Source organism: Nicotiana tabacum, chromosome 15 (assembly GCF_000715075.1).
Source record: "Nicotiana tabacum cultivar K326 chromosome 15, ASM71507v2, whole genome shotgun sequence".
Lineage (NCBI taxonomy): Eukaryota > Viridiplantae > Streptophyta > Magnoliopsida > Solanales > Solanaceae > Nicotiana > Nicotiana tabacum.
The window spans coordinates 130,387,278-130,459,366 of NC_134094.1; the positions used below are offsets into that span (position 1 = coordinate 130,387,278).

At 37.8% G+C, this 72,089-nt stretch overlaps 2 protein-coding genes across 2 annotated transcripts; one reads left to right on the forward strand and one right to left on the reverse strand.

Moving 5' to 3' along the window:
• Positions 1-6,694: 6,694 nt before the first annotated feature.
• Positions 6,695-8,340, forward strand: LOC107770137 (AP2/ERF and B3 domain-containing transcription factor At1g51120-like). Its single transcript, XM_075231800.1, has 2 exons — positions 6,695-7,168; positions 7,819-8,340. Exons 1-2 carry the CDS (start codon positions 6,695-6,697, stop codon positions 8,338-8,340), a joined length of 996 nt encoding a protein of 331 aa, XP_075087901.1.
• Positions 8,341-9,742: 1,402 nt separating this feature from the next.
• Positions 9,743-20,880, reverse strand: LOC107770135 (uncharacterized). The gene is made up of 4 exons (XM_016589405.2): positions 20,512-20,880; positions 19,347-20,234; positions 11,068-12,094; positions 9,743-10,802 (listed from the first exon to the last, which is right to left on the reverse strand). Exons 2-4 carry the CDS (start codon positions 19,422-19,424, stop codon positions 10,246-10,248), a joined length of 1,662 nt encoding a protein of 553 aa, XP_016444891.2. The 5' UTR covers positions 19,425-20,234; positions 20,512-20,880; the 3' UTR covers positions 9,743-10,245.
• Between the last annotated feature and the right edge of the window lie 51,209 nt (positions 20,881-72,089).

A 72,089-nucleotide genomic window follows, 5' to 3' on the forward strand; every position in this document is an offset into this window, starting at 1 on the left:
GCACGAGGTGCTGTGATGAAATGATAATGATAATTGACACGTGAATTATCCGTGCAGTTGTGATATGAAATGAGGACACGAGGTGCCGTGAAAATATGAAAATGGGTTGAGACCCGTATTTTTATGATTATGAAATGAGGTGTCACATGATGACTTTTTAATTGAAAGAATTATATTAAAAATATTTATTTGGAACGATTTTTATTTAAAAAGAATTATATGAAATAATTGTATTTGAAAGATATTTATTTGAGGAAATTATATTTAAAAAAATTTATTGAAAGAATTATATTTAAAAAATAATTATTTGAGAAAACTACATTTGAAAGAGAGTTATTTGGAAGAATTATATGTGACGGATATTTATTTGAAAAATATGAATTAATTAGGCGTACATATATTTATTAATTTTTGAGTGATATTTATGGTATTCTTGTTGTCTTGCTGCGCATACCACTGGTTGTTTTATCTCGCCCTTATTGCTATCTGTTTTCTAATATTTTGTATATTATATTGCACACGTTATTAGACTAGTGAGCTTCTTAACTGTACCTCGTCTCTACTCCATTGAGGTTAGTCTTGATACTTACTGGGTACCGACCGTGGTGTACTCATAATACACTTCTGCACATTTTTGTGCAGAGCCAGGTATTGGAGATATCAGACTTGAGCGGAGTTAAAGCGGAATCGTAAGAATTCAAGGTAGAGCTGCTTGGTCGTCGTAGTCCCTTGGAGTCTTTTCATTTCATTGTACTGTTAAATTTTAATCAAACAGTATTGTATATTCGGTCCTCGTGATCATTCCATGTATTCAGTTAGAGTTCGTGACTCAGTACTACCAGTCTTGGGAGGTTGTATATTCATATTTATTCCGCTGTTAGTTTTGGTTACTTATTTAATTTTAAAAAATGGTTTCAAAATGTAATATAAATCGGCTTACCTAGTCTTAGAGACTAGGTGCCATCACGACGCCTGTGGTGGGATTTTTGGTCGTGACAGCAAATTTTGATACTGGCTCGGGTTGATCGAGATTTTACTATTGGTCTACTTTCCGAAGACTCAAGATAGATCTGTCGGCATTCACAGACCTTGAAGTCCCCGTCTATCTTTTATGTTCTATTGTTTCTTTCATTCAGACAGTTATATTTCTTTCTGACTATTACTTGTAGCAAATTCTAGAACTCGTGAATTGTGACTCCAGATCCGGGTGGTAGTAATTAATACAGTTTTATGATATTCCGCACTTATTATATTTCATCTTAGTTAATTATTGTTATTTACTGAATGGAAATAAGGAATTGGTTTAATGATTCTCTAACGTTGGCTTACCTGGCAAGTGAAATGTTAGGCGCCATCACGGTCCCATCGGTGAAAAATTTCGGGTCGTGACAGTACGAGAAGAGGTAGAGGGCGGCCTAAGAAGTATTGGGAAGAGGTGATCAGGCAGGACATGGCACGATTGCTGATTTTCAAAGACATGGCCCTTGATAGGAAGGTCTGCAGGTCGAGCATTAAGGTTGTAGGATAAGGGGTAGTCGAGCTTTTTCTACTTCATACCAGGGATGAGGTGGGTTTGATAGGGTTGATATTAGACGGTTTGTGGTTAATGTAGAGTCCACACTATCCTTTCTATTTTTCATAGCCTCGGGGCCTTAATTGCTAGTTATTGTTATTGCATGTCATCTATTTTATGGTTTTTATGATGTTGTTATTATCTCTATGGTTTCTGTTGACGATACTGATGAATTGTCTCTTCTTATTTTATTTTCGTCTTTCTGAGCCGAGGGTCTATCGAAATTAGTCTATCTACCCCATCGGGGTAGGGGTAAGGTCTGCGTACACACTACCTTCCCGAGATCCCACTTTGTGAAATTTTATTGGGTCGTTATTGTTATTGTTGTTGTTTATTCAAAAAGTATCTCTATACATTATTGCTAATAATACTTTTTCATACACTACGTTTCAAATTCTATGTTTAAAAGAAAGAAAAAAAAAAGAATGAAATGGGAGGAAATATCAAAAGCTTAGAAAACAATGATGGAAATATTCCTTATGCTAAACATGGTTAAGTCCTTGTATTAGGAAATTAAATCTAGACCCCAAAAATAACAACAATAACATATTCACAGTGATCTCACAAGTGAAGTCTGTAAAGGGTGAAGCGTAAGCAAACCTTATTCCTAGCTTGTGTGAGGTAGAGATGTTATTTTTTATAGAAATTAAATCTAGGCCATTGATATAAAAATGAGATATATATCATCCATACAAGTGATTAAGAACTAGGATAAATGGAGACAATAGGAAATGGAGAGAAGCCGAATCTAAAAAAGAGTCGCAAGCTATTATAGCACGTTAGAGCATCAAATAAGGAGACTCAACATACGTTAGTGTAAACAAACGAAGAAGTAAACATACGAAGAAGATAAAGAAATTCAACATATAATATACATAAATTAAAAATAAATTACCTATTTATACAATATAATATCCAGGATATTAATTGACTCCCGTTAGCGCAGAGTGGCAACACCACAGTTCTTGCCTCTCAAATACTCATACACTGAAGTAGCAATTTCATTTCAATTCCCAACAATTACCATTTTTCGGATTGTTGATAAATGGGAAGTTTTTGCACATATTTTCAGCCGTCTAGAAACAAGAAAATTTACAAGGCAAATAAATAATTTATAAAAAGTTATAAAAATATGTATGTCGAAGAGTAATAAATCTTTTAAAATAAGATTGTGAGATCAAATTATAAGTTTTTAAAATTTTACATGGTCATTAAATTTTTATTTTATTATACCAATGTCACCAATTATTTTTAATCTGTAATGAAAAAGTCATTCGATTTTACTTAAATATCGTAGAATCACGTGCTAAAGTTATTTTTTTCCTTTTGCAACAAAAAAGACATGTAACTGTGCTTAAGCATCATATAAGAATGTCTTTTTTTGTTTTCTTCTAATGAATTTATTTGATACTTAGGCAAAGTTGAGTAAATATTTTGTTATAAAAATAGCTTAGTAACTTTCGCGATACTTAAATAAATTTAAGTAATATTTTCATTACAAATAATAGTTGAATAATTTTAGTGCAATAAGCGATATTGAGACTAAAAGAATACCAACGAAAGTCTCTTACCCCTTCAAACCGATTACTGTGCAATGACGCATAATGCATACTAATTTCCACTTTTATAACCTACTAATACTTTTTAACATAGGTAATACTTTGAACAGTACAAGAACAAGTAGGGGTGTCAATAGATATTTAAAAACCGACTAAATTGACCGAATCGTACTGTACCGAACGGATTTTTAGGTTTCTTTTTATAAAACCGTAGGTTTTTATATAAATCTATAATCGTACCGATAAATAAGGTAGGTTTTTTATTTGATAAAAATAAATCGAAAAAATATCGAACCGTACCGAATAAATTTACAATGTGAAAAATATATTTATATATTAAGTTTAAAAATAATAAAGCATTAATTTGTTTCTTGGGCCTTGAAATTATGAAACTGTTACAAGCCAACAAGCAATTAAACTCAAAATCCTAATTTCCAAACACATTATGCTACTCCAATTGAAACTAAATTATTTCCAGCATATTCACTAGCAAGACACAAGGTACTGTAGCGATTATGAGTAGCAAACTACAATGTATTGTGTATGTTTCCTTTCGTATGATTTGGATTTATCCTTTTGAATATTTGATCTTCCATAGACTTTATTATTGAGTCTCAGTTTGGTTAATATCTTTCCACTCGTGTGATTTTTATTTTCATTGTATTTTACGTTGTTGTAGAATAGTTGATGGATCTATAATCTAGCAATCTTTCATGTTTTCTAATTCATCACTTTTTAAACTATAAAAATTTCTAGAGAATTTTGCTAAATCCTATAAAAGTATGTATGTTATTGCATTCTACTTCTACTAGTGGCTTTTACATGACATTTAAAATAAATTACCGAAAATTAACCGAATTGTACTGATACCGAAGAGAAACCGATATGATTGAAACGGTTTCGAAAAGTATAATTTTGGTTATACATAATAAAATAACCAAAAAATTGGTATGGTATAAATTTTATAAAATAACCGGCCGAACCGAACCTTTGGCACCCCTAAGAACAAGACAATCGAGAATTCTTTGATAATTTTACCCTTTGACCGTTTGGAAACTTGAATGAAATGCCTCTATTTCTTATTTTTATTTTTACTTAGTACAATTTCAAATTGGATTTTGATTGTATTTTCTCGTATAAACGTGTATATATATAGTAAGAACTTCCTTTTGGCTTTGTATGGAAAATATTTTGTTTCCTGATTTAGAAGATACTCAAAAAAAATTCAAGAAGGCAACTTACCATAATCAAGTATGGAAGTTCCATCAATTACGAACTAATTATGTACTTAAACTACAATCTATGTTACAATTATGTAAAGACTTAAATTGTTCTTTTACATTTATAATAATTGTCTGGTGCTGGGGAAAATAACGTAGCCTTTGCTGCAAACAACTTGAGAGACCAGGTATTCATCTTGTTCCTATTTTTATTTTCATCCTCCTGAAAATTTTCATGTTTGATTTTTCTATTTCTTTTTCAAATACTATTTAGTTACATCTTTATATGCTTTTATTTATTAAAATATAGTTCTTTACCTTAGAATATCATATGAACATCTTTTGTTTTAGTGTATGTTACTATGATGTTTTCTTTTTTTTTGTGTTGTTGTTATTATTGTTACCAGTGGCTATGTAGTAGCATTATGTTTACGGGTTCAATTGAACCCATAACTTTTAAGGGGAGCATAAATTTATGCAGAAATATTTATTAAAATAGTAAGAAATAATGAATATGAACTCATAATTTTGAAAATATGATGAGTTCAATGTTAAAAACCTTAAATATTGAACCCATAAAATTTAAATTGTGGATCCACCTCTGGTTGTTATTGTTGTTGTTTTGGTTTGTGCATGCTATTTTCGGGATAATTAAAAATCTTATTCATGAAAAATACAATAGATCTGTTAAGTTTTTTCCTGTAATTAATTATACAATGCAGTAGGAAGTTATTTAAATGGGATAATTAATTTTTTATCATTATTTAATGGAACTAGATGTGTGCTCTTGATTGCTTTTTATTAACGGAATAATTAATTTTATTGATTTTAATTCCTCTTGTATTTCTTCTAATTACATTATGTAACAACTAGTTGGAATTGAGGTTTAGGCATTTTTTTCGAGATTCAAAGATTTCGAGAATCTCTTATAGAAAATTTTCAATTTGTAGTAAAAAAATAAATTATTGAGTAGGGGAATAAATCATGTCCAAATTGATTTGAAAACTCAAGCAATTGAGACATAATTGTTCCATCGATCTGCGTTTACATAATATTTTAATATGATTTTTCCTCTTGTTTTTGGTTTTAATTGCATTATGAATCAACTAATTGGAATTGAGAATTTTTTCTATCTTTTTTTGGCTGAAGAATTGGAACTATGGTTGAACATTATAAACACACTAACATTCCATTGGGTGTTTGATAGAAGTCTCTTGAGTTTAGGTAGCTTAATCCGAAGATTTCATAGAATTGTTTATTTCTAGAAAATCTTTGCTTTGTACTACAACACAAATTATTGAGTAGTGGAATTAAGCACGTCCAAATTGATTTGAAAAAATATTTTTACCGTCCCAACTTATTTGAAATTAAAAAATATAATCATGCAGGGGCGGGGGGAGAGAAGAAGCTACAGGTTTGACCGAATTCAGTAACTTTAGTCCAAATCATGTATTTATCTTAAAAAATTTATTAAATATATACAAATTATTAATTTAGAACTCAATAACTTAAAATCCTCCGTCTTCTGTAAATTCAGCCTTGAATAACGATTGTATAGGTATCATCTATCCTGGAACAATTAATGCTTGTATTACCGTTATTTAGAATTAATAAGTATCTTTATTAGAAAAAAGAAGGTTGAGATATAATTGTTGTTGTATAATCATTATTATATTATTTTGATCATGTGTAATAGAGTTCCCTTTAATTTGCCATCTTTCTGTTTTGAAACTAACAAATCAGTAATTAAGACAAGCTATGTGTTTGGTGATAAATCTAAACCCATAAACTTTAAATCCTAACTCTGCATCTGGCTAAAGGGGTGTCTAAAGGCATACCTACGCTATACCGAGAGGGGTTATCGGCACCCATAAAATTCGGCAAAAATTCCATGTATATATGTATATGTCTTTAGAAAATAGTACTAATATATTAATAGTGGACACCCTATATACAAAATAGATTTTGGTTGTATCCAAAAGTACACCCCCGACCTTCAAATTCTGAGTTCGGCTCTGGGGGTGTCGATGTGTCAATTGACACCCTCCACCAGTAAATTATATAATGTATCTAGGTTAAAAGAATTATGTATGTATACTATATGTTGAATATTCTCAACTTTTTCTGTGTAGTTACTTTTTTATAATTTGACTCATCTTAGTGAAAATCGTGATCTTGAGCCGATCGAAAACAGTCTCTCTGCCCAATCGGGGTAGGGGTAAGGTCTGCGTACAAACTATTTTTTCCAGACTTCACTGGCGGGATTTTACTGGGTCGTCGTTATTGTTGTTGTTGGTGGTGGTGAAAATCCTGACTCCGTTACTGTTTTCACCAGATTCACAATGGAAGAGGAAACAAACATGATATCAAGCACCACAACATACCTAACTGGAGATTGTGATTCAAGCAGTACAAAAAACCTACAGTCCAAAAAACACAAAAGAAATGCATATCAAAGAAAAGCTTGTATTTCTGGTTCAAGATTTAAAGGTGTAATAGGGCAAAACAATGGTCATTGGGGAGCTCAGATATATACTAATCAACAAAGAATTTGGCTTGGGACTTTTAAATCAGAAACAGAAGCTGCAATGGCTTATGACAGTGCTGCAATTCGACTTCGTAGTCAAGATTCACATAGAAACTTGCCTTGGACAAATTCTACAGTTGAAGAACCAAATTTTCAGAAACAGTTTTCAACTGAAGATATTCTCAGAATGATCAAAGAAGGTTCTTATCCTTCAAAGTTTGATGAGTATTTGAAAGAAAAATATGAAGAGTGTCACCCTTTCAATACTTTGCCAGTGGCGGAACTAAAGGTAAGGAAGAGGTTCGTTCGAAAATTATACTGTGTAAGTAGGGTAAAACAACTTTTTTAAGTTTATATTTCGTTGGTGTAAAAAGTTTTTTACACTATCATGTCACACAAAAGATAATTACAAGTAACCTTCCACGAATAGTGAAATCTGCAATTTATAAGTAACCTTCCACGAAAAATAAAATTTGGAAGGTAACCTGTTGACCTGACCTGATAGTATTAAATTTCTTTAGACTGACGGTTTATATAAGTTAAATGCATATATAAACTGTTGAATTACCGTAACATAAGGGAAAATTGTAAATATAAGTATTTTTATTACGCCAAAAAGAAGATTGACACATAATTGTTATTGTATAATTATTTTATATCATTTTTATTAACTTATGTAATAGAGTTCCCCTTGCCACCAGAAGGAAATCTGTAATCTAGAAATAACCTTCCACGAAATGTAAAATTTATAAGGCATGTCGTCTGCTATAACAAGTAAAAATGACCTGATAGTGTAAAAACTGTCAGTGTATATAAGTTAAACGCATATATAAACGGATGAATTTCCTTAACATAAAGAAAGCGTGTAAGCATAACATTCTTGCATTTTTTTAAAAAAAATCTTCTTATTAAAATTCCTGACTCTGCCAGTGCTTACAGGCGAACGAGGGATTCTCATACAAGCAGCTTTTCCAAAAGGAGTTAACTCCAAGTGATGTGGGAAAGCTAAATAGGCTTGTGATCCCAAAGAAATATGCATCAAAATACTTCCCACAAATCCAAGAAGTTCCAGATGTTGAGTTGGTATTTTATGATACCTCAAGAAAACAATGGAAGTTTCGTTATTGTTATTGGAAAAGTAGCCAAAGCTTTGTTTTCACAAAAGGTTGGAATAGGTTTGTGAAAGATAAAGGTTTAAGAGCAAATGACACAATTGTTTTCAACTTGTGTGAGTACAAGACTGGACCAAAAGAGATTTCTACTGATTTTGTGATAGATGTGTTAAAGGGAATTGAAGTTTTGCCAGAACCAAAAGTGGAAATTGAAGAAAGAATGAAGACACAATCATCTGATCATGCTATGGAACCAGTTTGGCTTTTTGGGGTGCAAATAGGCTTGACAAATAATAACGACGTCAAATATTATGCCTCAGTCTCCAATAAGTTGGGGTCGACTATATGAATCATCACTTCTTCATTTAAGTTCAACTCATTATCACCATCATCCTAATGCAAAAAGGCTGGACGGAGACAAAAAAACACCCTTTTAGCAATTGCGCTACTAGCATTAAGTACTTTAATGTTTTTTTGGGGTGCATTAGACTTCTAAAGTTTTTTTTTTAAAAGGGTGCCTTAGAGAAATAATAAAGTTGTTTTTGCGTGACATGTGGGTATCTTCTACTGATACTCGTGTCGGGGTAGGCTACTTATTTTACACCCCTCGGGGTGCAACCCTTTCACTAGTCCTGCGTGAACGTGAATTGCTTCGTGCGCCGGATTGCTTTTTTGTTAAAACTTCTAATTATTTTTGCTTGAATTGTCTCCTAGAAACCGAGCAGCCTTAAATGACAGTTTTACCATATTTTGTTATATTGATACAAAATTAGGCTATGGTCCTTTCTTGTTGCTAATGCTAATAGCTATTCAAGGAAGAATGGCAGATGAGTTTTAGTTTTACTCCCAATTTCCAGAATAGAATATTCTTCTAGTTAGATATATTGGCATCAACATTAAATTGAACATATATTAGACAGCCACATTTGTATTTTTTAAGCAAAATAATAAAAAGAAAAAATAGTTTAAACAAGTTTCTAAAAGGAAAATAGTTTGAGAAGAGGGGAACAATAAACTTGCACATACATACAGCTTGCCTCACCACAATTTTCATGTATAATTCATATATAATCATGTATAATATGTGCATAATCAATATATACAAGCTAAGAAAAATATACAATAAATTCGGCTAGCTATTCAGGTAAAGATACCTTAATAGTTCGACAAGTCATATTTGGTGAAAATAGCACAGGCTAGCCATTTTTCGGCCTGGTAATCGAAAAATAGCCAGCGTTTGCAAAGTCATTGTAAAATAGCTACTATTTTGTTGAAACACGAAAAGTTTCAGCATAATATGCGAGATTATAGAGCTCTTACGTATAAAGTTCCAGCATACCATGTTGAAACTCTAGCACATTATGCTGGAATCTCATATGAAAACAATTCGAATTCCAGCATATTATGGTGGAATATTTCCGTATTTTAAGGGTGTTTTAATTCAAATTTTATTTTTATATGAAAAAGTGACTAAATTTCGAATACTTTTGACACTGTAGCTATTTTTCAATTACAAGTTGTAAATCTAACTATATTTTTATTTTTTTTCCCGTCAAATTGGTCTAACATCACTAACACGTCATAATTAATAAGAGAATATAATATAAAGTTATATAAATCTACTATATTTATACAGCCCTATTCAAAAATAAAATGTCATTTTAAATCAATTCTTTCAGAAACACTGCCAAGTAAAATCCTGAGCATCAGATTCTCATGTTATAATATCAGAAAGTGGAAATGGATTATAAACAAAACTGAGATCTAAGTGAATAAAAATAAAATGAATTCAGTTGCTACCTCTTTTCTTTGTTTTTCTTTCCCCCCCATCTATCTTACAATTATAGCAGTTCTATATTACAAATCAAAATTGTGTGGAGTTGTAAAGACCACAAATACTAGTTCGCTTACACCCAATTAGAATGGCATATAAGCTTTTAGAATAAACTTGCTCAATTATGCATGCATCTTCCTAGACATTCTGGTTGGTTTCATCCGGGGCTGTAACAGTTAGATTTTTCAAGTACAGGGCAACAACTAGCCCCTCCAATCAGCAATGGCGATCGATGTACCTAAATCTTGAGTCAATATCAGCACTAAATGTAGCCACGTGCACAACCACCAGAGCAGGAAGGTGAGAGAGAATCCAACCGAGAGCCCAGCGTTGGTATCTCCGAGCCAAATACTCAGTCTTGCATAGCTGACAAGAGCTAGGTCCTTGGAAACTCACCGTGTTAGATCATGTCAACAGCGATCAATAAGGTATTACGTACGGCAACGCACAAACGTCAGCAGAGTCTATTTGCAAAGCTTCTGACCATACCCGATTGTCATTAACTTCATCAAGACACATGTCGGGCTTCCTAACCAGAGTACTTTTGCTTCCAAACAACCATTCCTGGTCATCAATTCCCGACCACTCGTCCATCTTCGGAACTGAGAGTATCTGGTTCAGATACTTGGAATCTGGATGAGGAGGTCTTTTAGACGCTTCAGCAATCTGATCAACACCGGGAGACATGGAAGAAGCCTTTGGTTTAGACATAGCCAATGGCTGACCTTTGACTGTACCATTGACCCCGTTCTCCTTGTTTGCGAACCCAATATCAGTGACAACTCCATGTTTGTTGGATAACTTAATGGTACCATTAATACTGCGCTCCTTGTTTACCACCTGCACATCAGCGGCAACTCCTTGTTTGTTGGAAGATAACATTTCTGCCTTTTGGTCAGTATCCGATATCTTTCCATTCTGCGTGGGCTGATGAGAGGATGAGGGCCGCAGCAATTTAGCAGGCCTGACTTCACTCTCTGTACAGCAGAATAAAAAACAAGCAAACAATAATCAGCCAAACCCAAAGGACAATTGAAGCTGAACATGCTTGCTCAAATTTTCGTGCGATTCACATGAAAATATTGAAAACAGTGGGTTATCAATTACCTAACAGACTATAGCCAAAAACATAAGAAACAAATCACACAACACACTTGCAGAGCCTTCCTACTATCACTAGAGGAGGATATAAAGCAATAGTCTTCGATAAAACAGCAGCTGTTAATATTTTGTTCAACTCACCATGCAGGAAACCATTTGTTTCAATATCTTTTCTTTTTCTGAGATTTCCCTCAGTGACTGTACCAGCTCTGTTATCCTTGGGTACAAGTGGAACTTGGTGGTTGGTGTTACTAACACTAACAAAATCGCTCTTATTGATGTCTCTTGATTTATCAGGTTCACTTTTCCTGTGTGCACTTTTGTCCTTCGCCTTCTTTTCCTTTTTCTTTTCTTTTTCCCGGTCTTTCTCCTTTCCATGACTTTTCGCATCCTTTTCTTTATCCTTTTTCTTGTCTCTTGGTTTGTCATCTCGTTGTTCTTTGGATTTATCTTTTTCATCTCTCCTGTTCTCAACATTCTCTTCCAATGGTGGCAATCCATGAAATTTGCTCTTTGCCATCTCCGGAAAGCTGGGAAGTGTTGCATTAACACCAATTCTTGGTTCAACTCTGACTTGATGTCCATCCATCTTATTGCAATAAACTCTTTTCTCCTGTTTCTTTTCCTTTTCTTCAACAAAATTACCAAAATCCTTGATGTACATACTGTTTGTCTTTTCATCCCTTTTCGACTCAACTGGAAATCTCTCAGCCAACTGACTTCCTGCACCCTTCTGTTCATTTCTGATCCGCCTCGCCAACTCCTGTACAAATTTTGACTCCTCTGTCTCAACAGTGGGGAGGCTGGTTTTAAAGAGCTTTTCTGCATGCGGGCTATGAGACTGATCGCGGTATTTTGCTTCCTGTGAGTTGATGCTTTCTTTTTTAAAATGTTCATCTCTGCTAGGAAGCTTTTGTCCACTAGAAACTCCTGGTAGAACGGCAACTCTTGCCTCTTCAGAGATGTCACTTCTCTCTTTATCCTTGTCCTTGTCCTTCTCTTTATCCTTTTTATCCTTGTGCTTTTCCTTCTTGTCGCGGTGTTTATCCTTCTTGTCTTTCTTTTCCCTGTGTTTCCCGTCACTCCTGTCTTTATCCCTTTTTTCTTTACCTTCTTTCTTCTCTCTGTCTTTCTTCTCCTTTTTATGTTTTTTCTCCTTCCGTTTCTCCTACAAAACAGCAAAAAACATGCTAGTTTTATATTAATAATGTATATGTACAATCAATGCCAACATCCTCATTCAAGGAAGAAAACTGAAAGGAAAAAATTAAAATTCTGAATAATAGCACAGTTTCACAACTGAGTAAAGCACCAAACTTGAAAACCGGAATGAGGAGTTTCATGTTCAGGTGGGAATTATTCTAGATATAGACTACCTGAGCACAAACACACGAGAGCACCCGCACATCGCAGTAGTTGCTTAGGGAAAACACCAACCACCAGTTGAGAAACAATGGCCTTCATTAGAGCAATCAAAAGAATAGCTAGCCTTCTTATCATTTATATTCGAAAAGCAATTATAAAATAACATTGCAGAAACGTTGGTTTCACAAGAATAGGGAATAACCGGAACAGGACACGAGGAAATAGAAACCCTAAGGCAACATCATCTTCCCAGTGAAATCATTCAAACACAGGAAGGAAGACCTAGGATTCCCATGTCTATCAATATGGATATCGAGAGCTTCAAGGAAAGCTTGTCCGTTTGCTTGGATGGCGACAAGAGGTGTGTTACTAGTGCAGAGAACTCGAGGAAAAAGAAAATAATATATGTTAGCTGGCATCTCATGTGCAAGCGTTCAGAGAAGACATGAGCCACATATTAGTGCACTGCCAAATTGCAAGTCAATTGTGGTGGACAGTCCTGAATATTTAAGATACAATGCACAATACTGGAAACCACTAGGGATTTGATGCACAGTTAGGCATACAGAAGGAGAGGCAAGGCATCGGGTTTAGCACCCTGGAACTTTTTATGGGCACTTAAATTCTTTGAACAACCTAGCAAAATAATTTCAAAACCTTTTCAACTCAAATATATTATCATCCTTCTCTTATGTTCTAATTCTCTGACAGTAAACCGACCTATACCTCTTCATCCCCTCTCCCTCCTTAAAAAAGGAAAGAGAGTGGTCCTTTATTTTAGCTGCTGCTTAGGTTTCTACTGAGGCAGAAAATCCTTCTTCCCGTGATATAAGAAAAACTCTCTTTCCCTCACACACCAAAGCTAAGCTGACGAAAAGCAATCAGATATTGGCTGCATCATGAAGCTGAATCCCTTGTTGCATCCACTGATAGATGTAATTTACAAAGAACCAATTTTCCTAGATCCATCTCCAGAAGATTTCTCACAACGCCACCTTCTAGAAAGGTGATAACTGAATATTAATTACAGCTCCTCGAAGCTGAATCCCTTGTTGCATCCACTGATAGATGTAATTTACAAAGAACCAATTTTCCTAGATCCATCTCCAGAAGATTTCTCACAACGCCACCTTCTAGAAAGGTGATAACTGAATATTAATTACAGCTCTTATTTGTTAAGATCATATAAGAGATCACTAAATAAAAGTCCTCAGGGTGAACAAACAAACATTTGCAAAAGCTTGCAACTCACTTCCCATTCTAGGATAATCTGAATTGGTGTGTAAAAGAAACCTTTTTTGGATAAGTTACTGTGGAAGGAACTAATACTAAAGGAGATCTTTTAACAGTATTCACCCTCATCTTGGCAAGGCACGCAAATCCTCTACAGACAAGTAATACATAATTATTACTCCCTCCGTTCCAATTTATATGAACCTGTTTGACTGGGCACGAAGTTTAAAAAAAAATGAAGACTTGGAATTTGTGGTCCTAAACAAGTCAAAAAGGGGCCCAGAGTATTTGTGTGGCTATAAAAGCTTCTCATTAAGGGTAGAATTGTAAGTTTAAGCAAAATTGTTTCCAAATTTAGAAAGGGGTCATTCTTTTTGGAACGGACTAAAAAAGAAATAGGTTCACATAAACTGAAACGGAGGAAGACAAACATATAAGCGCAATCACAAAAATCATTCACCTAATGTCAGATTTGGGCTCAAAAAGCAGCCCAAAAGGAAATAGAACCGTCCAGCTAGTTTTGCAATATGTCCTTTCTTGATAAGGTAAAGTAAGGATTTATGCTCCAGGTTCTATCCTTCATGCTTTTAAAGGAAACAATCACCCGACAATATTTTCCATTATCACGGATTCTAGTCCTCAAAACTACAGCCATATTATCACCTAAAATGGTTTCAGATACTGAATAGAAGTAGAAACATTTTCAGGTCAGGACAAACATTCAACAAGGAGATTCAAGAAGTTTGTTCTTCTCCACATCATCCTCACGAGTAGGAGTTTCAGAAAACATCTAACAAGGACACCAAATTGAAAGAAAGAAAGGAATGATGTAGCATACTGAAGATCTAATCATTCAATTACATAATACTACTAAGCCTTGAAAGACAACAGGAAATACCATTTGTTAGTACATCAAATTTGATTCACTGTTTACATTCAAGAAGAGGTACCTAATGAAAGAGGGAGATGGATAATTTTCCCGAGAAGAAACACGTACTCGATTTCATCAAGAGGATCACTCTCTGATGAATTCTTCATTTTTTCAGTCACTACACAGGTCATAGCTAAATAGCTAAAGGAAATGCAAAAACACAATAGCAAATTGCAATATTACAAATCTACAAACAAGTAAATATCAAGCAAAGTACTTTGCCCAAGGGAAAACCTACAGCCTCACTTGAAATTCAAATGGATACAGAAGATTGTACTTATTGGCTTGTATGTGAGAGTTTGTAGCAATTTCCCTGAATAACTAGCTTTCTATAAGGTCTTCTATTCAAATATTAGCAAAAGGCACTGTGTCAATACTATCTTTCCCAAGATTACATCTATGAAGCGCTCAAAGAATTATAAAGCCTTCCTTCCACAAATCAATTAGATTCTCTCAGTTACACTAGGGGAAAAAACTCTAAAATGGCTAAGTTATAGCTAATAAGATACATCGGAGAGTATTCTTAACAGCTGTACTAATGCCGTTCGCCCGGCTCAATGGAAAGACAACCCTGTTCTACACTTCATCAAAGACGAAAGCCTTTCTAAACTCTTGAACTTAAGAGAGGCTTCTTTTCAAGCTGTCTGTCCAAGAGTATATCAAGCATGATAAGCATCTCTACTATTTCTGCCCAAGTGATGGTTGTTCTTCCTTTCAGTCAGTGCCTAAGAGCAGCTCAAACAAAGAGGAAGCTAGCCCCGTCTGAATTCCAGCCTGGCCCGCCCTTCTGCTACAAGGTCTGAAATGACAAGAGGCGAGGACCTCGCCCAATCCCTTAATGAATCGAACAGTCCTTCACCTTGAATGTACCTAACTAACTTCTTACCTTCAGCTTTGAACCTTGCGGGCATGACATAAGGACCCCCAATTTCAACAAGTAGACTGTTTTCGAAAAATAATCAGCTTTATTTCAATTGCCTTACCTGAAAGGGTGAAGTTCGAGTTGTGCAAGCCCCCAATTCCCTTGAGTTTCATCCTTGGCAAACAACATAATCCCAAAGGTGGGATACCTAATGCAAAGGGGAGTTCTGAACCAGAATTTTCTCACTACATTGCACATCTTGCATCTGACCCACAGAGGTAAGCATATCATAACTAGATCCGGCATCAGCATTGCATCCCAAACATCACTAAATCCAGCGTCACATATTGCATCCCAAGAAAGCAGAAACATACAAATATATGGATCCACACATAAAGCAACTACTACATGGGATTCTTCTTGAGTGGGCGGTCTTTTTTTATTTAATATAATGAAAAAGTGTCTTATTATTGTTTTCCAAAATCAGCTCCAGGAAATGATGCTTCATCATACCCAATGAAAATAAAGTGAATACAATTTCACTTTCAAAATCCCGTAACTCCGACATACTCATTTCCATTTATGAACTTCTTTTCTATTTTATTATTTCACTTTCAGAAAGAGGATATCTTCAAGGTTCACTTATTCCAAATGTAGTATGGAACCACCCAACTATTGAACCATTTCTCCATTGTAGCTCAATTAGTTTGCAGCATACCCAGCCCAAAAAAGTATTGTAACATATACAGCCGTCTTCAGCAAACCTATAGCCTAAAGCTAAGTTGCTCGGACTCGGGTGCGGGTGTCCGATACGGGTGCGGATCTAGAGGTCAGATCCTTCATGATCTAAATTTAAAGATTCGGGGGTACGGATCCAGGTACGGATACGGATGCGGGGATTCGGCTAAAAATAATTCAATTATTTAAAAATAGAGTTATAAAAATATGACTAAATTATGAGACATTATGTGGAAAACTTACAAGGTATTCCGAGAAGGAGAAAATATTGAACAAGAGTAGAATTTTAGGAGATAAAAAGGAAAAGGACTGACATAGAAATTTATATATACAAGGTATTCCATTTTTTTCCATATCACCCTAGCTTTTGATTTGTTTTCAAAAATCATTGTATCTGTCCCAAATTTCTCCGTTGATTTTGGTCAAAGTACCCAAAATCGGTTTACCAGATCCGACACGGATCCCACACCCACGTCGTGTCGACACGGGTGCGGCACTGAAAGTGAAGAGTCCGAGCAACTTAGGCCTAAAGAAGTATAATATGATCAAGTATGTAAGCACATACCCCGAATGCTCACAATTTCGACATAACATAGCAAATAAGTGTTCCCATACATTTCTCACTATAGTGTAAAGGTATGACACTCAAGAACACCTTGCCTTAATGTATCTAATCAAGCAAACTGCGCTAATGTTCCTTTGCCTAAACCTTATTCCCCAAGGGAAAGAGAAGTGTGTAAAGTTTCTTTATTTGCTTCTATTTTATTAAACACAAAATCACAAGACACCCCAAAAAAGCACTTTCCAATAAACAAAGTCTCAACAGAAACAACAAGATTCTGAAGGAAAGTCATAGCCATCTGTATCTTATTACTTTAAATAAATTTCCTTTTCCATTCAAAGAAACACAGGCAATAATGAATTTTTTGATTATTTATTTTCCGTTGCATTACTTATCAGTCTCTGCTAGTTTTCTTGATATGTGGATGAAGGAATCCATTGATTCACCTTCTTTGGATAGTAGCCCCCCCCCCCCTCCTCTCTCCTTTTTTTGTTTTTGTTGGTTGGTCCCCTTGACCTTTTCTAGTGTTTAAAAGTTGTAACAGTCAGATTAAATATTTCATAAATCTTCTGGAAATTTGTTCAGGCTAGTTGACTGGCCAGTTTGAGCCTTTAAAAGATCAAAGTGGTTATTCGAGACTAGTTAGCAAGCTCAAATATCTTATAATCACACCACTTGATATGTCATTTACTGTAAGTGTAAGCTATTTTCTCCAAGCTCCTGTCACAATCATTTTAATGCATTAATTTGCATTCTAAGGTATAACAAAGGTTTGCTAGGAAAACATCAATTGTACGAGAATAGGAGTTACACAAATATTCTTAGGTATTCTGATGCAGACATAGCATGATTTCCTTCGGACAGACAATCCACTTGATGGTATTATGTTCTAACTAATAGGAGGAAATCTAATATCTTTTTTTTTTTTGAGGAAGGAGGAAAATCTAATATCTTTAAAAGCAGAAAAGCAAGATATAGTAGCTGGATCAAGTGCAAAACAGAGTGCCGAGCAATGACTGTGGTTCATGTGATCTTATATAACTAAAACAACTTCTCCAAGAGTTGAGGTGCAAAGAAGATGAACCAATAAAATTCTGCAACAATCAGCTGCATTACACATTATTTCACGAAATAGCGAAACATTTAGAAATAGTTAGTCATTTTATTTAACAAAAGATTTAGAAGCCACAGGCTTCGTCAACTCAATGATCAATGAGCGAATATTCGCAAAAAATTACTATGTGGCACCAAATTGAGTATATTTGAAACAAGTTAGGATTATCCAAATATGTATGCTCCAAACTTGAGGGGTGGTGTTAAGAATATTAGGAATTTGTAAATATGGCAAAAGTCAATTCCTTGTAAATATGTAAAGTATAGGATCTTCTAATTGTATAATTAGGAATAGGAACAACATGAGGCGTACTTACTTGGAAACACTATTCAAATCCAAACATGCTTGAGAAAATATCAAACTATTCATTCTCAAAATCTCATCTTTTTTTTTGTTTAACCAAATATTACCGACGTTATGAAACACATAGAGCTCAAGTAGCCTGTGAAAGAAGATGTCAAAAGCATGTCTTACATAAAGCAAAATGGTCAGGCAGTGATATGTCATTCATTTAAACTTTTATTTTTTTTTAATACGTAACTACGTCATTCATTTAAACTTTAGCAGCACATTTAAAATATTTATTAAAAGAAAAAAAAAAAGAGGAAACTTTCATACTCATCAGCAATTAATACGAAGCCGTTTAAACTGAGGTTGTATTTGCTCGGTTGCCAGAAAGATAAAGGCATTCTTCATAAGATTTAAGGTCTTCAAAAGGAACATCCCCAACATCCTAAGTAGGTTCTACAGGAAGGTTACTTTTCAAAGATTTTATAATAAAGAGACATCATGCCGTTGAAATATCCACTACACAGAAAATCATGGTGCACTTAATCCCTTCACATGAAAGGTGCTTACAGTAAGACTGACCAATAAGTTTCTCTTTTTCTTACTTTTGTATTCTTTGCACCAGCAATAAAACTAAGAAATGATTACAACATCTGATGAGTTTTCCTAGAACTCAATGAGCAACTTTAACACGCTCATAACGAAAAAGATCATAGATGTCAATTAACAGAAGCATGGATTGCAGGATTATCCAACAAAACTTATGGGGTTTTACTTGCATTCATTAGCCAAACTATCTTAAAGCCAGAATCCATTTTGATATAATAAATTAATAATAGGAAAAATCTTAAATTCCCCAGAAAGATTACTAAACCATGACCAAACAAAAGAATAAAGGGATCACACCATCACTAATCTGGACCAAAAAACAAGCATATCTCTACCCATCTCTCTTAACCAAAATCACCCTATATCTCTAAGCAGTGCTTCAAAAGAGTCTTCTCCATATATATTAATCCAATGATGCTAATGATGTTTAAAGTATCCTTCATACTCCAAAATTCCAAGCAATTAAATGAAATTACCATTTTATCATTGCACTTAACATGACCAAAGACAACAAAATAATAAACTCGGATTTGACACGGGCCCTATTTTCCAGCAATAAAGGCTAATCAAATTATCTCATTTCAAGTACTACTTCGGAAAAAACATTCCATTGGAAGATGTCCATGCATCACAGCTAACCTCTTTATAATGAAGTAACCATCATGAAATTATTGGAATAACAAAAACATATCAACACAATGTGATAACTTGAACAAACCTCTTTTAATAAGTCCTCATCCTCCGGTCTAGGCTTCTTTTCATATCCTGGTGGTGGAAATGGAAAGCAACGAGACATGGCACAGAATTTTACTCCGAGCTAAAAAGGCGCTGTTCCGGAAACAGTGTCCTTTAGTTACTTTCTCACAGCAGTGTTCCAGTAACAAGCAACTAGACTCCTGTCCATTCACCATGACCCCACATTACTTTCCAACTTCAGCTCACCTCCATTTAATCCTAACTCAATCAGTCCAAAAACCCCACTTAAATTAAACTAGCTCTTCACTTCAAATATCCAATGCGATACACCTAAGAAATCAGAAACCCCCTTCAAGTACTCGAAATCTAATATCACGGAGCTAAAATACGAAAAGACCACAATAACTCAAGATGGTAATGCCACAAATAAACTTTTCAAGAACTATGTCAATCCAAATGGTTTTCTTAGAAAAGAGAATTCTCCAAAGTAATCTGATCCTTTATCTTGTCTAAAAAACCAAAACTTTACAACCATCACCTCTTCTTGCATATCACTACCAAAACCAAATAACATAAACATCCCCTACACTAATTAAGCAAAACTGATGTGGAAACACAACAACCCCTTTTCACTTAAAAACTCAAAAAACCTTTCTCACTTATCAACTCTCCTTTTCTTTTTCCTTTGTTTCAATAGTTCTCCATTTCTACTAGTATAATATACAGTCCTCTTCCATACCCTAAAAATCTCTATCATTCAATTCCCAATTAGGCTCAAATTATCCCCCCAAAATCATATTTTGCTCTGATCTGAAGCTCAACAAGAAGCTGATATTAACACTGAGAACCCTTTCTGATCAAAACCCTAATCAGTTGGAGCTTGACCGGTATCCGATCCAATTTCAAAACCCTAAAAATTCCATCAGAAGAGCAATTCAGCACCCAAGAACAGAACAAAAACCCTAACATTTACCAAATAATCCAATAAAAATGAAATCTTTATTGAAGTTTTAAGGAATCAAAGTGAAAATTCAACACCCTTTTTTACCCAAAAAAATCATCTTTTTTAAAAAAGAAATTGCCCATTTAAGTAAAAATACATAAATGGGTAAACTTTTTAAGCTGAAATTATAATCAATGAAGTTGGGTATTTAATTCTTGTTTTTTTTTTTCTTAATAATTTTTACCTTTAAGGATGGAACAAGATCTAAAGATAATCGAGAATAACACAATGGATTTTGCAACCTCAAATCACTCTTTATGGTTGTTGTATTGTGAGTTTTTTTCTCTTTGTCTATATAGGGTTTGAGAAAAATGGGTTTTTTGGGGGTTTTTTTTCTCTTGTTTGTTTGCTTTGCTGTTTTCTGTTTCTGGGTTTGGGAAAGAGGGAAAGGAAAGCAGAGGTTATGAGCCTAAGCCTCACATATATTGAGAGAGAATATGAGAGAGAGATGTTTTGTGAGGAAAAGAAAGGATGAGAGAGAGAGACAGAGAGGATCCCACTCTCGCAACTTGTCCGTTTGATGAACTCTCTCTCTCTCTTCTCTCTCTCGATTAAATTGTACACTCAAAATCTCTTAAGTTATATACTTTTAGTTTCACGTCTGGTGTCCGGTATTCACGTTGGGGCCTGACTAAATTGGAATTTGCATCGAAAAGTCCTACATTAGGGATAAAGTGCTCCCTAATCAAGACGATTCCATACCCAGAGACTCGAGTTATTTAGTTAAAGACGAAGGAGTACTAACTAATGCACCACAACCCTTATTAGTCTTTAAGTTATATACATACTAGTACTAGAATCTATAGTACTCCAAGTGATAAATATTCATTCTTCTAATCTTCTAGTCATTTTCTTTATTCGAAAGACTAATTAAGATTGGTGTCACGTGTATTTATTAACTGCTTGTTCTTGTTACATGTTAGTATCGTATTGTATTTTTACTTTAAATATAATATTTATTTTAATTCTTATTTAAATTTTATCGTATTATATCGTTAAATCCGTCATTATGTAACGACGAAAAGTGTCACTTTATGGAACGTACCTTATTTTTTCCTCTCATCTTGTCCTTCCTTATTATTAAATAATCATATTTTATCATTTACCTTATCGTTTTATATAATAATATTACCTCGTATCTTAATTTTTCTTTATAATTATAATATTGCGAGTTTATTCTTCATACTATTGGTGCATGATATCATGAAACGACGACAAATAATACAATCTATCCAAATATTGTATACATCAAAACGATACAATACAATACAATATTATATGATACATTATGAAATGATACATAACAACCATCCAAACAAGCTGTAACGGAAAAAGCATTTTATACCAAGGACTTTTTCATTCTCAAGACTCGAATACAAGACATTTATGCTAGTCTACAAAAGCATGACACTTTTCTTTTTTTTTAGTCCATTCTTAGAAAATGGAGTTGCTTGAAAGCATATTTTGAAATTACATAGGTGAATATAAAGATAATGTTACACCCCACGTTTTTTTACGTGAAAGTACGTCGTAAGTCGATTGATGTAAGCTTGAAAATGAGATCCTCTTTGAAAGTATATAAAGTGATTAAATAATGTTACGTCCCATTTTCGCAAGCCTTTAAGAGTTATCATTCATGGAAAAATAATTTTTAAGGGGACATGTTGTTACACCCCGTACTTCAGACGTCGCTGTCATTATAGGATTATCTAATGTAAGCTCAAAAAGGGCGAAATCCTTCTACAAGGATAAGAAAGGCTTACCGAAGTATTAAGTAAGTTGAGATGAATACGAGACTTGTTAATCATGATTTAAATGAGTTTAAAGTCATGATATGATTATATATCATGTTTGAATATGAAATATAAAGTTTGGGAAAAATCGGATTAAAGTTGCGAAAAAATCGACTAAGGATTTGCCTTGTAACAGAGCTTTTTGAGAAATACATTTCGTGTACTATATGGGATATTTTTGGGACATATTATATACCAAATTGAAGATATTGGAATGTGATTTCCAACTCTATTAGCCGTTCATTCATACAATATCCGGATAAAAAGATATAAGCGTCTGAAGAAGGGCCAATGCGAGGGTGCCAAGTAGCACCTTTTTGACTTTTACAAAATGGGAAAATTACATCCCTTATCTCGTCTCTTTCTCCATTTTTTCAGAGATCACGACCAAATAACATTCCTAACCTTACCCTTAATCTCTCTACAAGGTCTTCAAACAAGATTATCATCCCGCACACAAAATCAAGAAGCGATAACATTAAAATGATCCTTACGACGTAAGTATCGCTATATCGCCTCTTTTTTTTTGTAGTTTGAGTTTTGAAATGTATTTAATAGTTAATAATATGACTAATTTATGTATTTAAGCTTTTAAATATCAAAAAATATTGATAAATCTGTTTCCTAATAGTTAGAACTCACGGGACGGTGATCGGAAGCCGTGAGTTCGAGTTATTTGACTTGTAGTGGACTGTTTTGTGGGTTGTTTTGTGTTGCTTTGGGCTGTCTATTTTGCTACTGTTTAATGTAGTTTTGGAGGAGAAATTGTGTGGAGAAACACCACATAATGGAAAAATGGTGTATTAGTCGTTCTTTGTAACATTTTCGGTGTGTTTGACGCTACTATAGTTGTCGTTTTGGGTATGAAGTGATTGGGGTGTGTTGGGATGTTGTAAGCTATATATAACATGGATCTCGACTTGGATCCACTGTAGGAGGTAATTATATTGTGTTCTTTCGTGTGCTTAAGGATATCTTGATGTTGATTAAGTTAAATGGATGGACTAGACATGAACTAGTGAATAAAGTTGCTAATTGAGGATAGTTGGAGTTATGGATTATTTTATTTGCTATAAATATATGGTATAAGGCTGAAATCATTGATGAATGACTTTATTATCTTATTAATGATACTAGTAAGTTAAAGTAAGAAGTCTATAGGGGGTGATATGGGGTATACGGATTTCAATTGGGCTTGTAGCTCATCGTGAAGTAGTTGTGATTTGTTGTTATTATATGGTGTCTTGTTATTGATAATTATGTATTACTGGAATTCTCTGGTCATTGTTGTTGGTATATGGTATTGGAGGAGGCTCTTGTTACAGGGGAGATATTGGTCAAATTTACATAAACAAGCTACTAGTTTAAGTTGCGGACTTAGCCTTTACTCAACATTGATTTTGAATCTCCTTATGCTATGATAGATTGAGTTGAGATATTTGAAGAATTTCTTGGAAGGTATTAATGACTCAATGGAGTTAAAGTATGTTAAGGCTATCCATTATTTCCTTTTGGCATAATTCATATGATACAAATGAAACGCGCAAACGCTGAACTTTCATAAATGACTCTATTCATAGAAGTACTAGGGGTTCCTATGTTCTGGATTCCCCATATGTCCTACTTTCATATTCTCTATTCATGGGTCTTATGACATTCTAAGAGATACTATCGACTTAATTCATTATGCATTGCATCCATTTATACATGTATACTGACCCATGACCAAATGGCGTTATATACGCGTATAGTATATGTATATGGGATATGGGAAAAGGTTATGGCGTTATATATGCACCACCACCTGATCAGCTGGTATACGTTGATGATTTCGCCCACAATGGCTGAGTTGATATGATGGGATGCCTACATAGGCTTGATGATGTTATGTACGCATATATCTATACATGGTATGGCATTTATACGCACATGCATGACATTATAAATTTTTCATGATTCACAGAGCTATTCAGAATTACATATTGAGTTATTTACTCCATGTTTCTTTCATGTCTTTTATATACTAATGCCATGCCTTACATACTCGGTACTTTATTTGTGCGGACGTCTCTTTTGCCTGGGGACATTGCGTTTCATGCACGCAGGTCCCAATAGACAGGTTGGGAGTCCTCCTAGTAGACTATCAGCTCAACGGAAGGTGTTGGTGGACTTCAATTGCTCCGGAGTTGCCTATCTGGTCAGTATGATTTGGACATGTATTGATTGGTATGGTGGGGTCATATCTCAAACTTTATGACATTTATCTACTCGTAGAGGCTTGTAGACAGATGTCATATATATGGATACTTGTATGGCCTTGTCGGCCTATGTTTTGAGTATACAAATGATCATGTCAGCATTATAGGCCAGTATGTCGCATGCATAAGCTTCTATTATCATGTTGGATCATCCCATGTCGAGTATTCTCTTATGTTTAATTCTAGTTATCTCATGACGGCCTTTCCAGTTCATTTACCCATGATAGTATGATAAGAAGGATACATTACATTAGTACTCGGTTGAGTTAGGCATCGGGTGCCCGTCGCGCCCTACTGTTTGGGTCGTGACAAAAGTGGTATCAGAGCAGTTCTATTCTAGGGAGTCTACAAGCCATGTCTAATAGAGTCTTGTTTATGGGTGTATTGTGTACCACACTTATAAGCAGGAGGCTACAGGGTATTTAAGACTATCACTCTTTCTTCTTACTCTAGATCGTGTGGTAGAGCTCAATTGTAATAATTCAAACTCCTAAATTTTATTTTATTCGTAATACAACGATACCTACATTGAGAAAGATAGTTGGTAAGAGATTGAATGTGGTTGTGGAAGAGTTGAGTCAGAGGAACTCGATTTTGCATCATGCTTATGATGAGTAAATGTGAGGTCTTCAGCAGATCATGTGTATACTAAGATGTGTAAGCTTCTTGATAAGGAGCCCTAAGGCAAGAATATTTATCCACCCATATAGTAAAAAGAAATAAGAGAATCAGAAGATAGATACAAGTTTCGGCAAGTAAACGAATCAAGATGAAGAAGGGCACGAGATACCTAGTTAATGAAGATTATCAGTATTTGCAATTCAGATTGATAAATATAAGTATTATGAGTTACTTTCAACAGTAATAGAGTTATATACAATTGGCCACACTCATCTTAATTATGCCCTATGGGAGCCAGCAAATATAGTTTAAGAGAAAGATATGATATCAGCATCCAGCCGGGGTTAGAGTAACCCAAAAATGGTGGATGGATTGTTATTATTAGCTAACATTTCCGAAAATAGTGCAAATATGGTAATAGATCTCCTTGTGAGACACCCAGATGATGAACTCTAGAATAGTACAGTCAGCTATGAATACTAGAATTTTTAGAAATTTCAGAAGATAGGCAGTGGAATCCAAGAAGGGATAAATATTTACCTTAGTATGACTCCAGCCCTGAGTAAAAAAAAAAAGGAGAATGTTAGGCATTCCGAGCCAATGAGATAAAGTAAGGGAGCAAAAAGTGAAAGAACGTTTTGTTGATGTTTTCAGAATAAAGTGATAGACAAAATATTATCCGGAGAATAAGAAGGGAGTAAATGAAGCATCATGAGTAAGATCGGTAAATCAAAATATGACATGATGACGGATTCTATAGTCAAGTGAAGAAAAAGACAAAGGGAGGCATGCCTTGAAACAATAGAAGAGTATAAGCCATGAAGTCATATCCTTCTTTTGAGAAATAAGTTGGTGACTCCAACGTGATTACCAGAAGAAAATGTTAGACCCCGGAGTAATAGAAATTAGTATGAGCTGGTGAACAAGATAAAATGAATATGAATTAGGGACCGAATGATTTAACAATAGCCGACATCATGAGGATTTTAGAGATCACGTTCTAGCGATAATAAAATGGACAACAGAAGAATAACCTTTAAAGGTCATTCAGGTAGACGCTTCCCTAAAGCAAGAACTGTGAGCAGAGTTAAGCTTAAAGGACTAAGTGTGCTAAGTACACTAGGTGTTACCTTCGTGCTTAAGATATTTAATTATCCCTGGTATAGAAGGGTTACCGCAATGCGAGTAAGAGTCCGTGAAGATGTGAAAAGATGCCAAAGATGAAGAGGTAAAATATTTATAGGTAAATCTTCATAGCATTAAATGTTAGTACTCCCCTAAAGGGGGAAGACGGTGTGATATGGTATTAAGTCGGAGTTTTGTGGTTTAGGTAACTATGAAATAGTAAAGGAAGAATGTGGTAGAAAGGCGAAAGGAATGATATTGTATTTATTCAGATCTTACAGATACGACTCCAGAACATTATGCAAGCACGACGTCGGGGAGAGGAAGTAAGGGTTCCAGCACAAGATGTTATTAATAAATAAGTGCGAATAAACACTTGATACATAAGGAGCCAATGTGAGAGGCAAGTTCAAATAAAGGATATATCCCAAGGGAGATTACGCAGAATATAGATATGAGAATAGACCAACAAATAGTTAGTAGTTGATTCACGAAAAGTCTATATATGGCTAGACAAGAGAATACAGACAAATCAGCAGATTGTGCAAGATAAACATAGTGAAACCCAACATAGGGAATTCAGTCTCGAAAATTTGATGGCATCGTGATTCTTGAGAAATATTCAGATAGGAGTTGGGGTTGTTAAAGGTGTCGTATAAGTGTTACGGAAATAAAAGAGAGTGTCACTGGGAAGTCAGTCAAAAATTTCATTTCAGAAGCAACCCTACAAGCACAAGGGCGCAAAGGTAATTAACTAGGGATAATTATAGGCGAGTGAGAACATTAAAAATATCTTTGGGTATACGGTGTAATAAGCTTGCAGCTTTACAGGAGTCAGAGAATCTCCCCTAAGTACTACCACGAAAGACTAGCTAAGGAAGAAGGCTTAAACCTAAGCATAGTGACCTAAAGAGGAAATGATCTTGTAACAACAATCTCACTACAATATTGTATACACTTAATAAGAAAGTGGCACCTATCGTGGCTAATGAATGGAAAATATTTTTTTCAAATTAAGTCCTTCTAGTAGACAACTGAGATATTTATGCACTAAGTAAGCCAAGCATTTATGCAGCAAGTGACAGAACGACCAGAAAAAGCAATTGCTTACATTTAAAGACAACTGAGAAGGCACGAAAGGAAATCTATGGTGCTAGCAAGTTAAAGGAAGGTTGTGAGTAGTATAAATAGATATGTGTAGGTTGTAATATAAAGTATTGTAGAGCGACAAGGGTTTAGGTAGATGGGAGTAAGGATAAGTAAAGATGAGTGAGAAGGTGACAAGAATAAGGTTTAGGTATACATTGATGATTTCGCCCACAGTGGCTGAGTTGATATGATGGGATGCCCTCAGAGGCTTGATGATGTTATGTACGCATATACCTATGCATGGTATGGAATTTATACGCACATGCATGACATTATAAATTTTTCATGATTCAGAGAGTTATTCAGAATTACATGTTGAGTTATTTACTCAATGTTTCTTTCATGTCTTTTATATACTAATGTCATGACTTACATACTCGATACTTTATTTGTACTGACGTTCCTTTTGCCTGGGGACGCTGCGTTTTATGCCTGCAGGTCCCGATAGACAAGTTGAGAGTCCTTCTAGTAGGCTATCAGCTCAGTGGAAGGTGTTGGTGTGCTCCACTTGCTCCGTAGTTGCCTATCTGGTCAGTATGATTTGGACATGTATTGATTGGTATAGCGGGGCCATATCTCAAACTTTATGATATTTATGTACTCGTAGAGGCTTGTAGACAGATGTCATGTATATGGATACTTGTATGGTCTTATCGGCCTATGTTTTGAGTATACAAATGATCATATCGGCCTTATAGGCCCGTATATCGCATGCATAAGCTTCTATATCATGTTGGGTCATCCCATGTCGAGTATTCTCTTATGTTTAATTCTAGTTATCTCATGACGGCCTTTCCAGTTCATTTACCTATGATAGTATGATAAGAAGGATACGTTACGTTGGTACTCGGTTGAGTTAGGCACCGGGTGCCCGTCGCGACCCTACTATTTGGGTCGTGACAGATAACCAGTGTCTTACTTGAGACGAAGTACTTGTCGTCCCCAAACCAAAAGGGATGAGAGAAAAAAGCTCGAGAAAGTGTCCTTAGAAGAGGGAATATCTGAAAAACAACTATAGTTGAGAAGTCGAGTCATGTTTTTCTTCAGAAATAGAATAAAATAAAGAATGAAATAGTCTATATCGTCAAGAGTGAAGGAATCTCATCACTCTCACCATACTCCTTAGCGATATATTTTTGCCTTTACTAGACAATAGAACTCGTGTAGTTATAGTTTAGATTGTATATGTGGGGCTTAACCAATTCGAAAACCCTATTAACATGGTGTAATAGCCAAGTATGTAAGATATTTTTCAAAAGATTTTACATTATTAATAGTATACATACACCATATATAGTTATCTAATTTTTCCAGTTACTATATCGGTTTTTGTTCGCACACCCAATAATGTAATTATAGGATAACTTAGTTCAATATTTTGGATTATTTTTTTTGTTTGGTTATGTAATCAGTGGTGGCAGATGCAAGGTTTTGCACAGACGTCGCTGGTGTATATTAAATTTCTATGTAAAATTAAGTCTGAAACAGTCAAGAGTTAATTTCGAACAAACCGTAGAGGTTTTAAGAATTTGCTTCTTGTCCAAATTGATGTTTTCTAATATAGTATTTATATAATTTTTTTGTGAAGTTTTTTCAACAAAACAATGTGAGATGACACCTCTTGTAAAAGTGTCTCAATAACTAATAGAAGTACTACTACTTTCTTATGAAAAAAGAAAATCTTATTGTCCCTGGGATTATGATAACTTTTACGTAGTCGATTGTGAGCTTTTGGGGTAGACAAGATTTCCTATTATTTACTTAGTTAACATTTAAGAAATTTCTGTAAATTGGGAATTAATATTCTGAAGAAGAATTTGAGATATACAAAATTTAAAAATCATAAGTGGATCATGTTACACAAGTAGGAGTATTTAATATCATGTGTACCAAGCAGAGATGAATCTAGGATTTAAATCATATATATGGTTTCAACTTTTTAAATTTTTAGCATTGAACCCATTATATATTTAAAGTTATGGGTTCACGTCTACAATGTATTACATCCGCCCCTGGTACCAAGTATTACCAACATAACTATATATGTAATTAAAATGATTCATTAACTATATGCATAACTCAGCTAAAAAATGCAAGAATCCCCAATGAATTGTCATAATATCTCCTTTTCCTGATTTCAAGTAGCTAGTTTATGCTTTAAATTTTGTTTTCTAATATTTTGACTTCAATTTGGAAATTCTGACAACTTAGCTAGAAATGAAGGTGAAAGGTACAAAGGTATATTAAATATACAGGCACTATTAACAATCTTTACAAAAGCAAACCCGTAATTTAATTAGTTTGGCCTTTATATATGTGACCTTTTGTACCACCAAGTTTTGGAGTTTAGAATCCATTTGTGGTTCTTTTGGATAAGTGTGACGGAATGTGTATTTAAAAAAAAGGTGACATTTCTATATATAACGTTCTTTTAAAAAGCGCTATATATATATATATATATAACGCCACTGTAAATCGTGCTATACAGCTATGCATAGCGCGGTATATAACCGCGCTATACCTGTTTTGTGAGCCCACCAATAAGTCTCATGCGTTTAACTGACATAACAATAATTCAAATGGGTATAGCACTCTTTAAAAGAGCGCTATACCTAAAAAAAATCAGCCCACCGAGCTAGGCATTGCCTTATTTAAAGGCGTTAGGATTTTACAAAAATCCATTCAAAAATATTCCTAACTCTCGTTCAAATTTTTCTTCTTGTTAAATTCTCAAGCATTTTTTCATAATATCTGAAGAGCGAAAAGTAAGGGTTTTATTTTTCATTATATTGGGGGAGTGAGGTTGTGGTGGCGAATAACTCTGTGAGCTATAGTTTATCTCCACAGTGTCATGTTAAGTTACCACTTACAATGGAGTACGATAGATTGGTATCGTTCTTATGTAATAAAATGAGTATGAGGAAACGTTAGGTGAACCTTAAAGTAACCGGAAGATATCCGTATTCCGTCACTCCGCAAGGGGTTGCTTGTTATGCTGAGTTTAACATCGACGGTGATGAAACTTTGAGGGATTTTTTTAGGACTCCGGATGAATACCGAAAATTTTTTGTGATAAAAATGTTGGAAATGTACGTCAAGGTCGAAGACGTTCGCAATAATGAGGTTGCGCATAGAAGGGATAACCCTTAGTCATCGGGTGGTTATTCTGGAGCAGTTTTTGCCGGACAGGTTCCGGATGAAAGAGTTTGCCCTGATTTAAACTTATCACCACGGGCGAATGAGGAGCGAGGAAATAATTTTTCTCATGCTTTACATAATCTACAAGACAAGTGGTAAACTTTAATTTTTCTTAGTGTTACGATGTATATTTTTGTTGTATTAAATTTGTATTAACACTCATATATTCCACAGGGGGTACCGGCCAGATATGACTTTTACAAGTTATGAACCCACGCCCAGTTGAAATATGCGTAGTTCTGGTGTGTTGGATCATGGTGGTCCATCCAGGAGTCATCACCAACAGGATAATGTCCATCAAGGAATGTCAACACGTTACAACTTGTAAGTGAAGTGATATAGCTATATGGAAAGTATTTATTAATTTTAGTAGCTTATTATTTTGTTATTTGTGCAGTGAAAACGAGCAAGTTGAACCACATGTCCTCACTCAATTGCCCGAAGACGACATATTAAATCGGGATCTGGAAGATGCACAGAGTGAGGAAGAGAACAGTGATTATGACAACAATGTCGATGATTCCGGAGATGACACACCCTTCCCTCGCGAGGATGGTGATGAGGAGGAAGAGAATGAAGGACCTGATTTGACGAGGGAGTATGCTCCACCCCCTGTTAGACCAAGAGTGTACGAGTCCCAAGTGTCGTTTCATTCAAGGAAGATTCCCTACCTTGATAACTTGCCAAGTATAACGGATGTGGATGCTCTCACAAGGGATTTTGATGAAATTCGGACAGCAATGTGGGATGATTCTAGCCAACGGTGCTGGCAAAGGGCATACTTTTTCCTGATAAAGCGCGCCTAAGCAGGGCGGCAAAAATACACAACGTAAAAGAGTGTCGTGAGATGACGATATGGGAGTCAACTCCGGAGGTATACAAGGTTGTTTGCCACATATAGTTTACGGGTTGTCATTGGATGTTGCGTGCGAGCAAGAAGAAAATAGGTTTGTGGCAAGTGGGTAAATACATTCCCACCCACAGATGTGAAATGGACACACTCAATGGGAATCACTACAACTTGGATATTGACTTGATTTCTCTTGTCCTTATTCCACACCTTGAAGCGTCCATAAGGTATAAAATAAAAGAGTGCATTACATCAGTGCACCAGGAATATGGCCATACCATTACCAAAATAAAGACATTTCTTGGGCACAAACGTGCGTTTGAAATTATTTATGGTAACTGAGATAAGTCATTTACAACTCTACCCAAGTACATGACCGCACTGCAACACTTTAACCCCGGGACGGTTGTTGAATGGAAGCTTGAGCGGAGTCCGGAAAAACCAGAATATATATTCAATTACGTGTTTTGGGCATTTAAACCAACAATTGAGGGTTTTCCGCATTGCCGGCCGGTAATATCCATAGACGACACTCATGTCTATGGAAGGTATGATATCAAGTTGTTGATAGACATTGCAGTAGATGCTAATGGACAAATATTTCCTCTAGCTTTTGCTATTTGTGCCAATGAAAGCCAAGAGACGTGGATGCTGTTTTTGAACCATTTGAAAGAGCACGTTGTCAAACAGCGTTTCGGCATTTGTCTAATATCTTATCGGCATGGTGGTATCTTAAGTTCTGTAAAGAACTTGCCTGCATGGAAAGAACCTTATGCCTACCACCGTTACTGTGTGAGGCACTTTATGGCCAATTTCCAGAAGGCACATCCCAACAAGGATCTGCATGATTTGATGTGGATGGCAGCAACAGACCACCAAGAGCATAAATTCCGGAGGCACATGGAATCTATCAGGCAGGAATACGAGAGATCCTATCATTGGTTGATGCGACATAAGCTTCACAAGTGGACTTTGCATGCGGATGGTGGAAGAAGATGGGGAATTCTTACTACAAACGTGTCAGAGTCTTTCAACGGGTTATTGAAGTCGGCAAGTGTCTGGGCCAGTAACTCTCCCTCCCATACGTAGGCGGACCTATGATCACCCTGTAACACTAATAGCTCATCGGAGACAGGTCCGGGATGCATAGGCGGCACGTCCATGTCGTCTACTGTAAATTAAATAATTATTTTTTATAATTATACAATATTTAATTGGACATAGTATATATCTATGGGTTCGAGGCTCGATATTTGATGCCCAATAGCACCCAGCTATCCTGAGTTCTTGTATGTGTCAATTTTATTATTTTCGTAATTTTGTATGTTTGATATGTAAATTAAATAATTATTTTTTATAATTATACAATATTTAATTGGATAGAGTATATACCTATGGGTTCCAGGCTCGATATTTGAGACCCAGTAGCACCAAGCTATCCTGAATTCTTATGTGTGTCAATTTTAATATTTTTATAATTTTGTATGTTTGTTTTGTAAATTAAATAATTAATTTTTATCATATTTAATTGGACAGAGTATTTAGCTATGGGTTCCATGCTCGATATTTGAGATTCAGTAGCACCAAGTTATCCTGAATTCTTATGTGTGTCAATTTTAATATTTTCATAATTTTATATGTTTGTTTTTGTAAATTAAATAATTAATTTTTATCATATTTAATTGGACAGAGTATATACCTATGGGTTCCATGCTCGATATTTGAAGGCCCAGTAGCACCAAGCTATCCTGAATTCTTATGTGTGTCAATTTTAATATTTTCATAATTTTGTATGTTTGTTTTGTAAATTAAATAATTAATTTTTATCATATTTAATTGGACAGAGTTTGTGTTTGATCTATCAGTATAAAAGATACTTAAACTACATGGATTCTACGCTAAAAGGCTCTACATTTTACTACGCTAAAAGGGCACTAGTCTTTAAGCAAATAAATAATCTAAACTAGATAAAAATAACAAATACATTTTAATCATAAAACAAACACAAAACACTAATATCTTAGTCCGGATAAAAATAACATACTAGTTTAATCGCAAAAAAAATTACAAAACAACATGGAAACACATTCAAAATAACTAATATGCATTATTATACGAGTTTTGACATAAACTAAATCGGAATACCTTGATTTATCTTTTTCAGAAAGTCGATGAATTGAAAATTTGAGTTCGAAACGAGAAAACCACAACAATAGAAGGCTTGTCTAGGATGTGGGACCTACAATCTTATCTTTTTATGTGACGGGTGGGGTCCACTACAATTTTTTTAGAAGGAAATTTGGGGGGAGGGGGGATTGATTCAGAATTTTGAAATTGGGGGGGGGGGGGGGATCGTCTGGTTCGAATGTGGGGAAGAAGAAGGGGGACCGTTTATTTATCTATGTATAGCACGCGGTATATAACTGCGCTATACATATATAGCGCGGTTATATACCGCGCTATGCATAACTGTCTTATCAGCCATGTATAGCACAGTTTACAGTGGCGTTATATATAAAGAGCGCTATATATAGAAATGCCACTCTTTTTTTAAACATACATTTCTGTCACACTTGTCCAAAAGAACCATAAATGGGTTTTGAACTCCCAAGTTTTGTGGTGGATCGATGATATTTTTTTAATCTTAATTAAAGGTGTATACGGTCGAAATCGAGCTCGCCTACGACATGGTAGGTTCAGGCTCGAAACATGACAACCAAGGGCTGAAGATCGACCTCGACTCCCACCGAGCTAGAACCCGGGGTCAGAACACCTGCCTTCGAGAATATTGAGTCTGAGACCCCTAGTCGACCTTAGCCCCGAATGAGCCAGAAGAAACATTATTAAGATAACCAATAGAAGACCGAAATATCCGAGACCCTACGACATGGTAGGTTCAGGCTCGAAACATGACAACCAAGGGCTAAAGATCGACCTCGAGTCCCACCGAGCTAGAACCCGGGGTCAGAACACCTGCCTTCGAGAATATTGAGTCCGAGACCCCGGAGTCGACCTTAGCCCCGAACGAGCCCGAAGAAACATTATTAAGATAACCAACAGAGACCGAAATATCCGTGACTGGTCGGCTATTACGGCGGGAATCTCGATGCCTATCAATAAGGAACCAGTAATCAACAATTTAAGAAATCTTTATCTTTTATAGAATTGTACCTGAAGTAAGACTCCTCTAGTATATAAAGGGGATCTCATAGTTCATTTGACACATTGTAACACGTATTTCAAAACAAAACATTATTATTCTCTTTATGTTCTTATTCTTCTATCTTGATATCGATCGAAATACGTTCGGCTCGAAGGTGGATAACCTTCCAAGGTTAAAACTATTCAATTCGTGTGGTTTGCATTCACATTATCATATTTATTTAAATTGCCATCTGATTTATCATTTTGTGTCAAGTTAATCCACGTATCCTTAAAACCACTTACAAATTCAATTGTTATCTGATTTTGAGGGTAAACAGTTTGGCGCCTACCGTGCGGCTAAGGATAATAATGGTTATTTGATACAAATCTCCATAACACACACTACTTTACACTTGTTCTTTGAAGTGTCTCTAATTTCAGGTTAAAACTTAAAATGTCAAACTCTCAATCAACGCCCCTACATGTTGACAACGAGTCTGGTCATCACGGTGAAAATAACAATATAGCGCCCGGTGACGAAGTACCGCCCGTTGATCCCATCGAAATTCCGGTCGCAGACCCAATTGACGCTAATTCACATGTGGCTATCAACACAAACCTGCCTATTGACCCCGAGAATAGCGTCCATGGTGGAGCCCAATCGAGGGCTCAAAATACACAAAACGTTGGTGGATACATGATCAGTTTAAGGGTGATCTTCGAAATATTGCAGGCTCAACAAGCGGCGATAGATTAGTTATAGAACCAAAGCCGCACATCGAGCAGAGTTGAACCCGATCCACCCCAGGAAGTCATCCGCAGGGATGAACCGGTCACAGAGAGGTCAAATGAAAATGAATCGGGGACTAACCTCGAGATCATAAAGATGCTCGAGGAACTGACAAAACGGGTAGAGTCAGGGGAGAAGAAAATCGAAGCTAATGACAAAAAGGTGGAAACTTACAATTCCAGGATAGACCAAATCTCAGGAGCACCGCCGATATTGAAAGGCCTGGATTCCAAGAAGTTCATGCAAAAATCTTTTCCTCCGAGCGTGGCTCCGAAGCCGATCCCTGAGAAATTCTGCATGCCCGAGATTCCTTAATATAATGGAACGACCGTCCCAAATGAGCATGTAACCTCTTACACATGTGCCATCAAAGGGAATAACTTGGAGGATGACGAGATCGAGTCTGTCTTGTTGAAGAAGTTTGGAGAGACCCTGTCACAGGGAGCTATGAAATGGTACCGCAACTTACCTCCTAATTCTATTGACTCATTTGCTATACTTGCATATTCTTTCGTGAAAGCACACGTTGGGGCTATCAAGGTCGAGACCAGGAAATCGAACCTTTTCAAAGTAAAACAGAAGGATAACAAGATGCTCAGAGAGTTCGTGTCCTGATTTCAAATGGAACAGATGGACCTGCCACCGGTCGCTGATGATTGGGCCGTTCAGACTTTCACCTAAGGACTCATCATTCGGAGCTTATTGGCTTCACAACAGTTGAAATAGAACCTGGTATAATATCCGACCATCACTTGGGCCGATGTACATAACTGATATCAATCGAAAATCAGGGTCGAAGATGATCAGTTTGGGGCGCCTTCCGGGTCTGTATATCCCGTCAGAACCATCGCTAGAGTCAAAAGAGACATCGATCGTGAACTGAGATCAACTAGGGAGAGACCGAAGAAACAGTGGGTCCAGACGAAACTCTATGAGAAATGAAAGGAGAAGTGATCGAGGTCAGAGCAATCAGGGGCTCATGAGAAAAACAACTTTGACAGGCCTATCGGGCCTAAAGAAGCACCAAGGTTATCGGAATACAACTTTAACATCGATATTGTCGCCATTATATCAGCTATTAGATGCATAAAGGACACCAAATAGCCTCGACCTCTACAATCCGATCTGTGCCAAAGGGATCCTAACCAGATGTGTAAATATCACGGCACTCACGACCACAGAACGGAGGATTGCCGACAGTTAAGAGAGGAAGTAGCCCGACTATTCAACAACGGGCATCTTCAAGAATTCCTGAGTGACCGAGTCAAGAATCATTTCAGGAATAGGGATACTAACAAACAGATCAAACAAGAAAAACCTCAACACGTCATTAACATGATCATCGGTGGGGTCGATCTCCCTCAGAGGCCGATGTTGAAGCACACCAAAGTATCCATCACGAGAGAAAAACGGACACTAGATTGCATACCGGAAGGAACCTAGTCTTTCAATGACAAGGATGCGGAAGGGGTCGTCCAACCCCATAATGATGCACTGGTAATATCTGTACAGATAAATAAATTTCGAGTTAAGCGTATGTTAATTGATCCAGGTAGCTCGGCCAACATCATCCGATCAAGGGTCGTAGAGCATCTCGGTCTACAAGACCAAATCGTGCATGCAGTCCGAGTTCTAAACGGATTCAACATGGCATGTGAAACCACTAAGGGGGAGATAACATTACCGGTGAATTCCACCGGGACCATCTAGGAAGCTAAGTTTTATGTAATCAAAGTAGACATGAGGTACAACGCTTTGTTCGGAAGGCCATAGATTCACAACATGGAGGCAATACCCTCAACTCTGCACCAAGTGTTAAAATTCCCAACACCGGGTGGGATTAAAATAATCTACGGAGAACAGCTAGCCACAAAGGATATGTTTGCGGTCGAAGAAGCAATCCCGACATCCGCACTTGCAACGACAAAAGGGCCAAGTTCGGTCACAAAGCCAAAAACTAAATACTCCCTTCGTTTCAATTTAGATGAGGTAGTTTGACTCGGCACATAGTTTAAGAAAATAGAAGAAACTTTTGAAACTTGTGGTCTTAAAAGCTTAAGGGATAAAAGCTTTGTGGGGTCATGACATTTGTGTGATTATAAAAACTTCTCATTAAGGATAAAATGGGTAAAATGAAGAGTTTAAAGTTGAATTATTTCCAAATTTAGAAATGTGTCAATTATTTTGGAAAAGACTAAAAAGGAAAGTACCTCATCTAATTTGAAACGGAGGGAGTAGCAATTATCGACACCAGCTCTGACCCAACCGGAGAAACAGGGGACTGATGAAGACGATGATTACAGGGTACACATGGCTTTTATAGCCCCCGATGATTACGACGCCACTAAATCGACAGTCGAGGAGCTGGAATAGGTCATATTGGTCGAGCATCTACCCGATCGAAAGGTTTACCTGGGCACGAGGTTAAGTCCTGATCTTAGGAAAAAACTCATTCAGTTTCTTATAGTTAACATAGATTGTTTCGCTTGGTCCCACCTTGACATGACATGGATACCACCGAAAATAACCATTCATAAGCTAAGCCTGGACCCGAAGTTAATTCGGTGAAGCAGAAGAGGAGAACCCAATCTGAGGTCAAACATGCTTTCATCAAGGACGAGATATCTAAACTCCTTGAAATAGGTTCCATTCGGGGTGTTAAATACCCGGATTGGTTAGCGAATGTAGTGGTAGTCCCTAAAAAGGGAATAAATTAAGAATGTGTGTAGACTATAAAGATGTGAATAAGGCATGTCCCAAGGACTCTTTCCCTTTGCCCAATATCGATTGCATGACCGATGCCACGTCCAGCCACGAGATCCTCAGTTTTCTTAATGCCTACTCCGAGTATAACCAAATACGGATAGACCCGGATGATCAGGAAAAAACCTCTTTCATCACTAAATACGGCACATACTGCTATAACGTGATGTCGTTCGAATTAAAAAACGTCGGTGCCACTTACCAACGCCTAGTAAATCGGATGTTTGAGGAACAAATAGGAAAATCAATGGAGGTTTGCATTGACGATATGTTGGTTAAGTTCCTGCGAGCAGAGGACCATTTAAAGCATTTGCCGAAAACCTTCAGCATATTTAAGAAATACAATATGAAGCTGAACCCGGAGAAATGTGTGTTTGGAGTTAGATCAGGTAAATTCCTCGGATTCATGGTATCTAATTGGGGAATCGAGATCAACCCCGACAAGATCAAAGCCATCAAAGCTATCACAGTTGTGGACAACGTAAAGGCCGTGCAAAGATTAACCGGGCGAATAGTCGCCTTCGGGCAATTTATCTCGACGTCATCCGACAAGAGCCACCGGTTCTTCACACTATTAAAGAAGAAGAATAACTTCTCATGGACCCCGGAGTGCCAACGGGCCCTGGAGGAACTGAAGCGATATCTATCGAGCCCGTCGCTGCTTCACACGCCGAAGATAGACGAACAACTATTCTTGTACTTGGCAGTATCAGAGATAGTAGTAAGTGGAGTCCTGGTTCCGGGATGAGCAAGGTACGTAATTTCCAATTTACTATGTTAGCAGGACCCTAGGTAAGGCTGAAACCAGGTACCCTCACCTAGAAAAGTTGGCGCTCGCTTTGCTAAGCGCCTCTAGAAATCTAAAACCATACTTCCAGTATCACCCCATATGTGTCATGAATACTTACCCGTTGAGGAATGTTATGCATAAGCCCGAGCTTTCGGGCCAGTTGGCCAAATGGGTCGTGGAAATCAGTGGGTACGATATTGAATATCGACCCCGGACTGCCATTAAGTCTACAATTTTGGCAGACTTTATGGCCGACTTTATGTCGGCCCTAATACCCAAGGTTGAAAGAGAATTATTCATCAACTCAGGAACCTCATCGGGGATCTGGACCCTCTTTACGGACTGCGCCTAGAATGCAAAAGGGTCCGGACTTGGCATTGTATTGAAGCCACCAACAGGCAATATAGTTAGACAATCTATTAGGACGGTGAAATTGACTAACAACAAGGCAGAATATGAGGCCATGTTTGCAGGTCTCGAACTAGCCAAAAGATTGGGGGCAGAGGTGACCGAAGCCAAGTGTGACTCCCTCCTTGTGGTGAACCAAGTTAATGGGACGTTCGAGGTTAGAGAATACGAATGCAAAGGTACTTGGATAAGTTGCATGTAACATTATATCGGCTCAAAGAATGGACTTTGCAACACGTCCCTCTGGATCAAAATAGTGAGGCCGATGCCCTTGCTAACTTAGGGTCATCAATCGAGGATGACGAGTTTAACTTGGGGGCAGTCGTACAACTTATGAGATCGGTAGTGGAAGAAGGTCATGCCGAGATAACTCAACGAGCCTAACTTGGAACTGGAGAAATAAATATATAGAATATTGAAGACCAGAAAACTTCCCTCGGATACAAAATAATCGAGGGCCTTATGTACAAAGGCAGCCCGGTTTAGCCTGCATGAAGACGGAACCCTGTTCAGAAGAGCATTCGATGGCCCACACGCGATATGTTTAGGACCAGGGGATACAGAGTACGTTTTGAGGAAACTCCATGAAGACACATGTGGAAATCATTCAGGAGCCGAATCATTGATTCGAAAAGTGATCAGAGCCGGCTATTACTGGATTGATATGGAAAAGGATGCGAAGGAGTTCGTACGAAAATGTGATGAATGTCAAAGACACGCTCCAATGATTTATCAACCCCAGGAGCTGCAACATTCAGTCTTGTCACCATGGTCGTTCATGAAGTGGGGAATGAATATCGTCGGGCCCCTTACGTGGGCGCCCGGTAAGGCTCAATTTATATTATTTATGACTAACTATTTTTCTAAGTGGGTGGAAGCCCAGGCATACAAAAAGGTCAAGGAGAAAGAAGTTATCGATTTCATTTGGGACCACATCATATGCAGGTTCGGAATGCCGGCCGAGATCGTATGCAATAATGGGAAATAATTCATTGGCAACAAAGTAAGCAAGTTACTCGAAGACCACAAGATCAAAAGGATCATATCAACACTCTATCACCCTAGTGGGAATGGAAAAGCATAATCACCCAACAAAACCATACTCCAAAACCTCAAAAAGAGGTTAACTGACGCCAAAGGAAAATGGAAGTAAATCGTGCCCGAAGTCTTATGGGCATACCGTATGACCTCGAAGTCCAGTACCGGGCCATCCCATTCTCACTAGTTTACTATGCCGAAACTCTAATACCGGTCGAAGTCGGAGGACCCAGTCTCAGGTTTTGATATGCAATCAAGGATTCAAACGACGAGGCTATGAACACGACCCTAAATCTATTAGATCATAGGTGCTAAACAACCCTTGTCCGGATGGCCGCCCAAAAATAGCGGATCGAGAGATATTACAATCGAAGGTCCAACCTTCAACATTTCAATATCGGGGACTTGGTGCTAAGGAAGGTCACGCTAAGTACCCATAACCCGAACGAAGGGAAGTTGGGACCAAACTAGGAAGGTCCATATCAAATTATCGAGATCACAGGTAAAGGATCGTACAAACTCGAAACAATGAACGGTGAGCAACTACCGAACAACTGGAACATAGCTCACTTGAAGCGATACTACTGCTAAGGTACGACCCCATTCATTTTCTTATATTTGTTTGTACTCCGAACTAACACTTGAAGGCAATCATCAAAGAACGACATAATCTTTAGGCCTGAAAGCACGCGTTGCACTCTTTTTCCCGTGAACCGGTATTGTCCCAAATAGGTTTTACGACAAGGTTCTTAACGGGGGAATACTAAATCGTGCTAACTTAGTATAAAGGTCAGTTATGAACCGGTATCGAAAATCATGACAACCGTATTCGAGGCCGTTCTATGATCAGACTCGAACACTAGGGGGCATTACCCTCGGATAACGGCTTTAGCAATGAAAGAAAAGGAAAGAAACATTATGGTTGAACGGTTTTGGCTAGATCAATAGGATTTACTATAAGGTGCAGACGGTCAAATGAACAGTGCCCGGATAGACTGCTCGAGCGGTGGCACAAATCTTGTACACATGTGTAACTATTACGCATAAAGAATGAAAATAAATTCCTACCTTGCGGATAAATATTTTTCCCCTTAAGAATTTCTCTTTTTTCTTTCTTCTTAAGGAATTTCTAGCATTCGATCCCCTAAAGGCATCGAGCCCAAGGGCCACATTTATTCGGGATTTAAACGATCACTCCCAATCGGGGACTGCCGTCCAAAAACAAACTCGGACGGCTTGAACTGAGGGAGCCCAGGGGCACAAGACCTATTAAGCAATGCCCGAACCTTAAAGGCTACGGTCATCCCTATTTGGGGACTAATATTTTAGGAAAGCCCGGATAACTCGAGGTGACAAGCCCATTGGGCAACACCCGAACTAAAAAGGCTACGACCATTGAAACGACTTGGAGACGTCTGTGACCCGTAATAAAAACATGGCCTTAAAAAATTTTCTAAACCGGTTCTAAAGGCTACTCTCGTCAAAATATTATCTAAAAAATTGTAAGTGCTTTGGGAAAAATTTCTGGTCATACCGAACCCCACAAAATAACGTCAAAGGCGAGGCTTGTTCGAAGAACATGACCTAACTATTTTACGCTAAGGTATTTCGATCTTTGCAAACATTAAAGCAAGAGAAAACAAAACTCATAAACTGTCGAAGGGAAAAACAAGCCTTATATTATACATACAGTTTTTACAAAGTCCAAATGGCCTTGACAAAAAACACAAAAGTACACAAGTAAAAAAAAAAATTCCTACAAAGACGTCTAAATAGCCCGGTCTTCTCCACCCCCAGATTTATCAGAACCCTCAGAGTCCTCTTCTTCTTTTCTTCGAGGTAGGCCAACTTCTTGATCTCAATTTCGAGTCTCTTAGCGGTTTCGATCTCGGCCGATAAATCGATACCCCGAGAATGAATCTCCTTGAGGGCCTCCCTTCGCGACTGTCGCTTCTCATATAGAACAAAGTCTTTCAAGCGGTCCTGGGCTACCTCGGCATCGGCCATATATTGGGCCACCATCTCGTCAGCATCGGCGTTAACCACCGCGGCCACTGACATGGTCGTTTCAAGCTCCTTGGCCATAATTTCTCGATCATAGGCGGCCGAACTAAGCTGAGAATGGAGATCTTCGACCTTTTTGGCATGAACCTCGGCCTTTTCCTTTGCCGCTCAAAGCTGGACCTCAGTCAAAGTCAGTTGCCCCCGAGCAACCTCTTTTTCTGAGGCCAGACAGTCCATTCTGTTTCTCCATTCTACGGTCTCGGCCTAAATTGCATCCATCTTGGCTCGGAGCTAGTCGATCTTCTGTTGGATCTACGGATTTTGACTATCAGTCACCAAATCTAGTTCATCGTCACTAACCTCAAATACTTTTAGTTGCTCGACCAGGTCGGCATGCTCCTTCCGAGCAACCTCCAACTCAGCTCAGAGGCTCTTAGCCTCCCCTTCAAACTGCTCGCTGAGACGTTTATAAGCATTTATCTTCTCAGTGAACTTTCGGACCTCGACTTCGAGCTATTTCAGCTCATCCCGGTATTGGAGAAAAGTCTCGTGGTGAAGCACTGAGGCCTACAAGCACAAAGGAAAAATGTTAAAGTTATCTATAGAATAGCCTAAGTACAAATTGAAAACCATCGAGGAATACATGAAGTTACCCGGTTTAACGTCTGTTGTGCTTCATTGAACACACAAGGTGCATCAACCTCGTTCATCTTGGCCTGATCATCCTTGGTCAATAGACACCGAAGATAACTGGCCACCCCTACGGGGGTGTAAAGGACTCGGGCATCCTCCGGAACGGAGATAACGATGGATTGCTTTGGATCCACACTTGGAGCAGGGAATCGGTTGACCAGTTTGGGGATCGAGGAAGGTCTGCTTGCTCCAAAAGATGGGCTATTCCTCGGTATCTCTAAGTTACCTAATCCGGTGATGTCCTCCGTGGCCATAGGGTCCACACCGTCAAAAAACCTGCGGAAGGGGTTGTCCGCTCCATGGGCCCCCTCATTGGGGTGTCCTTTAGCCGTTTGGGCCTTATTGTACATGGACTAAGTAAACGAAGGGGACTCGGTGATCTCTATCACACCGAGTGCCTTTTTCGGTACCTTGCCCACGTCCTGGGAAGCCTCGGTCTCGACCTCCTCCTCGACCTCCCTAACTTGTGGAAGATCGGCATCGCCTCCCTCTGGTTCAGATGCCCCTTGACCTTCGAGTCGTGACGACACTCGGGCCACTAGATTGAAGGCTTCTAGTTCTTGTTCTTCTTCGGATTCATCCCTCGGCTGATTGAGAGAACCTGAAGATGGTTCTCGAGCGCTGGTGCTCTCTTTGGATTTATGCACCAGCCTTCTCCTTGGCTTTTTCTTCTTCGAGCTCGAAGAACTCGGAGCCCTTTTTCTTTTATTTTATTCTCTTCACCCTGCTCATAGCAAGGGACTCAGTGGGGAAATCATCACTATCGTATGGGGCCCTCATGTTAACATCCTTGGATAAACCTACAAAAGAGAAATAAAACAAAAATGGACTTGATCATGCAAAAGGGAAACAAAATATTACTCATGAAAGAAATCTCACCGTGAGAACGGGCCTCCCATTGGCCCTTTGAAATCTCGCATCACGAGCATTCAGAATAAGGCATTTGTAATACAATGCCCCCGACTCACTACTGCGTTCAGGATCCGAGCAACAACTGCACCATCACAGAACACTGATAAGAAGGAAGAAAAAAGGCGATAAATAAAACCTTGGAAGCAAAATTGTATACTTACGTGACATGTTCCACTTCGCAGGGAACGACATATGATCGGCCGGAATCAAGTCTGAGGTCCTCACTCGGACGAAACGGCCTAGCCAACCTCTATCCCTATCTTCATCGATGCTCAAGAACGGGGCTTTACTGGCCCGACGGGCGAGCTTGTTCAGTCTCCCCGATAGAGTCGGAGACTGTATCAACGCATGAGGTAGTCGATAGTGAAAGGGCACCCTTCGATCTTGCTTACAAAGAAACGGAGGAGGATTACGATCCTCGGAAAGAAGGGTGAATTTGATCGAGGGTTACCTCATATATTTTGCAAAAATAGATGATAACCGGGTCCAATGGGCCCAGCGTGAAGGGATAAGTGTAAACACTTAAAAATCCATCGACGTGGGTGGTGATGGCTTTGTCATATTCGGGAACTACCACATGTTTGTCAACCTAGTTCCAATCCTTTTTGACTTCGGAAAGAACATCCTCAGTGATCGAGCAGATGTACTTCGAGACCTCCTCATACAGGCATGGTATGGAGGAGGGCTTTTCGACCTTAAAATTAGCATTGACCGGGAACCTACCCGAGATGAACATTTTTAGAGGAGGTTTCGGTACTAGTTCATCAACAGCAGTACGCGAAACGGTTTCTTCGGTAGCTGACCGCGAGGTAGAAGGAGTTTCTTTTTGGGGAACGATTTGTGAAATCTTCGCCATTTGTTTGAAAATGAAGGAAAACGAGGGAAAAAAGAGGAAGTCAAACGAGTACACTTGATGGTTTGGGATGAAGACGGAACGGAAGTTCTTATAAAAGATCTCAAAGTAACCAGAATTTAAGTGCTTGGAAGTATTGAGATTTCTTAGGTACGAGGGCAGAAGGTTTGGATGTAAAGTTTGAATGAACAAATGAGGGGGTATTTATAGTTTTTCAGTTACGGTTCGCATCCAGGGTGGCCGACCAACAACTGACAAGCATTTAATGCCATTGAGACTTGATTGACGAGATGTTTCGACTGTTTTGTCGTTTCTGTCACGGGGTATCGAAGTTAGGATCGGGAGCTCATGTCGGTTCTCGTCGTCTACTCTCCGAAAAATGAGGGGACTATCTGTATACGGTCAAATCGATCTCGCCTACAACATGGTAGGTTCAGGCACGGAACATGACAACCAAGGGCTGAAGATTGACCTCGAGTCCCACCGAGCTAGAACCCGGGGTCAGAACACCTGCCTTCATGAACATTGAGTTTGAGACCCCGGAGTGGACCTTAGCCCCGAACGAGCAAGAAGAAACATTGTTAAGATAACCAACAGAAGACCGAAATATCCGTGATCGGTCGGATATTACGACGTGAATCTTGGTGCGTATCAGTAAGGATCCGGTAATCAGCAAATCAAGGAATTATTTCCTTTTATAGAAGTGTACCTGAAGTAGGACTCCTCTGCTATATAAAGAGGGGTCTCATAGTTCATTTGACACATTGTAACACGCAATCCAAAATAATACATTATTATTATCTTTAAGTTCTTATTCTTCTATCTTGATATCAATCGAAATACGTTCGGATCGGGGGTGGCTAACCTTCCAAGGCTGAAACTGTTCAATTCGTATGGTTTGCATTCACATTATCATTATTTATTTAAATTTCCATCTGATTTATCATTTTGTGTCAAGTTAATCCACGTATCCTTAAAACCACTTACAAATTCAATTGTTATCCGATTTTGAGGGTAAACGGTTTGGCGCCCACCGTGGAGCTAAGGATAATAGTGGTTATTTGATACAAATATCCATAACACACACTATTTTACACTTGTTCTTTGAAGTGTCTCAAATTTCAGGTTAAAACTTAAAATGTTAAACTCCCATTCAGTGCCCCTACATGTTGACAACTAGTCTGGTCATCACTTTGAAAATAACAATATAACGCCCGGTGACGAAGTACCGCCCATAGATCCCATCAGAAATCCGGTCGCAGACCTAATTGACGCTAATTCACATATGGCTATCAACACAAACCTGCCTACTGACCCCGAGAATAACGTCCATGGTGGAGCCCAATCGGCGGCTCAAAATACACAAAATGTTGGTGGAGACGGGATCAGTTTAAGGGTGATCTTCTAAATGTTGCATGCTCAACAGGCAGCGATAGCTCAGTTATAGAACCAAAGCCGCGCACCGAGCAGAGTTGAACCCGATCCACCCCAGGAAGTCATCCGCAGGGATGAACCGGTCGTAGAGAGGTCAAATGAAAATGAATCGGGGACTAACCCCGAGATCATAAAGATGCTCGAGGAACAGACAAAAAAGGGTAGAGGGAGGGGAGAAGAAAATCGAAGCTAATGACAAAAAGGTGGAAACTTACAATTCCAGGATAGACCAAATCCCAGGAGCACCGCCGATATTGAAAGGCCTGGATTCCAAAAAGTTCGTGCAAAAACCTTTTCCTCCGAGCACGGATCCGAAGCCGATCCCTAAGATATTTTGCATGCTCGAGATTCCTAAGTATAACGGAACGACCGACCCAAATAAGCACGTAACCTCTTACACATGTACCATCAAAGGGAATGACTTGGAGCATGGTGAGATCGAGTCTGTCTTGTTGAAGAAGTTCGGAGAGAACCTGTCAAAAGGAGTTATGATATGGTTCCACAACTTACCTCCTAATGCTATTGACTCATTTGCTATGCTTGCAGATTCTTTCGTCAAAGCACACGCTAGGGCCATCAAGGTCGAGACCAGGATATCAGACCTTTTCAAAGTAAAACAGAAGGATAACGAGATGCTCAAAGAGTTCGTGTACCAATTTCAAATGGAATGAATGGACCTGCCACCGGTCGCTGATAATTGGGCCGTTCAAGCTTTCACCCAAGGACTCAACATTCAGAGCTTATTAGCTTCACAACAGTTGAAACAGAACCTCGTAGAATATTCGATCGTAACTTTGGTCGATGTACATAATCAATATCAATCAAAAATCAAGGTCGAAGATGATCAGCTTGGGGCCCCTTCCGGGTTCGTATATCACGTCAGAACCATCGACAGAGTCAAGAGAGACATCGATCGTGAACCGAGATCAACTAGGGATCGGTATCATCCGTATAATGGAGACCGAAGAAACAGTTGGTCCAGACGAAACTCTATGAGAAATGAAAAGAGATGTGATCGAGGTCAGAGCAACCGGAGGCTCATGATCAAAAATAGCTTTGACAGGCCTATCGGGCCTAAAGAAGCACGGAGGTTATCGGAATACAACTTTAACGTCCATACTGCCGCCATTGTATCACCTATCGGATGCATCAAGGAAACCAAATAGCCTCGACCTATACAATCTGATCCACCCAAAGGGATCCTAACCAAATGTGTAAATATCATGGTACTCACGGCCACAGAATGGAGGATTGCCGACAGTTGAGAGAGGAAGTAGCCCGACTATTCAACAACGGGCATCTTCGAGAATTCCTTAGTGACCTAGCCAAGAATCATTTTAGGAATAGGGATTCTGACAAACAGACCGAACAAGAAGAACCTCAACACGTCATTAACATGATCATCGGTGGGGTCGATGTCCCTCAGGGGACGATGTTGAAGCGCACCAAAGTATCCATCACGAGAGAAAAACGGACACGAGATAGCATACAGCAAGGAACCTTGTGTTTCAATGACGAGGAAGTGGAAGGGATCGTGTATCCCCACAATGATGCACTATTAATATCTGTACTCGTAAATAAATTTTGAGTTAAGCGTGTGTTAATTGATCTAGATAGCTCGGCCAATATCATCCGATTAAGGGTCATAGAGTAGCTCGGTCTACAAGATCAAATCGTGCATGCGGTTCGAGTTCTAAACGGATTCAACATGGTATGTGAAACCACTAAGAGGGATATAACATTTCCGGTGAATGCCACCGGGACCATCCAGGAAGCTAAGTTTTATGTAATCGAAGGAGACTTAAGGTACAACGCTTTGTTCGAAAGGCCATGGATTCACAACATGAGGGCAGTACCCTCGACTCTGCACCAAGTGTTAAAATTCCCAACACCATGTGGGATTAAAAAAATCTACGGAGAAAATCCATCCATAAAGGAGATGTTTTCGGTTGTAGAATCAATCCCGATATCCGCACTTGCAATGACAAAAGGGCCAAGTTCGGTCACAAAGCCAGAAACTAAATAGCAATTATCGACACTAGCTCCGACCCACCGGAGAACTAAGAGACTGATGAAGATGATGATTACGGGGTACCCAGGTCTTTTATAGACCCCGATGATTCCGGCGCCACTAAATCGACGGTCGAGGAGCTGGAAAAGGTCATATTGGTCGAGCATCTACCCGATCGAAAGGTATACCTGGGCACGGGGTTAAATCCTGAGCTTAGGAAAAAATTCATTCAGTTTCTTATAGCTAACATAGATTGTTTCGCTTGGTCCCACCTTGACATGACAGGAATCCCGCCGAAAATAATCATTCATAAGCAAAGCCTGGACCCGAAGTTAATCCGGTGAAGCAGAAGAGGAGAACCCAGTCCGAGGTCAAACATGCTTTCAATCAAGGACGAGGTATCTAAACTCCTTAAAATAGGTTCCATTCGGGAGGTTAAATACCCGGATTGGTTAGCGAACGTAGTGGTAGTCCCTAAAAAAGGGAATAAATTAAGAATGTGTGTAGACTATAAGGATGTAAATAAGGCATGTCCCGTGTACTCTTTCCCTTTTCCAAACATCGATCGCATGATCGATGCCACGGCCGGCCACGAGATCCTCAGTTTTCTCGATGCCTACTACGGGTACAACCAAACACGGATGGACCCGGGTAATCATCACTAAATACAGCATATACTGCTATAACATGATGTCGTTCGGATTAAAAAACACTGGTTCCACTTACCAACGCCTAGTAAACTGGATGTTCGAGGAACAAATAAGAAAATCAATGGAGGTTTACATTGACGATATGGTTGTTAAGTCCCGGCGAGCAGAGGACCATTTAAAACATTTTTAGGAAACCTTTAGCCTATTGAAGAAATACAATATGAAAATGAACCCAGAGAAATGTGCGTTTGGTGTTGGATTGGGTAAATTCCTCGGATTCATGGTATCCAACCGGGGAATCGAGATCAACTCCGACAAGATCAAAGCTATCAAAGATATCACGATTGTGGACAATGTGAAGGTCGTACAAAGATTAATCGCGTGCATAGCCACCCTAGGGCAATTTATCTCGAGATCATCCGACAAGAGCCACCGGTTCTTCACACTATTGAAGAAGAAAAATAACTTCTCATGGACCCTGGAGTGCCAACGGGCCCTGGAGGAACTCAAACGGTATCTATCGAGCCCGCCGCTGCTTCACACGCCGAAGACAGACGAACAACTATTCTTGTACTTGGCAGTATCGGAGATAGCGGTAAGTGGAGTCCTAGTCCGGGAAGAGCAAGGTATGAAATTTACAATTTACTATGTTAGCAGGACCCTAGGTGAGGCCGAGACTAGGTACCATCACCTAGAAAGGTTGTCGCTCGCTTTGCTAAGCGCCTCTAGAAAGCTAAAACCATACTTCTAGTGTCACCCTATATGTGTCGTGACTACTTACCCGTTGAGAAATGTTATACATAAGCCTGATCTCTCGGGCCGATTGGCCAAATGGGCCGTAGAAATCAGTGGGTATGATATTGAATATCGACCCCGGACTGCCATTAAGTCTCAATTTTTGGCAGACTTTGTGGCTGACTTTACGTCGACCCTAGTACCCATGGTCGAAAGAGAATTATTAATCAACTCATGAACCTCCTCGGGGATCTGGACCCTTTACGTACGGCGCCTCGAATGCAAAAGGGTCCGGACTTGGCATCGTATTGAAGCCACCAACATGCAATATAGATAGACAATCTATTAGGAATGTGAAATTGACTAACAACGAGACCGAATATGAGGCCATGATTGCAGGTCTTGAACTAGCCTAAAGCTTGGGGGTAGAGGTGGTCGAAGACAAGTGTGACTCCCTCCTTGTGGTGAACCAAGTTAATGGGACGTTCGAGGTTAGAGAAGAACAGATGCAAAGGTACCTGGATAAATTGCAGGTAACATTACATCGGTTCAAAGAATGGACTTTGCAACACGTACCTCTGGATCAAAACAGTGAGGTCGATGCCCTTGCTAACTTAGGGTCATCAATCGAGGATAACGAGTTCAACTTGGGGGCAGTCGTACAACTTATGAGATCGGTAGTGGAAGAATGTCATGCCGAGATAACTCAACTAGCCTAACTTAGAACTGGAGAAATAAATATATAGAATATCTGAAGACCAAAAAACTTCCCTCGGATACAAAATAATCGAGGGCCCTACGTACAAAGGCAGCCTAGTTTAGCCTGCCTGAAGACGGAACCCTGTTCAGAAGAGCATTCGATGGCCCACTTGCGATATGTCTAGGACCAGGGGATACAGAGTATGTTTTGAGGAAAATCCATGAAGGCACCTATGGAAATCATTCAGGCATCAAATCATTGGTTCGAAAACTGATCAGAGTCGGCTATTACTGGATCGATATGGAAAAGGACACGAAGGAATTCGTACGAAAATGTGATGAATGCACCCGGTAAGGCTCATTTTATATTATTTATGACTGACTATTTTTCTAAGTGGGTGGAAGCCCATGCATACGAAAAGGTCCGGGAGAAAGAACTCATTGATTTCATTTGGGACCACATCATATGTTGTTTCAAAATGCCGACCGAGATCGTATGCGACAACAGGAAACAATTCATCGGCAGTAAAGTAAGCAAGTTTCTCGAAGACCATAATATTAAAAGGATCCTATCAACGCCCTATCACCCTAGTAGGAAAGGACAAGCAGAATTGACCAACAAAATCATACTCCAAGACCTCAAAAAGAGGTTAACTGATGCCAAAGGAAAATGGAAGGAAATCCTGCCCGAAGTCTTATGGGAATACCGTACAACCTCGAAGTCCAGTACCGGGGCCACCCCGTTCTCACTGGTTTACCACGCCGAAGCTCTAATACTGGTTAAAGTCAGAAAATCCAGTCTCAGGTTCCGATATACAATCAAGGAATCAAATGATAAGGCTATGAACACAACCGTCGATCTATTAGATAAAAGGCGCGAAGCAGCCCTTGTCCGGATGGCCGCCCAAAAACAGTGGATCAAGAGATATTACAATCGAAGGGCCAACCTTCGATATTTCAATATCGGGGACTTGGAGATAAGGAAGGTCATGCTAAGTACCCGGAACCCGAACGAAGGGAAGTTGAGACCAAACTGGGAAGGCCTTATCAAATTATCGAGATCGCAAGTAAAAGATCGTACACACTCGAAACGATGAACGGTGAGCAACTACCGAATAACCGGAACATAGCTCACTTGAAGCGATACTACTGCTAAGGTACGACCCCATTCATATCCTTATATTTGCTTGTACTCTGAACTAACACTTGCAGACAATCATTAAGTTAATGACACAATCTTTAGGCCTGAAAGCACACGTTGCACTCTTTTTCCCTTGAACCGGTATTGTCCTAAATGGGTTTTACGGCAAGGTTTTTAACGAGGCAACAGTAAATCGTGCTAACTTAGAATTGAAGGCCAGTTATGAACTGGTGCCAAAGATCACGACAACAGTATTCTAGGCCTCTTTATGATCGGCTCCGAACACTGGGGGGCATTACCCTCGGATAATGGCTTTAGCAAGGAAAGTAAAAGGAAAGAAACTTTATGATTGAACGGTTTTGGCTCGATCGATAGGATTTACCGTAAAGACCAAATGGTCAAATGAACCATGCCCGCATGGTCTGCTCGAGCCCTGGCACAAAACTTGTACACATGTGTAACTATTACGCACAAAGAATAAAAAGAAATTTCTACCTTATGGATAAATATCTTGTCCCTTAATATATTTTTTTTCTTTCCTCTTAAGTTATTTACTGCATTCGATCCCCTAAAGGCATCAAGCCCAAGGGCCGCCTTTATCCGTGTTCAAATGATCACTCCCAATCGGGGACTGCCACCCAAAAACAAACTCGGACGGTTCGGGCTGAGGGAGCCCGGGGGCACAAGACCTATTAGGCAATGCCCGAACCTTAAAGGCTACGGCCATCCCCATTCAGGGACTGTTATCTTAGGCAAGCCTGGATAACTCGAGATGACAAGACTACCGGGCAACACCCGAACTAAAAAGACTACGGCCATATTAAAATAACTCGAAGACATCTGTTACCCATAATAAAACCAAGGCTTAAAATATTTTCTAAACCGATTCTAAAGACTACCATCGGCAAAATATAATCTAAAAAATTATAAGTACTTTGTGGAAAATTTCTGGTCATACCGAACCCCATGATGCCTTAGACAAATTAACATCAAAGGCGAGGCATGTTGAACCTTTGAACATGACCTAACTATTTTATTCTAAGGCATTTAGATCTTTGCTAACATTAAAGCAAGAGAAAACAAAACTCATAAACTGTCGAAGGGAAAAATAAGCCTTATATTATATATACAGTCTTTTACAAGACCAAATGGCCTTGACAAAAAATACAAAAGTACACAAATAAAAAAAAATAAAAAAAATCCTACAAAGGCGTCTAAATAGCCCAGTCTTCTCCACCCCCGGATCCATCGGAACCCTCAGAGTCCTCTTCTTCTTCTTCTTCTTCGGGGTAGGCACCTCGGCCTCGAGCCCCTTAGTGGTTTCGATCTCGACCGATAGATCGAAACCCCAGGCATGAATCTCCTCGAGGGACTCCCTTCGCGACTGCCGCTTCTCATATGCAACAACGTCTTTCAAGCGGTCCTAGGCCGCCTCAGCATCGGCCTTATATTGGGCCACCATCTCATCAACATCGGCTTTAACCACCGCGACCGCTGACATGGCCATTTCAAGCTCCTTGGCCATAATTTCTCGATCAAAGGCGGCCGAACTAAGCCGAGAATGGAGTTCTTCGACCTTTTTGGCCTGTACCTTGGCCTTTTCCTTTGCCGCTCGAAGCTGGACCTCAATCAAAGTCAGTTGCGCCCGAGCAGCCTCTTTTCCGAGGCCAGACGGTCCATTCTATTTCTCCATTCATCGGTCTCGGCCTTAATTGCATCCATCTCGACTCGGAGCTGGTCGATCTTCTGTTGGACCTGCGGATTTCGACCATCAGTCACCAAATCTAGTTCATCGTCACTAACCTTAAATACTCTTACCTGCTCACCCAGGACGACATGATCTTTTCGAGCAACTTCCAGCTCAGCTCGGAGGCTCTTAGCCTCCCCTTCAAACTGCTCGCTGAGACGTTTATAAGAATTTCTCTTCTCAGTGAACTTTCGGACCTCGGCTTCGAGGTGTTTTAGCTCATCCCGGTATTGGAGAAAATTCTCGCGGTGAAGCACCAAGGCCTACAAGCACAAAGGAAAAATGTCAGAGTTATCTATAGAATAGCCTAAGTATAAATTGAAAACCATCGAGGAATACGTGAAGTTACCCGGTTTAAAGTCAGTTGTGCTTCGTTGAACACATAAAGTGCTTCAACCTCGTTCATCTTGGGCTGGTCATCCTCGGTCAACAGACACCGAAGATAACTGGCCACCCCTACGGGGGTGTAAAGGACTTGGGCATCCTCCGAAAGGGAGATAACGATGGATCACTTCTGGCCAGGATCTACACTTGGAGACGGGAATCGGTTGACCAGTTTGGGGCTCGAGGAAGGTCTCCTTGCTCCCGAAGATGGGATCCTCCTCGGTATCTCTAAGTCACTCAACCCGGTGACGTCCTCCGTGGCCGTAGAGTCCACACCATCAAAAAACCCGCAGAAGGGGTTGTCCGCTCCATGGGCCCCCTCATTGGGGCGTCCTTTAGCCGTTTGGGCCTCGTTGTACATGGACTAAGTAAATAAAGGGGATTCAGTGATCTCTATCATACTGAGTGCTTCCTTCGGTACCTTTCCCACGTCCCGGGAAGCCTCGGTCTTGACCTACTCCTCGACCTCCCTAACTTGAGGAAGATCGGCATCGCCTCTCTCTCGTTCAGACGCCCCTTGCCCTTCGAGTCGTTACAATCCTTTTTGACTTCGGAAAGTACATCCTCGGTGATCGAGCAGATATACCTCGAGACCTCCTCGCACCGGCCTGGTACGGAGGAGGGCTTTTCGACCTTAAAATCAGCATTGACCGGGCACCCCCTCCCCTCCCCCCCCCCCCATGAACATTTTTCAGAGGAGGTTCTGGTACTGGTTCATCGACAGCAGTACGCGAAATGATTTCTTCGTTAGCCGGCCACGAGGTAAGAGTTTCTTTTTGGGGAACGGTTTTTGAAGTCTTCGCCATTTCTTTGAAAATAAAGGAAAAAGAGGAAAAAAAGAGGAAGTCAAAAGAGTACACTTGATGGTTTGGTATGAAGGCGGAATAGAAGTTCTTATATAGGATCTCAAAGTTACCAGAATATAAATGCTTTGAAGTATCAAAATTTCTTAGGTACGAGGGAAGAAGTTTTGGATGTAAAGTTTGAATGAACAAATGAGAGGGTATTTATAGTTTTTCAGCGACGATTCGCATCCCGGGTGGCCGACCAATAACTGACAAGCATTTAATGCCATTAGGAGCCCGTTTGACCAAGCTGCCAAAATTTGCTTATTTTAAAAAGTATTTTTTTCAGAAGTACTTTTTCCGAAAGTACTTTTGAAATAAAAACAGTTTGTGTTTGGCCAATTCATTTAAGAAGTACTTATTGCAACATTTGGTAAACAAATTGTGTTTGACCAATCTTTCTAAAAAGTACTTTTGAGTGTCAAATTTTCAAAAAGTATAGTACCAAGATCTTATAATTATTTTTAAGAGAAAAATGAACATAAATATTTATCGAAAGATACTTTTATTATTTCTTATTTTATTTAATTAAAATATAAAACATAAAATAAACAAACATAATAAATATTTAACTCAATTTTATATATATAGTTATACCAAAGCATATAATATTATCTAAGTATAATAACTTATTGTTACACAATGATTTGAATAATCAAAATATATCATTTAATATGAATTAGAAGTCTATTCCACAAATTACTATATACTGATAATCCACCATGAAATAATAAGTAAAGTCACTCACACATGATAATATTTTCAACAATTTCATCTCTGCTTCTATCACCTCCATATTAGTAGAAGACTTGTCTTGCATTTTTAAAGGAATACCAGAAGACCCATCTCCTTCCTCAATATTCGCAGTAATGTTTTCATTAGCATAATTGTTGAATTCCTTATCGATAGAAGAATATTGTCGGATGAAATTATTTATATCCATGGTAGTTGTAACTAGATGATTCTGAATGTCAAACTTGAAATATGGCATTGAGCGTAAAATAAAAATAATTTTAAAGAGTAACTAATTATTAACAACACATAATGTATAATTTATTTATTTTTAAAAAAATTAAATTAAAAAGAAACTAATTATTACCTAACGTAACCAATTTTGTCGTAGATTGCCAAGCGGCCTATTGTGAGACTGCCGCTTGGCTCAATATGGATGTTTTTTCTTCATCTTTTAATAATATATAGATAGATTATGCGATGAAATTGTAAGTTTATTACCTATTTGTAGGTAATTTTCACAAATTAGATTTGATAACTGTTTTAAAGATTCGAGAACTAATAGCCTATAATAGAAAAAATTATAAATAATTATTTGTAGGAAGAGAATTGATAATCCAAAGAAGGATATAGATAGTTTGCTTTAGTGTGAAAAAAAAGAAGAAGATAATTTGAAAAGTTACAAGACATTATACCAAAAAAAATAAAAAATAAGAAAAGTCAATAAAGAATTTGGACCGGAAAAAAAAAATGGAAAGTTACTATATGATTCATGTATATGATATCTTTTAAATTTAAGAGAATGATAAAAAGTAGAAACAAATATGAAAAAAAACTTAAATTAGTAAGGGATAATTTGAAAAGTATAAATTTTAAGGTGAGGATAGTTTTGTCTTGAATAAATTAATTTTCTGCTTCTACTTCTGCTTCTTGGAATAAGCTAGAATTTTCTGCTTCTTCCCAATAGCAGAAAAATTGCTTTTGCTACTGGCCAAAAGTACTTCTTTATCTTGGCCAAACAACTTAAATTTTTTAAAAAGTACTTTTTTGGAGGGGGGAAAAGTACTTTTGACCTCCCAGAAGCTTGGCCAAATACACTCTAAGACTTGACTGACGAGACGTTTTGACTGTTTTGTCGTTTCTGTCACGGGGTATCGAAGTTAGGATCTGAAGCTCATGTCGTTTCTCGTCGTCTACTCTCCGAAAAAATGAGGGGACTATCTGTATACGGTCGAAATCGAGCTCACCTACGACATGGTAGGTTCAGGCTCGGAACATGACAACCAAGGGCTGAAGATCGACCTCGAGTCCCACCGAGTTAGAACCCGGAATCAGAACACCTGCCTTCGAGAACATTAAGTCTGAGACCCCAGAGTTGACCTTATCTCCGAACGAGCCCGAAGAAACATTGTTAAGATAACCAACAGAAGACCAAAATATCCGTGACCGATCGGATATTACGGCGGGAATCTTAGCGCGTATCAGTAAGGAACCGAAAATAAGCAAATCAAGGGACTTTTACCTTTTATAGAATTGTACCTGAAGTAAGACTACTCTACTATATAAAGGTGGGTCTAATAGTTCATTTGACACATTGTAACACGCATTCCAAAATAAAATATTATTATTCTCTTTAAGTTCTTATTCTTCTGTCTTGATATCGATCGAAATACGTTCGGCTCGAGGGTGGCTAACCTTCCGAGGCTGGTAGCCACAACTTAGAATATTGCTCTGAAGGCATCAAGGCCGATGAGGAGAATTTGAAAGTAAGGTACCGGTTGAAGATGGAAGCATTAAAGGAACAGTCGTTACAGAAAATCATAGCATTTATTCTCAACGGTTATGCAGCTATCAAGAGGGGTCTTTATTCACCTTAAATAGGAGCATAATTTTGGGATATTTCTTCCCTAATTTAGCTATAAATAGAGAAATTTGTACTCATTGAAGGACACGAAATACTTGTATGAAAAAGGCTAATGTTATTCTCTTATTCTACAAAACTCTATTGTGCTAATATTAAGTTTTTTGGTATTTTTCTTGTCTCACGAGAGATCAATTCAAAAGCTAACGCTTGTCTTTTCTTCAATTATTCTTATGTTATTCATTTTTGCTCTTCATTATTTTATTTTCTCGGATCAATTTAATCTACATCTCTATAAATTACGTTACAAATTCAATTGTACCGTCTTACGGGTAAACAAATATTTTTCTCTTATAGGACATACGCACCACCAATCTAGATTAGTAGAAGTAAATTCTGGACACCAAACGGTTAAACAAAAAAAATTATTACTTTTTGTACAAAATCAATTGTAAGTTGTGGCTATTTAGGTGCAATAAATTTATAGTTCCTATGTGATAATAATCGAATAAGTGAATTTTGAACACCGGATAATTAAACGAAAACACTTTTTTGTACTTGCAACTATAAAAGAACAGTTACGCATGATATTATTGGTGATTAAAGTCCGATGATAATACAATTGTGGCTTGGCGTTAAATTTGATCTTTTTCGCCTTTTGAATCAAGTAAAATTGGCTTCTAATTAACCAACGAAAATGTTGGATTATTATTTTTATTAGTCTGGTTAAGACTTGAGAGTGTATGCATCAGAATTGCAATTTCGGCTGTTTTTGGTTATATATCCTGATTTGCAATTTGGGCTGTATTTGCAATTTCAGCCCGCCTAACTTCTAAGGTATTTGTAGGTGAAAATAGCACGGTCTAGTCAGTTTTCGGATTGGTAATTGAAAAATAGCCAGTATTTGGAAAGTTATTGAAAAATAGTCATTATTTTGCTGCAACACAGAAAGTTTCAGCATAATATACTGGAGATTGATGCACTTGTGTATGAACTTCCAGCATATTATGCTGGAACTCCACCACACGGAAAGTTCCAGCATAATATACTGGAGATTGAAGCACCTGCGTATGAACTTCCAGCATATTATCCTGGAACTCCAGTATATTATACTGGAACTCCAATATATTATGCTGGAACTTCACATGTAAAAAATTCGAACTCTGGTATATTATGCTGGAATATTTTCCGGATTTTGAACATTGTTTTCGTTCAGATTTATCTTTGGCTAAATTTCGATTACTTTTGAAATTGTGATTATTTTTTAATTACCACTTGTAAATCTGGCTATTTTTGAATTTTACCCTATTTGTAGTACTAATAGAACCCGAGTCTAAATAGTTTCTTTTTCTATTTTTAGGGTAGTTAATAAATATGAATGAATATTTTCTCGGTGATATAAAGGTTGTACGCTTCAATAAAATTAGAAACATACTCCTAAATAGTAAGGACTAGCATAATTTTAGATTTGTTGTCTAGTAATGTGCAATTAGATTTACTTGTCTCTTAACACAATCATAGTAAGGACTAGCATAATTTTAGATTTCTTGCCTAGTAATGTGTAACTAGATTTACTTGTCTCTTAACACAAATCAGAGAAATATTAAAACAAATAACAAGAAATGACAAGAAATGACAGTCCTCTAAAAACACTCCAAACTCTATAAAATCTGCATTAGAGAAGTTACAAAAAAGCACATTTTTTTGGGCCTCATATTCAATTATACTTGGACATCATAATGTTGAAACAATCAAACGAGAGCAAAACATAATGTATACAGTCAAAACCGGTTTCGACCTTCGTATGACTAGTCAGGATTGGAACATAATAGAGAAGGTCATCTTCATAATATCGAGATGAGATCCGAAGCCAGGTTACTGAGCTCAAATTTCTGCGATCGATCGAATGCCGAGCTCGAACTTATTACCGAGCTCGAGTCCAAATCGAACTATGATGTGAGGTGGTGTCATTGAACCTAAGAGCCAGAGACTGACCAATATCGAGCCCGAGTCGATATCGAGCCTCGAGTTAATATCGAGCTCTAAATTTGGAAATCGAACAATACCAAATCCGATCAAGATCGAGCCAAGAGACAAGAGCCGTTACGGCCGCACTAAGGGAGAGAATCTCGGCGGGAATTAGGAAAAAGCTAATCTATCATGGGTTACCCACTATATATTTTTAATTATATCCAAAGTAGGATCTCTCTACTATAAGAGGGATGACTATTATTTCTGTAAGGGGATCCAAGATGAAGGCATTCATACACTCTCATATTATTGATATTTACAGAGAAACATATACTGATATTCATATAGAGATTATCCCTTATTGGGCTTAGTACATTGATTCATCTTGCTTGTTCATAAAATATTTTCCACTCAGTTTGGTTTGTATTTTATTTTTTCTACAGTCAATACTCAATATATTTATATTTACTTTCCGATTTGTGCCAAGTTATACCATGTATTCTTAGAACTACGTATAAATTCAACTCTATCCATTTTTCGGGTAAACAGTTTGGCGCCCACCGTGGGGCTAAGGATAACAATGGTTATTTGATACGAATCTCTGCAAAACACACCATTTTACACTTGCTCTTGGAAGTATCTTTGATTTGAGGTTGAAAACAACGATTTCTCAATTAATGGCCCTACCTATCGACAACGAAGCTCGCCTTCAAGATGAGAACAAAACTTAACCCCCGGGGGTGGAAGGCCACTCGTAGATCCATTTGGAGCTCGAGTCGAAGAGCCGATAGACGTTAATTCACATGCGGCCATCGAGGCGAATCAATGTTCCGACCCTAAAAATAGCATTCATGGTGGAACTCGGTCTGCAGCTCGAAATACCCAAAACGTTGAGGAAAACGGAATCAGTTTGCGTATGATTTTCGAGATGTTGCAAGCTCAACAAGTAGCAACAGCCCAGTTGCGGAGCCAAACCCAGGCACCGACCAGACTCGAACCCAGTCCACCCCAAGAAGCCACCCACAAAATGGGGCCAGCTATAGTAAGGTCAAATGAGCAAGAATCAGGGACTAATCCCGAAATTGTTAAGATGTTAGAAGAACTGACGAAACGAATAGAGTCAGGAGAAATGAGGATCGAAGCAAAAGACAAAAAAGTGGAAACGTATAACTCCAGGGTTGATCAGATCCCAGGGGCACCGCCGATATTGAAGGGCTTAGATTCCAAACAATTTGTACAAAAGCCTTTTCCTCGAGCGTGGCTCCTAAACCAATCCCAAAGAAGTTTCGCATGCCATAAATTCCTAAATATAATGGAACAACCGACCCCAACGAACATGTCACCTCTTACACATGTGCCATTAAAGGGAACGATCTAGAGAACGATGAGATCGAATCTGTATTATTAAAAATATTCGGTGAAACCCTGTCAAATTGAGCAATGATACGGTATCATAATTTACCGTTTAACTCTATCGATTCTTTTGCTATTCTTGCAGATTATTTCGTAAAAGCACACGCCGGAGCCACAAAGGTCGAGACCAGAAAGTCGGACCTTTTCAAGGTAAGATAGAAGGACAACGAGATGCTAAGAGAGTTCGTATCTCGTTTCCAAATGGAACGAATAGATCTACCACCGGTCACTGACAATTGGGCTGTATAAGATTTCACTCAAGGACTGAACGAGCAGAGCTCGATGGCTTCATGACAATTGAAGTAGAATTTGATCGAATACCCGGCTATTACTTGGGCCGATGTACACAATCGATATCAATCGAAGATCAGAATTGAAAACGACCAGTTGGGGCCTAGGTACGTTATTAAAAGGGATATCGACCGAGAACCAAGGTCAAACAAGGAACGATATCGGCCGTATAACGGAGATCGTAGGGGTAGCAAACCTTCACGCAACCCCGTACGAGGCGAAATGAGAAATGATTGAAGCCAAGGGTCTCGGGGGTTGATGAACATGAATGGGTTCGACAGGCATACCGTACCGCAGAAACAAAGACAAGTCGGGAAAGGGAAAGATCTTTACATATATATAAGAGTATTTACAAAGTCCGATCGGGACCCTACACAAAAAGATCAAAAATAAAAAATCCAGGGTTCCTGATTATCTCCGGGAGCAGCCTTTTCTCCATCGAGCTCCTCCCCGCTCTCAGACCCACTTTTGCTATCATCATCATCATCATCAGAAGCCAGGGCTCCAGCATTGACTTCAAGTTTTTTAGCCTTTAGTATCTCTTCGGTAAGGTCGAAACCTCGAGCATGGATCTCCTCGAGGGTTTCATGCCGAGATTGGCATTTAGCGAGCTCAGCAACCCAATGTGCTCAAGTTTGAGCGATCTCGGCTGCCTCCCTCACTTGTACTTGGGCGTCTTCAGCATCGGCCCGATAGACGGCCACGACTGTATCCGCCTCGGCTTTTGCTTTCTCGATCTTGACAAATTCGGAAGCCAACCGAGCTTTGAGCTCCTCTATTTTTCTTGCTTGAGCCGAGATCTTCTCCTTCATGCCTTGAAGTTGAATTTTGAGTGATGATAATTGAGCTTGAGCATTCTCTTTCTCTGCAGCAAGACGGTCCATACCTTCTTTCCATCCCAAGGATTCCGCCTTTATCGTGTTCACCTCCTTACGAAACTGCTCGATCCTCTCGATCTTCTGCTGCAGCTGTGAGATTGAAATGTTAGCCACCGCCCCCAAGTCGAGCCCATGAGCTTTTAAAATTTTCATTACCTGCTCGATCAGGTCTGTCTGATCTCGGTGAGCCTTGGCCAACTCGGCTCGAAGATCTTTGATCTCTTCCTCTTTCTGCCCATTAAGAAGTTTGAGGGCATTTCTCTCCTCCGAAAGCCCCCAGAAGTCGGCCTCACGTCGGCTCAATTATGCCCGAGACTTGGAAAACTCCTCTTGATGAAGAGCTAAAGCCTATACAAAAAAATAAAGAAAACGTTAGGTATTTTTCTTCTTCTTTTCTTCTCTAATCTTTTTCTTCTTCTTCGTCTTCATCCCTCAGACGCCGAACTGATTCTTCGGTCAAAATGATGGTATTTTTTCTCGGCCTACGAGTCGTCCTTGTCTTAAGTTTTGGATCCTCGGAAGTAGAGGCCCTTTTTCTCTTGTTGTACTTCACCGGTTTCGGAACCGGGGTCAAAGTCTCTTCCTCGCCAGACGGGGGTCTCATGAACGCATCTTTGCCCAGGCCTACACACAAGAAAATTGGTTAAGTATAAAAAAGGCATTTTGTTCGAATCGTCGAAGACATGGGAAAGAAGCCTACCATGAGTTTTAGCCTCCCATCGTCCCTTTGATAAGTCGCGCCACAAGCGCTCGGCATAGGTGGAGGTCGAAGTCAGGTCCTGTACCCAGCTCTTAAGGTTAGGAATAACACCGGTCATCCAAGCAACCGCTACATCACGGAAAAGGATATCGGTGAGAAAGAAACGAAGGAGAAAGAAATAATAGGAGCTAACAATAGAATTATACTTACGCTTCATGTTCCATTCCTCGGGAAACGACATCTTCTCGGTCGGGATTAGATTGGAGGTCTTCACTCGAACGAACTTGCCTATCCAGCCTCGGTCCTTGTCCTCGTCTATGCTCGAGAACAACACTTTGTTAGCCCGGCGCTGGAGTTTTATTAACCCACCTCGATAGAGGCGGGGGCTGTACAATCTGATGAGGTGGTCGAGGGTGAAATGCATCCCCTCGATTTTGTTCACGAAGAAGCGGATAAAAATAAAGATCCTCCAAAAAGAAGGATGGATTTGGCCAAGGGTTGTTCGGTATTGGCGGCAGAAATCGATGACAACAGGGTCAAGCGGGTCCAATTTAAAATGGTAAGTATACACGCTTAAAACCCCTTTCACATGGGTAGTAATATCTTCTTCGGGAGCTGGGATTATCACTTCTTTGTTCTCCAGTTGCAATCTTTCCTTAACTGTTCAAGATGTCCCTCGGTTATCAAACACATATACCTCGATACTGGCTCGCATCGACCGGGAACCGGCGAGGCTTTGTCGGTCTTAAAATCAGAGGTAAGAACACCCCCCCCTCGAGAACACACTCTTCAAGTCGTGGCTCTACCGGTATTTTGTCGCTGGCAGGCCGCGAAGAAGAAGCTTTTTCTTTTTGGGGAACGTTTTTTGATGTTTTCGCCATTTAGATGTGAAGATTGAAAACAGAAAGAGATGACAAAGATTTGGTGTTTGAAGTGAGATTTTGTAAGTGAGAATCACAGATTCACAGATGAAGAACTTAGAAGATACAATAAGAACTTAGTATATTTGGTGATTGGAGATCTGAAAGTGAAAAATGGTGAAGAGATGAGCTATTTATAGAATTGGTAATGACGCTTCAAAATATCAGCAGCGGCCGACCATCTTCTGACACTCATTTAATGCCTTGGTAACTGAACCGACGGGACAGCTATCACATACGTCATGATCGGGTTCGATGCAAATGTCAATTTATATCTAGTCATACCGTTGGAAAATCATGTTGTTTCTCGCCACATTCTTCTCGAGAAACGAGGGGACTATCTGTATACAGTCAAAACCGGTTTTGACCTTCGTATGACTAGTCAAGATTGGAACATAATGGACCGAAGGTCATCTTCATAATATCGGGATGAGATCCGAAACCAGGTTATCGAGCTCAAATTTCTGGGACCGATCGAATGCCGAGCTCGAGTCCAAATCGAACTATGATGTGAGGTGGTGTCATCGAGCCTAAGAGCCAAAGACTAACCAATATCGAGCCCGAGTCGATATCGAGCCTCGAGTTAATATCGAGCTCTAAATCTGAAAATCGACCAATACTATATCCGGTCAAGACCGAGCCAAGAGATAAAAGTCGTTACGGCCGCACTGAGGGAGAGAATCTCGGCGGGAATTAGGGAAAAGCTAATCTATCATGGGTTCTCCATTATGTATTTTTAATTATATCCAAAGTAGGATCCTCCACTATAAGAGGGATGACTATTATTTCTGTAAGGGGATCCAAGATGAAGGCATTCATACGCTCTCATATTATTGATATTCACAAAGAAAAACATATTGATATTCATATAGAGATTATCCCTTTTTGGGCTTAGTACATTGATTCATCTTGCTTGTTCATAAAATATTTTTCACTCAGTTTGGTTTGTATTTCAATCTTTATACAGTCAATACTCAATATATTTCTACTTACTTTTCAATTTGTGTCAAGTTATACCACGTATCATTAAAACTACGTATAAATTCAACTCTATCCATTTTTCGGGTAATCACGTAAATCATTATTTTCAGCATGTTTCAAGTAAAACTTCATGCACTAGAAGGTATTCCTATAGCTTTATTACCTGAATGTATTTACATTCAATTAATATTACACGGTTGAAGTTAGAGTTTTGTCCAAAATCTTCATGTATCATGTATTTTCAAGCCCAACTTTAACTCATCACCTTAAACCCACACCAAATTGAAATATATTATTATTTTTATACATTTTTAGATAATATTCACCTCATCGTTATATATTAACTTCTTCTTAAATGAATAAAAGATTACTCGTGATGATATCTCTTTAGTTTATTAAGCAAAGTTATGTACTAGGTGAAATTCAAAAATAGCCAGATTTACAAGTGGTAATTGAAAAATAGTCACGATTTTAAAAGTAATCGGAATTTAGCCACTTTTCGCGTAAAGATAAATCTGAACGAAAACGTTGTTCAAAATTTAGAAAATATTACAGCATAACATACTAGAGTTCCAGTATAATATACTGGTCCAGCATATACTTTATGTATTGCAGCAAAATAGTGACTATTTTTCAATGACTTTGCAAACGCTGGCTTTTCAATTATCAGTTCGAAAACTGGCTAGCCCGTGATATTTTTACATCTACACCGTGCCAGCTGACCCATTCCATTTTTTTCATGTCAGCTGCCAAGTCACACGACCAAATAATCCCAAATCGGATTGTTTCTGCCACCTCACCATTTTCTTTCCCTACTATTTCTTCTTCTACCCCCGCTCAAAGCCACCAGCACCTCCGAGGCTCCAACCACCGTTACAACCAAACAATCCCTCATCGGATTCAAGTAACTTCATATTTCCCGATACGACAACAACTATCGATTCTCGTATTACTTTTTTACAACGGCTTTTCCTGATTTCGAAGAACTTGACGAGTTTTGCAACTTTTCTCACTATCTAGAAATGGAGGTTTCAAGTTTTCTTCTCTTAAATCTTGATAAAATAAGTGTTAAGCTCTGAATCTAACACAAATAAATAATTTTTAGAAGATTTAAATAATAAATCATTGAACAACCATTAAATTTTCAGATCCGTGAACTTGAAAACCCGAAATGGGTTTTAGATTTTTTTTCAAAATTAATCCAAACCAAGATGGCAACAATTCGATTTTGCGCACACTTGAAGCTCAAAACTCAGCAGCTTAACTGATAATCTTCTGAGTTTTTACCTTCTTGGTTAGTAGGCGGAGCTCTATTTTTGATTTGGTTTTGGCCTTGATTTTTACCATAAATCATCTTTCATGGCTAGTGGTGGCCGGCGTCCATATTTTTCGGTGAAGCAAATATTTTCTGACGATGACGTTTTGGTCACCTACGCTCGGATCTAATGATTTATGGCCTAAATCTATATTTGAAGTGTGTTTCTAGCCATTTGTCACTGGCTTGTAGTGGTTTCCGGTCAGGTGAGTGTTTGGTGAGAAGAAAAGAAATAACAAGAAATGAGAAGAAGAGAAGAAATGGTAGGGGAAGAGGATGGTGAGGTGGCATTTGATCGTGTGACTTGGCAGGTGGCATGAAAAAAATGAAGTGGATCATCTGCCACAGTGTAAATCTGTTAGGGATAGGGGTAAATATTTTAAATTCATGAACGGTAGGGGCTAGAATGGACAAATAGTATGATGTGTGGCATAGATAAACAATATGTATAGTAGAGGGGCAATTTTAAATATTTTCTCTATTATTTTTACACATGTTTTTGGATAATATTCACTTAATTGTTCTGAATATTTTTTTTAATTCCTTCTTAAATGAATAAAAGATTATTCGTGGTGATATCTCTTTAGTTTATTAAGCAACGTTATGTACGGTCTTAATTATATGGTGATTAGTTCTAGAATTGAAGTAATAGAGATTAGAGGGAGTGAATCTCTCAATTTCTTCTTCTTTAATCAATTCTCACTAATCATATTATCTAATTGTGATTTAGTTACTACTCCTATTACTTATTAAGAAATTTTTCACGAAATAAGTTTCAGACTTGAGCCTGTAGTGTCACGCGCGTACAGGAGCGTGAAAGAAGGGATAGCGGAAGAAAAGCAGTTTCGTAAGAAAGTCCATTTGCCTAATCGCATGTGGGTTGGTTCCTTCCCCATTGTGAAAACATCAGTCTTGTCCCTCCACGTGGAATCTCAGGGTTATTTTTTAATATATATCTGCCCATACACGTGTCCATTTTCACCTCCCTTCTCAAATAATGATAATTCGAGTCAAAATACTATTCTGTCCGTTAAATTTTACTTCTTCGCAATTTAAAAAATAGACTGTCACTTTTACTTTTCCACTATCACATATCAAGAAAAAAATAATTTTTTTTTCATGTTTTGCCCTTAACATTAATTACTCATTCCAAATCATTTTTCAAATCTATTAAGACTATACATCAATTAATATATGAATATCATGATAAATTATGCATTTTATTTATTATTTTTTCTTAAAGGGTGTGCAAAGTAAATATTGGATGAGTAAAAATGAAGAGAGAGTACTAATCTTTCAGCTCAACTCAAGAATTTGTTATTTTCTAAACGAATACAGATTAATCCTGAATGAAAAATACAAAAATAAAAATTACGACATTTTTGGCATCAACTGATTGTCATTTGAATTGGAGACACCAATATATAAAAATGACAGTGCTTGAATCTACAAAAATTCATTTTATAAAAAGAACATCATTTTTAAATCAAAAATTTCGGGCGCGAGTTACATGAATAGAAAATATCCTGGTAGGGAGCGTTTTTCCCTTTAATGGGATTTATGAGGCACGAATTCGACTTAGTTGAACCTAATACAAATACCGGACACATATAGAAAACAAACATAAATATATGTAAGGAAAGATGTTTTTCCTGTCTATGGGAGACGAGTACCCAAGTTCATTTATTGTACTTATGTTGTGTTCTCTTATCTTCTGGCTGCCTTACAATTATATGGAATAAAAGGTCTTGATTTTAGGCTATTATATTTACGATGTCATATTATATTCTTCCGTAATGAAATTTGTTTTTTCGTTGATGTATTTTAATTACGATATGTGAAATACATAAGATTAGGACTTAGGACTGCCTAAAGATGAGAAATATACAGGACAATAAATAGATAATTTCTCTCGTTTTTTTAGTTTAATATGAAATTTAATGGCAATTTAGTTGTCAAACTTCTTAGGGGTCGTTTGGTTGGAAAGAAGTTATTCCTGGATTAATTATCTCAGGATTAGTTATTCCACTTTTTCATAGGGATAAAAAAAATACTACAATCTCGGGATAATTAATCCTGGGATTAATTATACCGTAATTTTCTACCAACCAAATATAGAATAAACTCTTCTTAAATTTAGTCTCGTGATTAATTATTCATTATCTCTCGTACCAAACGAGCCTTAACGTGTATGCTTGAAATTTGAAAACATTTACTGATTTTGAAGACTCAATGAAGACTTTTCATAAATATCAGAATAGTAATAACTACAATAGCATCAATCATTTCGTTTAGTAGAAATTTGGGAGCAGATAAAAGAGGATTGATGAGTGTGAAATTGGTTGTCCTTATCATTCAATGGTGTAGATAAAAGTTTAAATTTAAACTTCATTCTTGTTCTTTATGTTCGAGTTAAAAGTTAGAATCTTTAGGTATTAAAAGTTAGAATCTTTAGGTATGTTCATTTAATTGTTGTTGAATGACTGCCTTTATATATGGCTTTATGTAGTCGGTACAACATCCTCACAAAGTTTTTTTGGGCAAATTACAAAAATAGTTGGTCGGTCAATTCACTAACCAAAAAATGTATGAAAAATATATATTATAGGTATATAATACATATATATAAAAAAAATATGTATTTTATCAGTTATTATTTTTTATAGCGGCTAAAGACATACTCCTGCTGTTCACTTTTAGTTGTCAAGTATTCTAAAAATAAATTTTTATTTTTACTTGTCACTTTTCGCATATCAAGAGATAAATAATTTATTTTTCCTGTTTTGCCCTTTGCATTAATTACTCATTCCAAATTATTTTTCAACTCCATTAAGACTATACACCAATTAATATAGGTATCATGGTAAATTATGCACTTTATTTATTATTTCTTAAGGGGTGTGCAAAGTCAATAGTGGACAAGTAAAAGTGAATGTAGGGAGTATATTTCTCAAGTTTTGTTTTCCAATCATTTGGTATCCAGCGTTCATTGATCCGACTAATTTGGGTTCATGTAACGTAGAACCCATTAAAGAAAGAACGCTCCCTATTAATAACATTTTCATTTTGATAGCTCAAACTCAAGACCCTAGATTAAAGATGAAGAATTCCATCCACCCCACCATATCACTTGGTCATAGATCCTTAGGAGGTCATTTATTTGTGGGGGAATTATATATAAATATAATTCACACGCATGTATTGCAATTAAATGGCCTATATTTAACTTTGCAAAGTTATAGCCCAAAAATAATAGACTAAGATTCAGCATCCAACTCCAATAGGTTCTTCAAATTACTATTCAATTTTTTAAAAAAAATTGCTCAAACTTTTAATCTAATTTTTAAATCAGTAATTGTAACTCAAATATTAGTTCAACAAACCAAATCCATTTGGGTGGTAAAAATAGATTTTTAAGATAATCAATCATTGTTGAACACACTTAAATAGGTGTGTTTAAATTTCGAATATGATTTTTTTGTGAAATTTAGAGTGAGTGTTATTCAGACTTATTAGAAAAAGTATAAGGAGGTTGTATATAAAATTTGAAGTCATTTAATGGAGATTTGGACTGGTTTTGAACAAGAATTGCAACTGGAAATCGTGGAAGAAGTTCGTCTACAGACTAGGGGTGTTCAAAATCGAACCGAAACCGAAGCTTAATGGCTTATTGGTATCGGGTTAACGGTTTAACGGACGGGGAACAGATTGAATTTTTTTTATTAACGGCTTATCGGTTTGGGGGCAGATTATTCAATTTTCTTAACGGATAATCCGTTAACCCGTTAAGAATATATATATATATATATATAATATATATATATATATATATATATATATATATATATATATATATATATATATATATATTACTGCTCTGGACAATATATATATTTTTTTCCAGAAAGATTACCATCTTCCAGAATCATTCATATTTTGTTACAAAACTTTAACTTTAAACAGTTTACTATATAGCCAAAGCAAAGCCAGGAGACACTGCAACTTCTAACTAGTTTCATGTCAACTTTTCTTAGCAAAATCCGGAAGAATAGCAGCAGAAAGGACACAAGCTAGTTACAACGAAATTTACGGAGCAACAATACCTTCAACCACAACCAGCAATGACAGCTCTTAGGTTAATACTACTAATATCAATCATTGCCATAAGCTAAGTATCATAGTTGAAAATACAATTCATCTGTTACAAAAAATGCATTTATAATGTTTGTAATCATTATAAGGCACTGAAGAATGTCATCATTTCAATCAACTGAAACTAAACCGATAATCGCCCGATAATAGCTAAACCGATACCATTCCGCCCGATATCTTATTAGGTGGCTAGCGGATTAATATATTTAACAATCGATAACCGATAAGTCAAACCGTTAAGAGTAAATAACCGTCTGATCCGCCCGTTAAGCAGCCCTACTACAGACGCTTGTATAAATATGTATAAGAGGTGTTTATACACTATTATACAATATTATACATCATTATACAAAAACTGACTTCGTCTTCTTCCTTGCGTCTTTTCTAAAATTTAACTTAAATCTTGCTCAAATCTACTCCAAATCACTTCAAATTTAAATTTTGAATTCCTTTTGATGTTTTGAATCAATTGGAACAACACCCAATCAAAGCAACTAACAAACTCAAAAAATCCTATTTTCGAAAGCGAAACTTTGAATGGCCTTCAATGGTGGACTTCTACTTTTTAATTTTCTTACATTACAACCGGATGACACAGGGGGAGAAGCAACAATGGCGACTCCTTGAAGCATATGTAGAAGATGTGAGAAGAAGAGGGAGAGAAAGCCAAATAAAAAAAAGGAAAAGTTGACTTACAATTTAATGTGGGCTAATAGATGCAAAGAAAATTTCAAAAATATGTATAACCTGGGCCAAACCGGGTTAGGACTTCAAATGTGGGTCATTTTCGGATGAGCGGCAGACCCCAAGTGATATTTGATGTAATTTTGTCTTTATTTGTTTACCAACTTAACTGTGGAGTTTTTCTAATGAAACTTTGGGCTTTGTTTGTTGCAATTTGTGGGTCAATAGAACCTCATGGGCCTATTTTGTCTGGGCTTTGATTAGCCAGCCAGCCCATTTATAACCCAACACTGATACCTGTTAGTGGATATTTAGTTCAAAGGGATGCAATATCTGTTCTTGAAGGTCAATCTCTTGCTTAGGGTTTGAGGTTTAAAATTTTAATTTACTTTAATTTTACCAATTTCTAAAAGTATATTTCAAATGTTTATCTGAACATCTCTTTTGCAATTGTGGTAGACAATGTACAATAACTACACATCACTCCAAAATAAGTTGGAGTTGACTGTATGAATCTTCGGCCAGCATATTTTTTTATTCAAATTCATTGCAGAACTAACATTATACCGAATAAAGATAAAAATAAAATAAGAAGTAAGAAAAAGATATATAAAGCAAACGCACAAACACAAAGGAATACGCACTTATGTATTTTCTGTCACCTTTTAGTTTTATCATTGGGTAACAACCTTTGGAGTTGGAAAGTACATATTTGGATCTCAGTTGTATGGGATTGAGTATTGGCCAGTCAAAAACTTCCATGTTCAAAAAATAAAAGTATAAAATTGATGATGCTAAGATGGATGTATGAACATACCATGAGAAATAAGATTAGATATTTAGAATGAAGTTATATGGGATAAGGTGGGAGTGGCTCCCGTGGAAACAAATATGCGGGAATCGAGGTTGAGATGATTCGGACACGTGAAAAGGAGAAGTATAGATGTCCCTGTTAGAAAGTTTGAGAGGTTGGCCGTGGCGGATCTGAGGAGAGGTAGAAGTAGGCCAAAAAAGTACTAGGAAGAGGTGATTAGAAATGACATGACGCTACTTCAACTTATTAAGGACATGACCTTTGATAGGAAGGTATGAATGTCAAGAATTATGGTAGAAGGTTAGTAGGTAGTCAAGAGTTTGTCCTTTTTTTACCCGTAGTATTAGTATTATTCTTGTATTTTCCTATTCTTATATCTCTATTATTATCTATTGTTTCGTTCGTTTAAGTTATCTTATTATTTTGTTGATGTTACTATCTATTTCTACTGCTTCCTTTTTTTCCTAAACCGAGGTCTATCGCAAATAATATTTCTACTTCTATTAGGTAAGGGTAAAATTTGCATACATACTATCTTTCTCATGCCCCATTTATAGAATTATACCGAGTTTATTGTTTGTTGTATATTTAGATCTTTAGCGTTGGTGTTTGAGGTTGACAAAGTTTATAGATAGCATTATGATATTCGGATAGAGGACAAATTGCGTTTTGCTCTTTGAAAAGCAAGAAAAGAATATAGATAGCAACTTAAGAAACAACAGCATTAAATATTTTCAGTCATATCAGCCTTCCATGTCATAACATTAATAATTAGCTGCATGCAACTTTCATAGTGCTCCTTACTAATTGCAGAGAAACATGCAAATAAATGAGAGATGATCGGAAAATACTTATGAGCATTTTCGGTATTTACGCTAAATGGTACTATATAAACTTATTATAATTAAATAATAAAATAAGGTTGAGAGTGCATACCAAATAGTCATAGTTAAGATATATCACACAACTTTTTGTGTGTGCATATGTATGATAGTTGTTGGTAGAGTTAGGAAAG

What these genes read in the sequence shown, in the direction of transcription:
- LOC107770137 (XM_075231800.1), top strand. Translation starts at nt 6,695, where the DNA reads ATGGAAGAGGAAACAAACATGATATCAAGCACCACAACATACCTAACT. An exon ending in TGCCAGTGGCGGAACTAAAG is followed by an intron (nt 7,169 to 7,818) that starts GTAAGGAAGAGG and finishes CAGTGCTTACAG; the next exon opens with GCGAACGAGGGATTCTCATA.
- LOC107770135 (XM_016589405.2), bottom strand. Translation starts at nt 19,424, where the DNA reads ATGTCTCGTTGCTTTCCATTTCCACCACCAGGATATGAAAAGAAGCCT. An exon ending in ATGAGGACTTATTAAAAGAG is followed by an intron (nt 12,095 to 19,346) that starts GTTTGTTCAAGT and finishes GCTGTTTTGTAG; the next exon opens with GAGAAACGGAAGGAGAAAAA. An exon ending in AACAAATGGTTTCCTGCATG is followed by an intron (nt 10,803 to 11,067) that starts GTGAGTTGAACA and finishes TCTGCTGTACAG; the next exon opens with AGAGTGAAGTCAGGCCTGCT.